The sequence below is a fragment of the Sander vitreus genome, chromosome 2, assembly GCF_031162955.1.
Source record: "Sander vitreus isolate 19-12246 chromosome 2, sanVit1, whole genome shotgun sequence".
NCBI lineage: Eukaryota > Metazoa > Chordata > Actinopteri > Perciformes > Percidae > Sander > Sander vitreus.
The window spans coordinates 26,516,746-26,571,888 of NC_135856.1; the positions used below are offsets into that span (position 1 = coordinate 26,516,746).

Genomic DNA, 55,143 nt, shown 5'->3' on the forward strand with positions numbered 1-55,143 from the left:
GCATAGAGGAAGTCAGCTTCCACAGGGATCTTAATGCCATCTTCTGCACTGTCTGCTTCAATGCCTGGATCCAGATCAGTGCCTCTGCAAGCCTACTCAATGTGCACACAAACAAAACAAAGACTGTTTTAGACATTTTAGCAAAGCCCAATGGTAAGTTAGTGCAGAAGGAAAAAACAAGAAACTCTTATATACCTGAATGAAGAAGAGTTTGGGCTTTCCCACCAGGGATTTGCAGCGATCACCTCGAAAAAGTGATGTCAGACTCTTAAGCTCTACTGATCCATCCGTACCAAAGAACACGCCCTCATCTCCATGACTCAACAGGACACAGATGAATGAGGCGTAGCAGCTGTGATCTTCCTTTGACACTGAATAAAAAGACATGTATAGTATTTTATTTATTTTTGTATGAGATGATATAAAAGACAGAAGGTGAAAAGAGCCTGTGTGTGTGTGTGTGTGTGTGTGTGTGTGTGTGTGTGTGTGTGTGTGCGTGCTTGTGTGTGTACACATTTTGTATGAGTTCTGCCTCAAACTTACCAGAAGTTAAAACCTGATTCATCTGCTCGACTGACTGGTCGTTGTAAACCTTCACTTTATAACCCAACTTCCCAAACACTTTCATCGCGTTGGCTGCATCTACATCTGTACCATTACGTTGATTCATGCCTTTAAAAAACAAAGCAAAGAGTATGTTGTTACTTAAACACAATGAAAACACTATTATAAAAACTAGGGGTGGGGGGGCGGAAAACCCAACCTGCACAAACCCATACTGTGATGGTGGGATTTTAGAGTGCACCTTTTCTTATTAGTACATGACGTCTGGTTAGCTCACATAAGCTCCACATATCTTTAACCTAATCAGCCAAAAGTGAAAACCCCTAGACAGGTGTAAATAATGAAATGATTGATGGCTGAATAGCATTTGCTGTCACATTGTCATGGCTGACTGGGACATTTGAATAAAACAGTTAATGTCATTATTAACACCTGTGCTTTTCCTACTATGACAACTCAAAATGTCTGCTGTGAAAAGGGTAGTTTAATACAAACGATCTCCAAATCTTGATTTTGTATAATTTATTGTAATTAAAATTTAATCTTTAAATTAATTCAATTGCAATTCTCTATTACTTTTTACTTCTCTTAGCATCGTGAACACTATTTTCAACTCAGACCTACTTTACCAAGGTAAGTTTTCTATTTCCTACAGTTTTTAATGCATCTTTAACAGAGTATTAATCTGACTTTTACTTACGGCCTAACATTTCTACATTTTTTACAAAGTTGTGTGGGCACAGCCATGTCAGACTACATAGTCTAGCCACCCGGCCACTGTCTGTCTGTATTAGGTTTAAACACCTCTCTAGTTTGTTAGCTACAGTAACTGGTCACCTGCTCTGTTTGTAAGAGTGAGACAGTGGACCACAACTAGCCTGCCCATAACAGGAATCTTTTCTTGGTTAAAAAGGCTTAACCACTGATGATGTTTACCCAACTCATATGATGTACTGTACTTCTTGTGGAACACTGTTGACCAAGCAGTCATGTGTACTTAGTTTTACCTGCTTGACGGGTTTGTTGAAAACAAGCCTGACAGCAAAATGAGCAACCATTATACAATAACTCTAATGCCGAGCAGACTAAAGCTGTATTCGCGTGCGTTGCTATCCAAGGTCTACTCAGACAGATAATAGAGGCTCTTTCAATGATACCATATACTGCTCTTCAGCTTTTCAACCTAACATTGCACAATGCTACTAAAGAGTGGGCAAGGACTAAGGTCAACTCAAACATGCATACATTATCTCCAACTATTGTAGCCATCAGGCCTTTATATGGTCATGCTTCACAAAATGATTATTAACACCCAAAGGACACATATAATATATATAGCTGTAATGGCTTTCTCACTGTATCCTGCCACGCTAAAGCAAGACTACCACAATATCCAAGTGACTGGGCCATTACATTAATATACAGAGTAACTGTTCCCATATACAGATCACAGTCCACATCAAACTTGGAAGAGGAACTAATCAAACAATGGGATGTGATGCATGACAAATCATACTGCAAGTCATGTGTACCTGAACTTCCTGAGGAGCCACTGACAGTACGCTGCACTAGGAGTTATCAAATTGTCTTATATGCAATGATGCATACACAAGAGGATCAGGACAACTACCTGCTTGTTTTCCCAAGTACTGCCACAAAGCTAACTTGGACATCTAATTAACTGCCATGGGATGCAATTAAATGGGGTCCACATAGCAAGAGTAAATTGTGTCCCTGAGCACATCCGTCATCTCATGAAGGTGGGATTGCGATATGATTTACCTGCGTTGTTGTACACGGAGAACTGTACAACTCCAGGCCACATATCATTAGTCCTGCTGTATACAACATGTTGCACAACAGCTAAGATGCAGAAGGACAGACAAACACGCATATGATGATCCACCACCTTTACAGAAGTGGCTTTACCTCACAATTATAGGCAGTTTCACAAGTAATATCCCAGGTAGGAGTCCCCTTCTGCAGCTATCTGACAGGGATGTCCTCGCAACAAATTAGCCTACCATAAGTGAGGGACCAAGCAGAGAAGCTCGTGTACACCAACTGGGAACTCGACAGGGACACAGGCACCGCTACAGCCAGCTCAGCTCTAACTTCTAATGGAATATTTAACTGCTTACATTTGAGCCAACTCATCCATTAACTTTGGGCTAACCTGTCGGTATAGTCTAGATTAACTAAGCATTTCAAAATGGCATATTATTAAATGCCAGTGTGGCTCTTTGTGGAATTCTGCAAAAATAACCCTGAACTCAACATCAAGAGAGAATCAACATATCAAACAGGAACTACAAGTTATTATTTTTACTACCTCGTAACTATTAAAATCTATTATTTTGATAATAATTTAGAGTATAAAATTTAACAAATGGCAACTTGTCATTTGTTAAATTCTATACTCGTGCCTATGTGAGAAGCTAAGAGTTATTTTGTCAGACTAAAAACCAGAGGGTATTTACTATTTAAATTACAATGCTAAAGAGTAAAGAAAAGCAGGTAAATATGTTTTACTTTACATTATTAACATATATTTCTGTTCAAGTGTTACAGCACTAAGTAAAACACAAGAGATTCATTTTAAACCTGGTTCTGTATCAATTTTTGTTGTTTGCTATACATGTTAATACTGTAAAAAACAGTTTCAATTTAAATACGTGTAATCTGAAAACAAACTGACCCCAGCCCCCCCCCCAAAAAGAACAGAATAAACACCTGTTCTTCTGTCGAAGTTCTTGTTGTTGATGATGATGCACTGGCCGATGCTGGGGAAATTCAGACTGTATCTGAAGCTGTGGCCGCAGGGCTTGGCGTCCACGTCCATTGGGGCAGAAGCGGACAAAGACGACTCTGACCTGAGGGACAACAAAACCATAAGTCTATAATTTAAATGTGAGATAACAACACGGTACAAGTGATGCGCGACAAAGAAAGAGCTAATTAAAGCTGGGGAGAAACCATTTCAAGTGTGAGTTACAGGCCTGCATTAGTGCTAAATATAACATGATTATAACATACTGCTTAAACAGTTTAGACTTAGCTACAAACAGCTAATAATAACTAACCTAGCGGGTGAACTATAATGCTATTATTAACTAGGCAGAAAGTACTTTGGGATATTAATGATTTAAAAAACCGCTTCCTCCATCACTGCCTGCTAACTTGCAGAGGACAACAATGAGCTCCTAACGTTAGATAAAGATCGCTAACTAGCTAACTAACGTTACCGTCAAACAAACCGTGACTCACTGTTGTCCACTGGCACTCTTTGCGTCTGTGGAGTCTTCTCCGGTTGCGTTTAGCGACATATTTCTGATTCAGGAAATTAACCACACAGTGAAATCGCAAATCGCACACCCTGTATGATAAACAGCAAACCCAGCAGGCGTCAAGTGGTAAAGTGTTCAGACAGAGGATATAAGCTTGCTAGCTCTAGCCGCGCCCGCTGGGCTTATACACAAAGATGCTGTGTCACACGAAAAAGCACTCGTTTTATACCCCAACGCCTACCGGCGGGAGAGGCGAGTCCCACAGGCACTTGTCAGACCAATGAATGTAAACACAGGCACAAACTCCCCCTGATGAGGGGCTAGTTTTCTTTTTTTTTTTAGAAATACTGAAGTCATATTTTGACCATGCTCAAAAAAGGAATTTGGATTTTTATATTGTATTTATTTTATTAAAATTGTCTCTAATCAGTTCTTATTTTATTATTATAGTTTTGTTTTCTCATAAGACTAAACCCTGACTAATCTAAAGCCTAAATAGTTAGCCAGGCAATCTCACAAGTAGCCGCCCATAAGTGGAATTTAACTATGTACTTTGCAATGGAACTTGTACTTTACCTTCCATTTTATGCTGTATACTTCTACTTTACAATTCTATATTGTACTTTATATTGTACTCCACCACACATAGTTGTAGTGTATAGTAGTTAGTTACTAGTTACTTTTCAAATTAGGATTTTCGTCTTCAAAATCAGTTTATACATTGGTATATAACAGACTAAACTGTAACTGTAGAATACAAAGTATTCAAAACTAGCTCCATGTCAACCAACTAGAGTACCCCATTAATACAGTATAATACTCGAAAGAGGCCATTTTGCATGAGTCATTTCACTTTTGATACATTAGTACACATTGCTATAGTAATTCTACTTCGGTACAATTTTGGATGCAGGATTTTTACTTGTAATATGCTATTTTTACATGGTGGTATTGCCACTTCTACTTCTATAAAGGATCTGAATACTTCTGATGAATATTAGTTAGCTCATAATTGTGGTTTAACCATAGGCCTTTTTCACAGAAGATATTTTGATATGTCACTATAGGAAAAGCACAGGTGTACTTTAAATAAATAGAATGATGGCTGAATTTCATTTAGCTGCTTTAGTTTAAAGGTCCTGTTGTTAGAGGCCTTAATTAACCCTGCAAACATAGTTTGTTTTCTCCTAGTATAGCCTCACTAGTTCTGTCTTTATAAAATGACATCCACCAGCCACAGGATGTGCCTAAATCTGAGTTGTTTTTTTTCTTTAAAAAAAAAAAATTACAAATATTTTCAAAACACCAAATAAATACACTTCATTACCATTCAGACTTTAATATTGTCAAACTCTAACACAATCCTGCTAATAAAAAAAAGAAAAACTGCATTGAAGGACAGAGAAGATGAGAAGTATGCTCAGAACATTCGGTCAATACATATGTATATTTTAAATAATGTAAATATGTTTGCAATTAGGAAGTTTTCAAAACGTAATGACAAACTCCTCAAGATTATACACTACCAGTCAATAGTTTGGTTTCACTGAGAAATTTTCATTCCACTCCATTCCAGACAGAATACCAACTGAGATCAGTTGCATTTTTTTTTTTGTAATCTGAAAACTGCTGCCCTGGTTAAAAAAAACAATGCAACTGATCTCAGCTGGTATTCTGTCTGGAATGGAGTGGAATGGAAATTTCTAAGTGACCCCAAACTCTTGACCGGTAGTGTATATATGTTGAAAAAGACAGGACAGACATTGACATAAACCTGTCAAATCTGTTATTCAAGAGAAGTAGAGTAGCATCGAGCTGTACATTCCTCACACACACTCTTCATCATGTGTTTAAATGATGCATGAAACAACAGTAAATCCAGAGTGAATCATACTGTGGGATGGTTCACACCAAAACAATTTCATTATTTTAAATGAGGCTATCCCAGCTGGTAGAGGGCGACACATGTTAACAGGATACTTTTAGCTCAGACAAGGAAATACATCCAGTTCTGAACAATGAAAAAGAAGGGAAAAAAGCAAAAAGTGCATCACCGCTATTAGAGTCTCTATTAATATAACCAGTTAATATCACAATTACTAATTAATAAATTTACACAGAAATATTTGCAATGTTTTGTGATCTTCATTTTCAGTGTTCTCCTTTTAAGTACACTTGAATATAAAATGAAATTTGGATTTTTCATCAACCACACAGTCCTTCCACTCATATGACAAACAACCGAGACAAATACAATGACAGTTTTTGCAGTTGAAGCGATCTCGCTTTACCCATTTCATGTTGTGCCGCTTGTTTACGCACTGAGGCACTCTTATTGCTGTCTGTTATAAAACTACACTCGCGACACATGGCGACTAAAATAACCTACATCAAGATTAAAGCTATGATTAATACGTTTTGAAGGAAACCAGGAAGACAAAAACACTTGCATCACATTTCACTTCACTAATCATCAAGCCAGTAGAAATCAGCACACAGCTCTGCTGCTCTTAAAGGAATCTCAACTGTTCAAATGGTGAGCCTCAACATTTACTTGCAGAATTGAAATTGTTGATCCAGGTATTAGTGAGGGCACAGACTTTAGGTAGGAAAATAGGTCTGCAGAATCAAAATAGACTTATCTTAAACAAAAGGATTAGCGTCAATCTCACACACAAAATAACTGAATCTTACGAGGCTCTTACTCTTAATAACCTGGTCAGCAGCTATACGCTTAGGAGCAACATCCTGTTTTAGCTTGAGCACGCCCACTTCACAAAAGAAAAATGCATCTGCTGTCGGGGGGGGACCCATAGAGCTCGGGGTTGTGGTGTCTCACAAAACATAGATTTTTCACAGGCTTTGGGGGTCGACAGGACAGGAAATAACTTCTGTTGTAATGAAAACTATAGAACGGGAACACGATTTAAACTGTACATGTCATTTACTAACTCAAAAGCGGATTTAGTCTCGTTACTCTTTAAAATGAATTGTTAAAAGAAAAAAAAAAATTCCAGGAAAAAGACAAACCAAAAGACAGAATGTTTTACATCCCCATTGTTAACAATAGTGCCGTTGCTATTTTTATACTTCATATTTTCATTGGTACTTATATAAATTTGGTACCACTATTTCAATTCATATAGTATTCAATATCATATTAATTAAATAACAATCTATTAATGCGCTACACATAGAAATGTCATTATTTTCCTCCAATAACAAAATGAATAGAAAAAAAAAAACATTAAATTGTATTATTTTGTAGTGAAAAAATGTTTAAAAAATATGTATAAATATGTAGACCCACAACTGTTGTTATGACCAAACCAGACTTAACCAGGCCAAAATATAAGTGGCGTCTAACTATGAATCGGGGACTCGTATGTGTGTCTTCCAAACGATCCCGCATGCGCAAAAGACGCCACACGCAGCACGCTGTTGTACGAACTTCTGTACAGCAGCAGCGGGGCAGTGTTGCCAACGACAAATCTAGCGACTTCCTGTAGAAAAAAAAGACGCCAGTATTGTCTGACGAGCGTGTTCTCCCCTTGTGTTGTCCTCCCGTCGACTGTGCAACTTTGCTTTGTGTAAAAATGTAAACTTTTTTCAATGTTTTGGTCGTCTTTTTTTGTCCCTTTTCCCCGATGTTTTGGAAATGTTTTGACATTTTAGTCACCTTTTTCCGATGTTTTTGTCGATTTCTTTGGAGCTTTTTCTGACGTTCTTTTATAAATTTTTTCTTCAAATGCTATAAAATTGACTAAAACACCTAAATTCAATGAAAGTAGTGAGCTGATCATTTAATTTACTTGTGAAGAACGTTGGTCAAATTTGACCCGAGGACAACAGGAGGGTTAATACATCCACGGCGTGAGGTCTTTGTCTCTGGCGGCGGCCACAGTCACCTCTTTGTCACTTCTGACTGAGGAGGAGCAGCGAGGCTACAGGGGCGTCACGTAGTGGGCCAGCGCCTTGCATGGCAGCTCCGCCACCATCGGTGTCTGTGAATGGGTGAGAGGCAAATTGTAAAGCGTTTTGCCCGGTAAGGTAGAAAGGCGCTATATAAATGCAGTCCATTTACAATCGGATGAGGGGTTCTCGAGAACGCTTCGAATGGGCATGCCACCCGATACCGCTGAAAGCAGCAATACTGAGAACCAAGTGTTTCCTAACTGAATTTTCTGTCACGTTTCTGAGAATTTACACGATAAAGTCGAGAAAGAAACAACTTGGAACCAAGCAATCGGCCCGTTCCAAACAGGCACACGCTCCAAACGGGCACTGCACTAGTAATTAGAATGAACCACTTACACGTCTGGTCTTGGGAGACTATCAGGAAAAAAAGAAGAAGAAGAAAAAAAAAGAAGATTTTCAAATGTACTAGTTGAGTGCAAAAAAAAAAAAAAAAAAAAAAAAAGTAGGCCAAAAAAGGCTAAGATGTTATTATATACCAGATTTGTTTTACTAAAGTAGCACCGCAAATTACTATGAATTCAAAGGCAAACTGTTTCATGTATTAGTGTTTGTTACATTAGTGTAGTGTTGAAATGCGCCATTAATTACTTTAAGAAACAGCATTTATGTCTTTGTCAGGACCACTGCGCCCATGCATCTATGCATTTGATGTGGTCCGATATTGAATATTTACTGTGTGAACTATTAAAAAACATTGGGGATGATTAAAGTTTGACTCACAGTGGTGCTGTGCTGGGGAAGCTGCAATGAATTCATTGCAAAAGTCATAAGTCATAATTAGGAGTGCACAACAAAAACAAACACATCATTCACATGTTAGGTAGTAGCTCACTCTCCCTAAGCAAACCTTGTATATTGTAAAATGTCATCTCGATGAATTATACCTTTGACAATAGTGCTTTTAAAGAAAATGCATCATGACATTACCAGAATAACCTGCTGCCAAATGCAACTCAAAAAGGCGCTACCAAAGAACCCTGGGCTGAGAACAAGCAGTGGACCAGGATAAACATCAGTGTTTGAGAGGCAGTGAGAGGGAATTCTGAACACTAATCAGCTGCAATGTTACAACAATGCTACAATGTGCATTGTATCTACGTTGAGGTGGAAGTCCAGATGCCCTTAACCCTGAGCAAATCACTGCTGGAAAAGGGGAGCTGAGTGGGGTGGTCAGTTGAAGCTACGGATATTGAAGATGGGTTGATGTCAGGCTTAATTCCTCTCTATAGCTGATGTAAGGTTTGTACACCGCCGAGGAAGACAGGCCGACTCAGCTGGAATCAGAAGATGTCAGGGCACACATCCCAGCTGCCTTGGTCTTTCGCCTCCCAGTAGCCGCCCTTGTAGACATGCAAGGTCTCTCCGGAAACAGGGTCGTCTAACTTCTCGAACCACATTGCTTGGTAGTTGTCTGGATGGGTGCCTAAAGAAAAGAAATCAAATCTTTTATAAGGAAAAAGCTTTAGAGGGATCTGAAGTGAGGGTTAAAGAAGCCACTGAGCCATGACAACACGCCATGCTTAAATTAAGCCGATATGCCCCCAGATGCACCTTCTTCAAACCAAAAACAAATGAGGCAAATAGCAGATAAGTATTAGTATGAAATCACCATTTTGCTCATATGCGGACAGAATCAGGTTCACAACTAATGCCCCGACTGCCCAGGACCACATTATAGTGAGCAATGACAGACAAAATGCTACTCTAAAATATTCAAGGTACTAGGTTTGTGCCAATTCTACAGTGAGCTTTAGTCTTCTATAAGGTCCCCTAAAGACTACCAACACAAATCTAAATAACAAAAAACTAAATAAAACAGGGGGTAATAGAGGGCAGCGCTGATGTTACTTGCTTTTGACTTGAGCTCCATAAGGACCTTCATTGCCTTCCACTAAGAGAGATCAAGTTGCAAAGGATGTAAAAGGGAAATAGTGAACAGAGGAGTTCTTAATCTAGAGTAAATTAAATGACTAGAACATGTGAAATAATTGCACAGTATGTGTTATGTCATGATCAGAATACTTGCTTTGATAAGGGGCGAGTGATAATCCATAAGGGGCTGAAAGTAGAAGAATTAAGGATGAATCCTTGAGAGTTAGGACAAAAACGTTTGGCTATGATCTCTGGATGACTGATACAAAGAAAGACAGACAGCGGATGAAATGTAAGAGGCTACTTGCATGCAACAGGCGTATGAGGGGGAGAGTCCTCTGTGTCAGCTTAACACCAGCAAAAAAAAGAGATGTGAATCCACCACTCAAACAGTATCCCAAATCCAAACAAATGTCTTGTTTATGTCCATTTTAGAAGTGCTGCGTGTAGGATTTTAAGCAAAATACCATGACAGCTAAACATACTAATTGTCTCTATTAAAATGCTACACAAAGCACCTTTAAAAGTACATATTATGGTAAGCTACGAAGTGATACTTGCTTTCATCAGAAACCTCATTTGCTTCTGTGCCAGTCTCCACTGCATCAGCTAAATGGAACAGAAATTGATGAAGGGATGGTAAAGGTGTTTGAAAGATGATGTAGAAGACATTTAGCACCTTCCAGTTACAACATATTGGACATGTGTTTTGTGCATCTAGAGTAAATATATATAGCATATATCAAGGGTGGGAAAAGACTAAGAGAAGAGTACTTGCTTTTTAAAGGTGAATCATTGATTGAATCCTCAGTGACAGCTTAGGGTTGAGACAGAGACAGGCAGACAAGGTATTCAAAGACAGACAAAGTGGACAAAAGATGAATGGACAGAAAAACAAGACAAATAGATAAACTCCAAAACGAAGCTAAACTTTTTTTTTTTTTTTTTTTACCTTCCTCAGGTGAGCTAGCTTTAACAGCCTCCCTCTCCCTTTCTCGGCGAACAGTGCGCTGTTTCTCTTCTAGCCTCTGTTTTTCTGCGTTAGCCTCATCCCAACGGCCATCCTCCATCAACCTCTGGTCAGGGCGTCGGCGGCTGTCTGTCGGCGCCACTCCCTCCTCAGGATCATTGAGCGTCAAGGCCAGTGAGGAGAAGAAGTACATGTTTTCTGCTCCCTCTCTGTAAAGTCATCACCATAAAAGATCAGAGACACAAAGCTACAACACATTACAAGCTCCATTAGTTTACAAGCACAACTTCCACTTTCCCAATACTACCAAAACTCACGGTAAAGGGTTCTTTCTCCAGATTTCTTTGGCTTTGAGGGTCTGATAGACAGTCCTCTGTTTGCCTTCAGTGCCGTTCTCGCCTTTACTGCTCTGCATTACCCTGGAAAACTCCATCTTCTCATCCCAGGTTCCCGATAGCACGTAATGGGCCTTCCCATCCTTATCTGTTACTACTCCTGTTACCTGGGAGACAAACTCAGCTTTCAGTCAAGAGTGTAATCAAAGAGCCAACAGTATAGGCAGTACAGGGATTCACATTCAACTCACACTACACACTTTCATTGCACTACATGCAATTCATTACTATGGCTCTGCCATTAATTCTACTTTTACAAAGTTTAGAATGTTTTTGTTGACCTGAAATGTGTAAATCTAATTATATATTTGACTGAAGTCATAGCTAAAGTTGGTGTACTATGGACTACATTATATTTAGATGGTCATAATAGTTTTTTCCTTCCCATTTTATTTTAATACAGATTCTTAAAGTCATTTTCTTTTTTTTATATAATAATAATAATAATAATAATATTAATGTATACTTTATTAATCCCGCAAGGGGAAATTACAATGTTTTAACTCTGTTGTTATTACACACAGGCCTGAATTACACACACACACACGCGCTCAGTACCTATACATGCACTAATGGAGAGATATCAGAGTGAGGGAGCTCGGTGCCTTGCTCAAGAGCACCATGGCAGTGCCCAGGAGGTGAACTGGCACCTCTCCAGTTACCAGTCCACCACCATACTTTGGTCTGTATGGACTTGAACCAGCAACCCTGACTACTGACTGAGCTACTGACACCTCACAACATATGATCGAAACAACAATATACCGTACAGAAAACTAACCTTTCTTGGTACATCTCTGGAGAAGTAACTGTAGGGAGCAAACTTGAGGTGGCAGCGATCTCCTGTCTTGTGGTTCACCACATCTATCTCCCCTGACTGGAAAGGGGACAAAAGAAAGAGAGACAATATTTTGCTGTTGAAGACTTCAAAAGGATAAACCAAGTGGGATTATAAACAAAACGTTCTATAAAGACATCTATCTCTACTTATCCCCAAATGGTTAGAAGTCCTACTTATTCCTGAATAGTTAAGAGCAGTGTTAAGGTTTTGTCAGCTTTATATTTACCTGGTCAATCCACAGTTTTCCAACAATGATGTTGTGTACTGTTGTAGTCACTTTCTTCCAAGAGTAATGATTGTTGCTCTTGTCAAACAAACACTGGATAGAACCTGGGGATAGAGAGGGAGTAATGTTAGCCTGGCAGTGGTCATTTTTGACCTGCTCACCCAAAATATAAACATCATATATCTGGTCTGCACACACTCACCCAAAGGCATGATAGAGAGATATTTTCCTCTAAACTTGCTGGCCAGGGTTATTTCTTGTCTGAGGGTCCAGCCCTTTTCAGAGACAGCATGGTGAGCTGCAGCAGGTGGGTGATGACTCACCTAAGAAGAGATAGCAAAGTCAAGATTTGACCATCACAATAATGTAATGGCTTAAGACTATTCAAGAAATGAAACATGCTCGCATTAACATCCTTCAAGCATGTTTATTTTCCCAGTGCGTTTTACACATACCTGTTCACAGAGGGAGCGGTAGCCACAATCTCTTAGCCGATCAAGCTCAAAGGTTTCTCCCAGCAGAGGATTGAAGGGTTTTCCTGTGCGGTGGACAGTGGTAGAGTAGGAAGAGACTGTGAAAGCGGCCACATAACACATCTGCTCCAGAGAGCTCTGACATTTAGCAGCCTTATCCAGCAGCTCGTAGTACTCCAGGTCTTCAGATAGACGTTGCAGCATTGAGAGGGGCTCGTTGAAATTTACCTAGTAGGTACAAAATCACAGAGAGAAGTAGTCTGATTACTTCTGATTCCTCTCAGGAAAAGCCACTTGGATACCAACATGAGTAGAGGTTCCTTACTGGCATTGGTATCTTTGAGAGCTCCTTTCCAATGCAGTTCTTCATGATGCTCCACAGATTAAGGTAATAGTTGGGCTTGTCAGGGATACGAGTCCGTCTTTGTCTAACTGGCTCTAGCTCAAGGGGCTGTGGAGACTCAGGGTTGGATGCCAAAGACAGTTCATCAAACTGGAAGAAGAGGAGGAAAACAGCCTCAAGGGGTCAGGTGTCTGTGGCGTGTTGACAAGCAGTGAAAAAAAGTCAATACAAATCACAACTTGCTCGCAAAAAAACAAAGTTAACACACATTTACTGACTGATCGTCCATTCCAATCTCACTGCTGATCCCACTATTGTTGCTGCCAGATCTCCTGGTGGACAGATAAACAAGAAGGCATACAATTAAAAACAAAACAGCACACAAGAAAGAGAAAACAATACCAAAAGGAAGAATAAGAAGAAGAGATTGGGAAATAAAAATCAGTGACGTTTGAAAAAGACAGACAGAAAATAACCTGTGATACTTGGGGTCAGCAGGGACAGTAATAAACTCTGCTGGGTCTTCCATAGCATCAAAGAACTCATTGTCATCATCCTCGTCACTAGCATCACCTTTTCCTGGAACACCACCTAAGGTGAAGAGAGACAGTGATTGGTGCAGGTACATAGCATAGTGGGCATGCAACATGAGTCACATCAAAGGCAGAAGTTCAGTTGGGGATGAGAGCCTTACCTTTGCTACCTAGGGTGGGATTGCTAAATGAAGAGGGGAGAACTGTAGCTCCTCTGAAAGCTCTTTCCAAGTGATTGTGCTGTTTGGCCAGCTGCTCCAGAGTCTCCTCCAGCCGTATCCTCTGGTCTCTTTCAACCTGTAAGGCCTTCTGCCAGCGCTTACCGTGGTTCTGGGCCAGGGAGAGGAAGTCTCTACATGCCTTGCGGAACATGCACAAACAAGAGCAACATTTCAACAAAGGAGTCAACAACAATGTTGTGCGTTTCTCAGCGATTAACACTTGGGTGACTTACATTAATCATGGCATTAGAGGTGATTCTAAACAGTGTGGCTCTCTCTGTAACTTGTCTCATCTTTTCCCCCATGTCCGCTCCAACACGAATTCCCTCCAGTTCTGACAGAGACCTGTGCGTGTGGAATAAAGTAAGGAATGAATGAGGGAACTAAATAAATAGGCAAACAAAATCAAGATGATATTGTTTTTTCTAAAGTAATCAAACTGCCCAGTCTGATAATTGATACCTTTGGAGAGCAGACCCATGCTTGACAATGAGATCATTACAGGTGTTGAGGTCCTCCACCTTGCTGCCCAGTGTGCGTAGTGTGGACTGGATTTCTAAGTTACGGCAGCCTCCACCCTGTCCTGAGGTGGGTGGCACTGCAGGACAATCGTCACCTGAGTCATCTGAGGGAAAGGACGGAGAAGATAACATGACCAAAATCAAAAAATGTAATACGAAAATGCTTTACACAGAGTAATACACACATTTTTGCCTGACAAAGGCGCTGCTGTATAAGCGGTTTAGACTTTTCTATGTTTTTTTGATATTCTGTCTCCTGCATTTTCCAACATATTTGTTTTCCCTCTCACCAGATTCAGCCTGCATTCGGACGGCCTTTGCCTTGGCGAGCTCCAGAGCAGTGATCCATCGCTGGCGCTCTACTTCGGAGCTGGCCTTCAAGTGGTAGGTCTGCGCACCGCCGTTGGAAATGACAAAATTGCATGAGTCCTCCACAGCAATATTGGCTGTGGCCAAGTTGATGGTGCCTCTGCATGTGTGACCCATCTCTGCCTGGGTCCTGGACAAAGAGAATGAAGGGCAGTAAAATGCAGAGTTTCTGAATCCCTGTTTTGTGAAGTAAGAATTTTCGTTTCTCGTAAAGCAACTGTACAGTTTCTAAAACATACATGCAGAGTGCTATATAAGTACTAATTGGGGTGCACTTCTCATGTAAATGGCCTTTAAATGCTTATTAAAAAGACATGGTTTACTGCCTAAGAAAATTGTTATAAATGTATTATATATCACCCACCCCCATGTTAAATTCAAACACACACCCCTTGTGTTTAATGCCTCCTTCCTTAGACCTTGGCTTCCTGTGGAGCCAGAGAACACCCTTTAAATTCATTACTTATAATTACAAATTCAGTCATATACATGCAACTTACCTGTAGTAAGAGAGCAGTCCATTGCTCAGAACAAACCAGCGTCTCTGGTAACCTTTAATGTAGTTAGTCCATTTGAAGAGCCAACCCTTGTACGTGTCTCCAGGGGTTGGAGTAGGTGGTTTAGGCTCTGACATCACAACAGCCTGTTGTTTCACTGGTTAAGGTTATAGCCTGTTGAAGAAGTAGTTTTTCTAAATTGATTTGAAGTGATTGAATTGTTAGATGCTATTGGTTCAGTCACACATGAAACACATGAAATGTAGGTACAAACTGGTCTTCTGGTTGCTACAGACACCATCATCACGGAGCAAATTGGCCTTATGTCAACACCATAGACTGCACTCTACTGTCAACACCTTTAGCACTAGCATTAGCATGTTGCATTAGTTCATTGCGTCATCCTATGATGACATAAATTAACTTATCATGAGCTATATAAGCAATAAGTTTTGTTTTAACTTTCTTGTTAAAAAGCTAAATACGTATCTCTCTACTAAACTATTAGGTAAACGTCAGCCTGCTTTCTGAATATTCAGTGACAAGTGAAAACATGAAATCGACACAACTAAATACTAACCTCCTAATGTTGGCTGCGATTACAAACAAATTGAATTTGTTACAGCGTTAAAATGAATGCTGGCTGGTCCAAATTTGACAGCGTGATTTAACGTGATGTAAATCCATCGAAGCCAAACCAAAATATGACTCGGGGGTTTATACGTACTGAGCTGTTTCTAGAACGTTAATGTTGCTATGATAGTTTGCACCTTGGATTTAACGTCAACGTGGAATCGGCAAATTACAACAAAACAACCGGTTCCGTGCGGACAAAATTCCCAATAATCTGTTTAGCTAACGTGAACGTTTAACGTTACTAGGAAAAAGACAGCTCACTACCGGTCATTTGACAGGATGACGGACAGGGGTCAAGTTAACACAGCCTGTGAGGTACTAAGAGGAACAAGAAGCAAATTCCGAACATCAAAGCTACTTAAAACAGTGTCCGTCACTAAGCTTGCTGCTAGCTAAACAACAGGAAGCTGTCAACATCCTAGGCGACGCTAACGGTCTTGTTTAACTCTTTTGGCATGGCTTTGTCTTTGTGACATTAAGACATGATCATGTATTCGTGAAGTTGACCCTTACCGTGCAAGACTTTAGCTAGTAACGGTGTGCATGTCGTGTTGGGTAAAGCGATGTTAGCTCGCCAGTAGTATAAAACAGGAGAGCAGCTACTTTGCTACAGGTCCTACTTCTTCTTCTTCTTAGAGGCTTTACGACAGTTGGCAGCCGTAACGTTGCTTTACTGCCTCCCTCTGGTTATAACCTCATTATTGTCCTTTTTTAAATGCGTGTAATTAGTCCAGTAATTTTAATAAAACTCTAATAAAGCCCCCACACTACACTCCAATATACTTTATACACTTGCCTCTACTTGCCCTGTTTTCCGTAATTGCGTGATCATCACTCTTGTCTTTCTTCTGTATATGTCCTGCATGTTACTAGAATATGCTCCACTGTCTCTTTGTCATAGTGCTTTCCCATAAATAATATTGTAACTTACTGTTAAGGTTGCTGTATCCAATTCTAAATCTGCTTAATGTCGCTTATTTCCTGTTAGTTCCCCTACCTAGTTTATAAAGCGGATCCAGATGATTACTGGCTTCATGCTTGCGATTGCTGATATACAGTATTACATATGCATAATAGGCCATACCACAGATAAAGAATTTGATACAATTACAAAGGGACACCCTGCCAATCATCATCACCCACCACTGTCATGTGCCTCTTAAACCACAAACCGTTGCAAAGCTGTCATCTATTTAAAGTATAAACATCCACCCTATTTTTGGACAGTGTCTTATGTAAACATTTGTGGAATGCATATTCCTAATGTGGGGTTATATTCTTTCTAATTTGCGGTTAGTGAACCGGATTCAAAGCCCAACAGTTACATTATTGAATGCAATTTGTATAGCATGGCTACCAGCCTACTTCCTGTGAACAATTATCTTACACATTGTGTATTAATGTATAATCTAAACTATTAGGTGAAACCCCTGCAGTGGTAATGTTAATCTTCTGGGTTTAAAAAAACCAATTACATAATGTGCAATTCCACGAACCTTTACAATGTTTTATTATTGCATTATTTTATTTACTCATTTTAATTCTGTTGTAAACCACATTTAACTTAAAAAAAAAAGCTGAATTAAATTGCATCCAGAACCCAAAATGCATTATAAACTTTGACAAATACTTCTTCCCAATGTTCATTACTACTTGACCTGTTCCTAACCTCGTGTGCAAAGAAATTGTGCTGTCATGGTACAAAACAAAGGCATTCAAAATTGCAATAAACATAGGTTCTCATTTAAACAATATTCTTATTGTGACGATAGTTTCCTTCTGAGTTACTCTTCACCTTGTAAATTAGCAAGACAGAAAACATTTGTCATTTGTATTAACTTTATTGGACAATTATTTACTACAACAAAGCTTGTATGAAGTAGGCATCAAATTGGAGCATTTACTTTACTTAAAACATCCTGTGTGTATATGTATGTGTATATCTATGCATGTCAGTGTGTGTGTTTAAGATAATTAACTCTTCCCCTCCCCTGACTTATTTAGTGATGTTGTTTGCATTCATACTTTTTCCACTCCCACTAAGCACAATATATGGTGTTTTCTGAGATTTCTGCTTCTCTTGAAGCAAAGCCACCGTCCCTAGAGGAGTATCACTGCTGCTCATCTTCTTCAGCAGTGCCTCTTCCTCCAGCTTTTTCATCCTCCTCTCTGTCTTCATCTTCCCAGACCCTTTACCATGAAAACGATGTGAAAGCTGCCTGAAAGCCTCTTTTGGAGTGAGTCTCCGCCCAGATTCATCCACATACTCAATCTTGACGTCAGGCTTATAGCCATCCTTATCCTTGAAATCTTGAGTGAAGCCTCTGTATTCTTCTCTGCGACTGTACTTGTCATCAAAGCCCATCTTGTCCTCGATGCAGTAGTTGTCATTGGGCAAGGCACCTTTTGTTGCCCTGACACGGGCTACCTTCTGCATTTCAGTGTCCAGTAGACCTTTGTTTTTGCACAACAGCAAGGCAGCGGCAAGACCGGATTTGACAATGGGCTCTTCATCCAAAATGGTAGCAGAGGCTGTGGAGAAATCTGGCTGTTTCTGCTCTTCATCCAAGTTAACTGTGCTCCATCCAACATTCTCATCCATTTCTGAGTCTGAACCTCCAGCATCATCTTTCTCTTCTTCCTCTTCAAAGTCCATAATGTCTTCTTGGTCCTCTCTGTTGCCTGACAGCCCATACGTTGGAATATCACCCAGAGTTCTGCAAAACTCTGAGGTGGCGTTGAAAACAATGTTGTTCTTCCTCTCAGGATCATTGTCATTGTTGCCTTCAATAAGCTCTTTAATCTGCTCTGCCACCTTCTCCCCAGAGTCTTTGAGAAGCTGCTTTTGCTTTAGCTTCCTCTGCTTCTCCAGTTGTTTCTGTAGCTCCTGCTCTGCCTCATCCTCCTCAATTGCAGCTGGCTCAGGAGGTGTAAAGTCTTCGTCGTCACTTATGTCCATTTCTGCCATCCTAACGTCATCGGACATTTGGGGGATAGCGTGTGGCAATTTGCTCTCCTGCTCCTCCTCCTTTGCTTCCTCAACCTCCTCCTCAACCTGTTTGCGGCCTCGACCGCGTGTTCTGGAGCCAAAATCAGTGCTGCGAGTGTCATCAATGAGCAGCTCATCTACAGCTGGCTGCTTCTCCTTCTTCCTGATCTTCCTCACACGCCGTTTTGTCTTTTTAAAGCCCACCATTTCCTTGAGTGTGTAATACTCTGAGGCGATAGTGAGAGCAGGCATGTCCAACGACTGGGCCTGTTTTCGTAGAGCCTCTCTCATGGCCTGAACCTCCCGCTCTCGCTCCCCATCAGCAAAGCCCCCTGTTTTCAAACGGAAACTCTTTTTCTTTTCACCCTCGATTTCCTCATCATACTTTGACAGTACAGAGTGGGTTTTAAATGTCACCATGTCATCCACACTCTCCTCTTCTTCATAGGGCTTGTAATCTGGCTTTTTCTTTTTTAACTCCACGTTCTTTTCTGCTTTTTCCTTGTCCACCAGTCCCACGTTTACAAGCACATCTTCCTCCTCTTCAAGCACCCCTTTGTCCTGTAGGGTCAGGATGACAGTCTGGCCCTCATTGAAGGAATCCACCTTGTGCTGCACTTTGAGTCCCTTTAGATCTTGAGATGTGTAGGCATCCTTCTTGCTTTGTGCAAACTCCTCCTCTATCAGACTGCTCACACCAAACTCCTCATCCATCTCTTCCAGAAGTTTGGCTCTTTTCTCTGCCATTTCTTTTTCTTTTGCCATCAGTCTGCTTTTCTCAACCCAAGCAGCTGCATCATCCAGCCAGTCCTCCTCTGCTAGGGTCTTGACTTTTCCCAGTTTCTTGTTCTGGATGCGTTTTTCTTTCATAGCTGCAAGCTTTTCTCTCATATCTTTTTGCTTCTTGATGAGAACAGGGTTAATGGTCTCAGCCACCATGGGTTCTTCTTTAGTGCCGAGCTCCTTCTTGTTCTCATTTAATTCCAGAGGCTTCAGACCCAGCTTGGCTCTGAGTTTGTTTGTCTCCTCAATGCTGAGAGATGCGTCTCCGCTTGCAGACTGAGGCTGCAACTCTGTATTGCTTTCTTCATATCCAAGATCAACTTTCTCCTTCTTCACTCGTGGCTCCCCGGTGCTCCTTTCACCTTTGCTTCGGCTCTCCCGTCCGCTTCTCTCCCGAGACCTGGAGCGTTTACGTTTTTCTTTATCCCGAGTCCCATCCCGGTCTGAAGCATCTCTTTCTCGGTCCTTGTGGCGATGTTTCTTGTGTCGGTCCTTCCGCTCTTCTGCGTCCTTGTCGCGGCTTTTTTCCTTACGTTTCTTGGAGGATCCCATTATTTCCTTTGCAGAATACAACAGTTGTAACTAAAAAAAACACTACTGTTGTTAGTATATCCGTTTACAGCCAACCCGTTTTGTTGGCTAACGGAAGGAAAGATGCTGCTAGTTTTCCTTTGCTAACTAGCGTTAGCTCACATTAGCTTAGAATGCTAAGTGGCTAACCAACGACACAACTCACTTAGTGCGTAGGCAAAAATGGAACCTTACATTCAAAATCCGGTATTGGTCGACGGAAAGTGAGGATGTGGAAAAAATACTTAGCTATATGTTTCTTTCACGGCAGTTTAACTTAGCTTCACGCTCAGGCACACAACTTCATAACGTTACGTCGTCGTCAAACACCGAACAAGTTACTGTTTCCGGTAAATACACTTCCTGTGGTCGAAGACGTTAATGTTACGCATACTGCCACCTGCTGTATGGGAGTGTTTATATCAGGTAGGATCACATCAATGAGCTGCTGCTTCGTTTTGGGATCATATTATTTATCAAATGGCTTTTACCAGACTCAAAGAGAATTTGTAAAACCTTTACTGCATTAGCTAGCTAGCTATATAAAGTGCTGATTGGCAACGACATTTCCTTCACCTTCACTCTGAATGGTAATATGTAACGTTAGCTACGTTCCCTATCTCAAATTGTAGCTAAGATAGCTAACTTTACATAACTAAAAAACAGTATTTTAACCTGCTGCTGTTGTCGTTAGCTAATGTTAATATTAGTTAGTCGCGACAGTTTGCAAACCCTAGCTTAGTGCGACAACTAACGTCACTATCAGGTTAAAGTTTATCTTTGCTAACGTTAACGCGAGCAGAGACGCTTGTTTGCTTCAACTTTTATCGAGACATTTAAAGTTAGCTCCATGGTGAGCAGAGCAGACTAGCTTGCGAACAAGCTAGGTAGCACTAGCGAGCTACCTCAGCAAGCTTGGTCACTTTCTTGGTTGGTTAGCATGAGATGATCTTGTTCGATCGACACAAATTACGCTAGCTAGCTAAGTATTGTGGTGTTCGATCATGGATGTATTAAGAGTTCATACGTCAACGTCCACCATAGAATGTACGTACACGTTAACCAGCGGGTTGGCTGGTACAGAACGGGGTTTGCGTGTTGCCATGGCGATTGTGGGACATAACTAGTTAGCGCTAGGTCACAGGTGTTAAGCTGGTAAAGTTAATTCAAGAAACAAGCTACGTACACTTACATGTTTAAGGTTTGTTTCAGCTAACTACAAGTTCCAGACTGGTTACCGCTGCACTTTTTGCCCGTTAAGCTAACGTTAGCTGGTGTCCCTGCGGGGAGTAGTGACCGAGAGCACGCGCGCTGCAAGGTGGAGGGAATGTGTTGTTTTCCCCCGGGAAGAATCCGAGCGGGCCAGTGGGCCACACACAAAACACACCGACTGCAGCTAACGTCAACGGACTGATCACAAAAATAGCCAGTAACGTTAGCTATCAGCATCAGTCAGTTAGTATCAGTCAACCGGCTGATGTTTTCAAGCTGGTCGTGATTGGAGAGTTACCGTTTGCTAAAGTTAACGGCTGCTGTTGGTAAGACGTGACGCATTTGATGCTTTAGCGGTAATGTAACGGTGTAATTCATAAAATCGGTCATATCAAGTTGTAACGTATGGTGACTGGTGAGTAACGTTAATGCGTCGTTAGCTATCTAACGTTACTGTTGGCTAAGGAATCAATGTCATAAGTTTTAATTAACTTACGGTTAAATGTCATTTTAGTGACATTTTTAGGCACTAACGTTAGGCCAACTTACAGTGACCGGTAGCGCTAACGTTATGAACCTTAACTGTTAAATAACATAGCATTAACCTTACTTGATTTTTTTCCCCCCATATTTTTCTAAAATGCTTTTTCTGGTTTGTTCTTGTAATGTTAGGTTAAGCTTGTAATATCATGTGCTTGTTCTGTGTGGTGATCAGTATCTATTTTGTTGTAAATTCAGTTTCTTTGACTGTGAAATGTCCTTTTCCTATAATGTTTTTAATGTAGACTTGTATACCTTGCTTTTTGTTCTGTGTGGTGACCAGTATGCATTTTGTTGTGAATTCCAGCAAGCTGTAAGTGGGTGACATGGCAACCGGAGGCACTCCTTTAGATGACAGTGCAGAAGAGCTGCACAACTGGACGATAACCAATGGCAGTCTGGAAGATAGACTCAACAACCTGGTAAGGGCTTGTCAGAACATTTTATAGAAGGCGACTGGTTGTTTCATGTTATATCGTCGGGGCTCCTTAAGACTTTCTGCTTTTAATTATCCAGCCAATTTCCATCCATGATTTTTTTAATTCAAACTGTTAAATAACTGTTAAACTGTTAAATAACGGGCGCCTGGGTAGCTCACCTGTTGGAGCACGCGCCCATTTACAGAGGCTCAGTCCTAGGCGCAGAGGCTGCAGGTTCAATTCCGACCTGCGGCCCTTTGCTGCATGTCGTTCCCCCTCTCTCTCCCCTTTCATGTCTAAGCTGTCCTGTATCAAATACAGGCCTAAAATGCAAAAATCTTTAGAAACTGTTAAATAACTAACTACACAGTGCTCTGTGTTAGATATATATAAACTGTCTTGTCACTATCATGGCTTATTGATGCTGTCACAGCCCGGTTCTTAGACTGTGACAAGAAAGGGAGACCACGAGATTAGGCTGCCAAAGAAAGCCATTTTTATTTTTAAACAACCAAATAATTATTCAAAACAACATTACACAAATTAACCAATATAACTAAGTAAAGAATACAGAAAGGAAATGTAGCCGCTGTCACACCCTGCCTGCCTGAGAGAGAGAGAGAGCGAACCCCTGAAGGCAGCAGCCAGAAGTAGCAGCACCCCGACCCGGGTGCAGCTCGCCAGCGCAATCAGCAACTGCAACACAGCAGACCAAATACCCCAGCGAACAGGCACAGGGACACCTAGTGGCAGGGAGGCTGGTGTCGTCACAGTGCCATGATATGTCTGATAATGAATGTTATACATGACATGCATCAGACCCTATTAAAGTAAACGTATATTATAATTAATGCAAATGTTTTTGCTGTTGACCAGGACTGGGGTGTTCAGCAGAAGAAAGCCAACCGATCTTCAGAGAAGAACAAGAAGAAGCTGTCAGCTGTTGTGGTGGAGAGCCGTCTGACTAATGATATTTCGCCGGAGTCCACCCCTGGGGCCAGTCGCAGGAGAGCACGCACTCCTCATTCCTTTCCCCACATCAAATACACCACCCAGATGTCTGTCCCAGACCAGGCTGAGCTGGACAAGCTGCGTCAGAGAATCAATTTCACAGACTTGGATGAGGTGAAAAGCTGCTTTACTCCATCAGAAATTGTTTCTGTTCAGTGTGGTCAATATGTTGTTGTTAATTCACATCATAGAAATACAAGGATAGATTTTTTTGACATAAGGTGGCATGAGTGACCGACTGGTAGAAGAATGTATGGTTAGTAGCTCAGTCTGTAGACAGAGATATCACAATGAGCCAATGGTTTGACAAACTAATAACAACAACCGTTTAAAATGGAAGCCAGCGTTGACTATAACGGACTGCAGATGGCTGTACCTGTCAAGTTGCATATGTTGTGGTTTAAACATTTTTGATAACTGGCCCTATTTGCTGCAGTTTATATATCCGTTTGTAAAACTGTTGTAAAATGGGGAGTAACACAATTAAAAATCTTGCATTAAGATGTATGGTAATCTGTAGTACTGAAAGTATGAGATATAGGAGTATTGGACTGTAAAGGTAGCATGCACATTTTTTGACTAAAACTTGTGTTGTAAAGCAAACTCTTCATGAACAGGTCCTTGTACTGATTCTATGTCCTCGACCAACATGAGCTTGAGGACACACATGCATGGCACAAGCACACAAGTGCCTAAATGCTTATTTCTGCTGATTGCAGATAGCTGATAGCTTTGTGTCAAGTCTCACTAGTGCCTTTTGTGGAATCTCAAGGACACAGAATAGAAATCTTAACGATTATCACAACGTCAAACAAAAAGTTGCAGTTCCTGTTCAGTGATGAAATGCCAGTGTGTTGCCGTGATGCATTGGCAGGCAGCAGAGGAAGTGATAGCAGAATATTTTTCATAGTTTGGTATAGGGTTGTTATGGCTGACCTTGTTCTGCTGTGTAGTTGAGTGTGGCAGAATTGCAGAGCAGTGCATAAAAACATGTAAATATTCCTAAGGCTCTTCTGTGGCGGACAAAGCTGAAGTCAAAGAGGATTTTGTATTATTGCAGCAGGGGCACTGTTTCTACTTTTTGACTGAAAAGAATTATATAAAAACTGTTCATTAAAGCAACACTATGTAACTTTTAGCTGCAGTTGTAGTTCCAATGAGACAACCTGTAGGGGGACCAAAGCGGGAAACGTTACATAGTGTTGCTTTAACAATGAAAAAACCTGAACACTTAGAGTTTCTGAGACTTTAAAAGAAAATGGCCAGATGTTTTAAGTGGTGGTTTGTCTGACGTTTATCATCTTTTCTTACTCAGAGGAGCATTGGCAGTGACTGCCAAGGACGTGCCACAGCTGCCAACAACCAGCGGCAGTTCGCTGGAGAGAACAAGAAGGCCTACAACTTCCTACCTCTGCATGTAAACACTAACAAAAGCAAGGAGCAGCTCCATCCCTCCTCCTCTGCCCCAGCCACACCAGCTATCACCAAGGAAACTAAGAAGCAGAGCCCAGGTCTCAGGGATACGTTAACCCCTTTGGTTCCTACCAAGGAAACTCCAAGGATCAGCCGTGGTGGCACTGAGAGAGGGCCCTTAGCGCACAGAGAATATGGGAGAGAAGAGCTGAGAATAGACAGCAGCCAGGTAACCTTTTGTTTTGTTGTTGCCAAGGTTTTAGTCAGCTCTTTTGTTGCCACTTTATGCCTTGTTGTCTTGTAGCCTTGCTGGTGGTGCTAGAGGAAAAGTCAGGGGGTCACTAAAGTTATGATGATTTATCCTCTGGGTAACATGAATGTCAGTACAAAATGTCAGGTAAGGCAATCCATCCAATTTTTGTGATGGACTAACAGACCAACAGACAGAACAACATTGCCGTCCCTTAAACCCCTAGCATGGTCAAAAAAAAGAAGATAGAAAATAATTGCATTAACTTTTAAGAAATTTGGTCTATGAATAAAGGCAGAAAACTGGAACATGTTTTGATATAAAACCAGTGTAACACACCTAAATTACAGAGATGGTAGACTCTGAAAGATATGTCATATTGATTTGATAAACTTTGTTTTTGAGAAAGATGATTTTTTTTTTTTTTTTTCTTAACAAATTTAAAGGTGCAATCTCACCGCTATCATAGTGTCGTTTTGGGCCGCAGCAGGCAGCTGTTCTCAGTGAAAAAGCTCTAAAACCCACTATCTGCTCAGCACCTAATGGCAGACACAGCTACTGGCTAGCTGGTGAACATAGTGAAGCATTTATCAGCTAAAGAGCCAGATATTTCCCTCAGGAGTTGGTAGAGACCAAAAACAGAGCTATAAGAGTGGGATTATTGGATTTACATTCACCAGGTGGTCAAAACGCTACTCCAGATGAATGATAATGGTGCTCCGTAACCGTGTTGGTTGCGTGAATAAGCAACTGTTTGCTAACACGTTCGTCATATCAACTTGATAGGTGATGACATTGATGATGTGATGTCAGTGTTATCTGGACAACGTCCACTGCCTCCAGGTGGCCAGAACAATATGGTATTGCAGGTTTAAGTGTACTAATCCTGCTTAGAAAGACATTAATTTCACATTTAATTACAATGAGTCCCTCTTCAAATGTGCACATGGCAGTCTTCATCACTGCACTCCAGCTACTCTGTAAAACCAGAACTAGGATGAAAGTGAGGGAGAGCTAGTGCAGCTGAAACTAGGCTGTATTTAGGGCAATTTATAAATATGCCATCCCTGGTTCCTAGTGAGTTTGTGCCCAACCCCTTTCTGCCCTTATTTAGCCTAGTCTGAGCCGTCGCTACAGAGGCTCGCTCACCTTACTTTACGTCTTTCTCTGTCTTTTCATTTACTCTTCTGAAACTCACACCCATACACCACCCTCCTCTCTGCACGGTCTCAGGTGGTGAGCAAACTGGTACAGATCCGGGAGTACATCAGTAAGGCCAGCTCCATGCGGGATGACCTGGTGGAGAAGAATGATGTGCCGGCCAACGTGGAGCGTCTCTCCCATCTCATCGACCACCTCAAGGAGCAGGAGAAGTCCTATTTACGGTTCCTGCAGAAAATGCTGGTTAGTCTGTCATTTGTCCTTATTTATCTTTTCAAGAATGACTATTTCTTTGCTTTTCTCATGCTGTCAGACAAAGGATAAAATGGAACCTGTTGGTGTTGTTATCTAGGCAGCTTGCCACACATATATTTTTAATTGCAGTCTTTCTATGTGGCCTGACGCACTTCCAACAGTCAACTCATGTTTCATGTGATGATAAAATTAGGACATTCAGTAGCATGCTATCTTCCATTGCTGCAGGAGGGCTGTGTTTTGTATTTGGTATCACACTGCCTTGACTGGAGCATTTCTGTGAAATATATAGTAGTATTTACCAGAAAATGTTTCTATTATGCAGATAGTTCAATTCACTGCACGTTCTGCATGCTCCCCATATTCCCACAAATTTCAACAACGTGGACATGCTGGCATTCTTATATATGGAGCATTTGAGGGGAGCATATTGCGTTTTGAATAATTTTCGGTTACTAATTTGTTACTTCAACAATGCCAAACAATTGCTGGACAAAGTCTCTGTACTGCATAATTTCCTTTTCAATTATCTTTGAGTCTCATGCTGTTCTTTCTACCATCTCTAGACACGGGAGAATGATGAGGATGATGTGGGGACCCTGGACTCTGCAGTGGGCTCAGGTTCACTGGCAGAGAGCACTTCTCTAAACGTTGAGGTCCGCTCTTCAGATGCCTCAAATGCAACGGTGTGTATATTTGTGGACTGTTTCCCAAAAATCTGCTGCCTTCTACCCTGTCAATGGTCTCTGTTGCATTACAATACAAGTCATTATAATTAGTATTAGGTAATTGTATTTTGTCCTTAAATTAAGGAAACATGAGGAAATGTAAACATTGCAAATTGGATCCTTTTGCTTTTCAAACACTGTAGGTTAATTTTATTTGCTGTGTCAGTACCTGACAAGCCTCTTTTACCTTTTCTGCTGAGTAGCACCGCAGCACTGTTGTTGTGTTTTGGTAGAGTCAGTGTTTGTAATGCGATGTGGATGTGAATTTTGTAGGGCGGAAGGCCAGAAACAGTGAGAGCTGACCAAAAGGAAGAGTTGGAGAATCTGCGTAAGCAGCATGAGCTGCTGAAGAAGATGCTGGAGCAGCAGGAGCAGCTCAGGGCCCTGCAGGGCAGACAGGAAGCACTAATGGCCATGCAGAACAGTGCAGAGCAGGCACTTGCTGTGATTGAAGACACTGGTGAGATACACACCTACATTATTACAGGCCCATTAACATTTACTGTAAGTCCAGACCAGGAGAAAAAGTAGCATACTTTACTTTTCTTCCATCAATGAGAACTCAGTTGGAATCGTTTTTTTTATTTTATTTTTTTATAAAATTGTAATTGCAAGAACAGATTTTTGTTATGGAAAGCATATTTGTGCATCAATATTTCCTGGTAAATATGTTTCTACCACTTGAAGTCATATTTGTTGATTTACATAAATATAATTTCATATGTTTAATTCATTTGACATTTGTTGTTGTCATTAGTTGTCACGGAAACCACAGGCAGTGTTTCAGGCCTGAGCATCACGTCTGAACTGAACGATGAGTTGAACGATTTGATCCAGAGGTTCCACAACCAGCTACACGATTCTCAGGTACAGTAGACTATGCATTTGGTCTGCCATAGCCTCCCTAAATAATATCATTATGTCATCTAGAAATAATTCCGAACGTTGAACTGTCTTCTGACTCATGCACTGAAGGGTTTTCAGTACAAATAATAATTATTACAGCATGATGTCAATGTCAGTATGTCAAGATATTTATTTTGTAAAAGTTGTTATGAAAATACATAATCTGTAATGTTGGAATGTCCACCTCTAGTCTATCTCTCACTAGCCACATGACAAGCCATGTCAACTTAACAAAACAAAAAAAAAAAACATCAACAAGCAATGTGTCTAAACTCTTTAATAACAAATGTATAGTTGAAGTTTCCCATTATTTATGCCTTTTAGACTAAAGCAGTGCCAGACAACCGTCGCCAGGCAGAGAGCCTTTCCCTCTCTAGAGAGGTGTGCTGGTCTAGGGCTCCCCAGGCTGTTGGTCCACCTCAACACAGGCCTCTCCTCCACTCTGCCTCTGGTCCCCACACTGGCCTAGACACAGGGGCAACAGCTGCCAGTGCCAAACTCACTAAGCTCCAAGAACTCCAAGACAAAAAGCAAACCATGGACAAGATCCTGCAGGAGCTGCATTCACTCAGAGACCAGACTCTCAACAACAACAACTCATGTAAGAGTATTTCAGAAGCCTTTTTTTGTGTGTTTTTAGGGTTTTTCCACTATAAAGTGTGGATGAACTGTATGTGGTTATCTTCAGGTCGTGGCTTGTCAACACAGTGCAGTCTGAGTATGGGAGGATCTTCAGATTGTCCATCTGCGCTCTGCTCTAATGGGGCCTCAGCTTCTACTCCCTTTCATCCTTCACTCTCGCAGCGCCAGGACAGCTCCAATTCCACAGACAAGCTCAGGTACACACACGCTAACACAAGCTGCTGAATAGGCAGGTCAGATATCAGCACCAGGGTGTTGTATAGCGAGGGGTTGGTGTAACATATGGTGGTGTAGTGAAACCTTGCAGCCACATAACCTGCTACATTTGCAAAAGTGTTCTTGAACAAGACGCCCACACTTTTTAGGGGTGCTTTTCTGTAAGGGACTCTTTAGCAGCGGGGGGGATTTTGTCTTGGCATCACATAACCTTTTAATTATTTAGCCTAGTATACGTTTGCATTTTATCCACACATTTGTTTTCTTTTCTACTTCCTGCAGGAAGCTAAAGGAGGTTCACAAGCGTTTAAATGAGCTGCGGGAATTGGTTCAGTACTATGAACAGACCTCTGATATGATGGTGGATGCCGTCAATGAAAATGTGAAAGAGGATGATGATGAGGAGGAGGAGGATGAGGAAGATGAGACAGAGGACGGTTCTATGTTTGAGGCCATGTTTGACTCTGAGCAGGAGAACCGCCAGCCTGTAACTAACATCAGGTGTGTTTGGTTAAATAGTTATATAAATGAAATGTATTTTCAAAATGTATTATCATTTCATTTTTCTGAATAAATAAATGACTGATTGGACTTATATTGAAAGCTTAAACGTATACTAGAGCTCCAACAATTAGTCAATTTATCAATTAGTCGATCAAGAGAGAATTAATCGGCAACTATTTTAAATTTTTGAAAATGTGTTTTCAAGAAAAATATGCCAAACATTTGATGTTTTTAGCTTCTCTAATATGAAAATTAACTAATTTTCCTTGTCTTACATTATAATAAATTGAGTAATTTTGGGTTTTAGATCTTCGGTTAGACAAAACAAGCTAGAATTTGGCTAGCTCTTTAGTTATTTTACATATTTTATTTTAAGAAAAATAAGAGATTTTTGCAGGTGAACTGCAGAACCCACACAGGAGCCACATTGTAGCTCTTATGCTTGGCTTAAACATTTGTCAGAGCTGTTGTGATTGGATGGCAGAGCACCTCCTACTTGGTGTTATTTACTCTTTATGCCTCCGTGCCGACGACAGCCGTGGCCAGAGGCATTCATTTGGGATTTTAGACCTTCAGTTAGACAAAACAAGACATTTGATATGACCCTGGCCCCTAGGAGTTATTGTTTGGCATTTTTCTGCTGTTTTTATAGACCAAATGATTAATTCATAAGTCAGTAATAGTCAGATTTCTTGATAATGAAAATAATTCTTAGTTGCAGCCCTACATTATTTACAGATTAAGTTGATCAATTATACTTAAACACTGCAAATGGGAAGTGAAGGTTTGTTGTTATTGTGCTCATGTTACAGTATGATCGCGTTTAGCAGTAGGTCACAGTGTGTGTAATTCTACTCCTGGCATTGTAATGTATCCATAACGATCACTGCACCTGATCTTTAGAAACCCACAGCGGAGTGGGAACTGGACAGACTTGAACAGCCTGACCAACAGGCGCAGTGTCAGGAGCAGTGGCACTAACAACCGAGATGGCAGACTCAACACGGAGTGTGAGATCAACAACCGTTCAGCAGCCAACCTGCGCAGCCTCAACATCCCCTCAGCCATAGGTACACTCATGCACACACGTACACAGATCCATGTTACAGCTGATGGTAATCTTCCTGAAAAGCAAATGGGTGGCATAAATATTTGAAAGTATAAACATAACTGAATATAACTGCATTTTATTTGCCTGCAGCTTGTTATCCTTCCATTTCATTCACGCTTGTGTTGACAGAGGCACAATAGTGCAGAGATATGCTGTATCATACTATAGAATGGTAAATTGTATTAGCACCATTATAAACATGCTTTTCAAACTTGGCAACATTACATCTCAATAGATACAAATTTGTTTCAACAAATTCCCATACATTAGTTTGGTAATGTGGCTTTTATAAAAGAGTGCTGTGGTTTCAGGAGCTCGTTATTGAAGGTCTTTGTTAATGCAAAGTTTAGATGGATCTTTTAAAGATGGAAAGAGACCCATTTTTAAAAGATATATAATATTACAAACTAACTGTTTAATTGAGTCTTTGCTCTCATTTAGAGTGCCAGTACAATAGGGACACCCCCTATAATCAGGTGAAGGATGACGATGACGATGAAGACTGTCTTGATAATGATGAAGGGGCACAGGCTGTGGCTCCAGACAGTGAGGCATCAGGGTCCAGTCGAAGAAGCAGTCTGGGGAACAATGGCGGTTTTGCCCAGAAGGTTCATCGGCACACAGCGAAGCAGAAACTCCGGCAGCTTCAGGAGCTGGTGGCCATGGTTCAGGTGAGGCAGATGACAGAATAATATTAAAGATTCTGCAGTGGGGATGTAGGTGTTACTTCTTTATTGGGAAAATGAAAGGAAAAGATGTTTAATATGTAGGATTTGAAAATGTCTGACTTTGTCAACTCCTATTTATAGTATTAAAACAGATGCTGGGTTAAATGTTTTTCATTAAACCTGAAGTAAAGGTTTTTTTAAGTTGGATTTTCTTTAACAGCTTAAGTGGTGTCTATCTCGTTGTTTCTGTACTAGAAAACGTGTTGTCTCACCCATTATCGTAGGCTGAACACTGTGTAAGTTCTGTGTTTCTGTCTGTCTCCAGAGTGACGACACTGATGGCACAACAGCTAATGAGGACGAAGCTTTACACCAACAGCCAAATAATACCAGAGCTACTATGACTGGGTCGCTGGCAGCCGGGTCTAAACAGAATCCCAGAGAACTCACTCTCTCCAGCAAGGCCAGGTACAGTACAAGGTTGGAAAAGACTGTCTGTCTGTCTCTAAAGTGTTTCCAAAATATATTTTTTTTATATATTTTTATTTCATGTCGGTGTGTTTTTGGCTTGGATTCATTTGCAATGCATCAAAACTATTATGGACACAGGGAGAAGCTGTATGAGGAGAAACTCCGTCAGCAAAAGCAGGAGCTAAAGCAGCTCCATGAAGAGCGCCAGAGGCTTATTGAAATCCAAGGCAAGATCCAGGACCTGCAGTGGGCTTGCCCTGACCTCCAGGTATTTTACACACATACACGACTTCCTGGTTAAATGAGGGTTACATTTAAACACACACACACACACACACACACACACACACACACACACACACACACACACACACACACACACACACACACATATACACACACACACACAGGTTTCCTGTCTTACTCACATAATATGCCAAGAATCTAAAGTATGATTTGAAAAACATGTTTTAAAAAAAAAAAAAAATGTTTTTAATAATATGTCCAACCTATTTAGATTATATTAGGAGTGGACTAAAAAATAGTAACACTTCTCAGTAAAGAACAACATAAACTACAGCCTCCCAAATGTTGGACTTGATTAAATAAACACTTATAAAACAGTTTAAAAAAAAAAAAAAAAACTAGAACCTTCCTGAAGGTAAGATTTATTACATGGCTGTTGTATGAGACTGCATTAGTTTTAGCGAGGTATACCTAATAAACTGGCACCTGAGAGTTAAAGAAACGGCAGATTTACAAACTAACATTTTTACTTTTTGTTGTTTGTTCTAGTCATCTGTGTCCAGCACAGTGAGTCAGCAGGGCTTGCTGAGGAAGGTTCCAGTTGCAGTTTCCACTCCGGCCACTGTCCTGGCTTCCTCCTCCTCTGGACCCAAAACCAACTCTGCTGCGCTCAAACCCACTGCTCCTGAAGCGGCTACTTCTTCAGTCACTGACAATGAGGTAACAGACTCCACCTTGCACACAATAAGACCCCTGGCTACCACTAGCCAAATGTCCCAATGAGATCTGTGCTTTCAGAACAGTACAAATTATAGTTAACTGTTCCCCTCTGTTCTTGCGTTGTCAGCAGCTGTGGTCTGAGATGCGTCGCCACCAGATCTTGCGAGAAGAACTGCGACAGCGCAGAAAGCACCTAGAGTCCTTGATGGCTGAACACCAGAGGCGTAATGGTCTCAGTGACTCTTCAAGGCGGATTGATGACTCAGAAGGCCCTGCTACACCCTCACAGCCTGTTAGTAGGGATGAAAGGTAGGAGACATACTATTCTAGGGGCCTGTCACACCAAGTTTAAGATATAATTCGGCTAGCTCTTTAGTTATTTTACATATTTTATTTTAAGAAAATTGGGAGATTTTTGCAGGTGAACTGCCAAACACACACAGGAGCCACATTGTAGCTCTTATGCTTGGCTTCAACATTTGTCAGAGCTGTTGCGATTGGATGGCAGAGCACCTCCTACTTGGTGTTATTTACTTTTTATACCTCCGTGCCGACGATGGCTGTGGCCAGAGGCATTATGTTTTCAGGTTGTCTGTCCGCCTGTCCCTGATATTACAGGAACCCCTGGAGGAAATTTCTTTAACTTTGGCACAAGCGTCTACTGGGACTGAAGGATGAACTGATTAGATTTTAGAAATCAAAGCTCACTTTGACCTCAAGTCCGTCCCATTCTCTCGAATGCTATATCTCAGGAATGCTTTGAGGGAATGTCTTCAAATTTGGTGACACTAATCTTGAAACTGGTGATTGTATATATAGCTTCTGTGCTGCCGGGTTGAAGATGTGTGTGTGAAGCATCAACGTTTCGGCAAAAAATACACTTACACTATACAATACCATTTATTAAATTGCTTTAAAATCTTCACTGGACAGACATCTTCTGTGGACAGACATGGATGTGAACTGCAACTTGCCTAAGGCATACAACCTCAAGGCGGTAATTCTAGTTTTTAGCTGGAGTAGGAATATAACTGATGGTTATTCCATAGACGACACATTTGTACCATTTGTTGATGTGTCATCAGGACAATGGCTACCTGGGGTTCCACTCCCTGTCACCTTGAAGAGGATGATGAAGACGAGGATGAATATCACTCAGAGATGGGTGCCGAAGAGGAGCAAGAAGAATGTTCAGAGAGCAGCTCTGATGACGACATCCACATCTACTCATCCAGTAGGAACCAGTGCTCCTACAGCAACAGGAAGAATCAAGAAAGGTTGGACAAAGTGGAGGCAGAACGAATTCCATTGCACTAATATCTATAAGCTGTCTTTTAAAAATGATGTGCTCACTCTTTTGTGTGTGTGTGTGTGTGTTTTCATTTTTTTTAATTTTTTTTAGCAACCTAAAGCCTCCACCAGCCTTCTCAGGTGAAGGTAGTGTGAATCCATCTCTTCCTAACAAGACTAAGGCCAAGCAGCAACAGCAGCAGCAGTCCAGAAGTTTAAACCAGTCTGTGACGAGCGAGCATGGTGGTACACGACGACAAGAGAACCTGCGCTGGGCCTCTGAGCTGTCTTTCACCGAGGGCTCATGTCAGTGGCAGGAACAGGTCAGCCAGCTGCAGAGACAGCTGGACTTCAGCACCAGCATGTGCCATTCACTCCTGCAGGACCAGCAGGTTGGTGCACTGAACAACCACACACACGGACACTGAGATTGATGGTTGACACAAGCTTGCACTGCATTTGTTGACTTAATTTGAAGTTATAGTAGAGTTGTCAATGCAGTCACTGTTCTTCACTCATAGCTTTCTATTTTGTTTGTTTAGGTGCCTTTTTACTTTGTCTTTTTATACATAATGAAACAGTTGTTTCAAACTAAAACATTCTTTCACCTTCTTCCACAGACACTCTCTTACATGTTGCAAACCCTGCTGACGGGTCAGTACAGTGTGTTACCCAACAACCTGTCATCACCACAGGTCCACCTGGTCATGCACCAGCTCAACCAGTGTTACACCCAGCTGGCTTGGCAGCAAAACAACATACAAAGGTGAAAATAATGGTACATTATAGTGCACCTCTGTATTTCCATTAAGTAGTTCATCTTTTTCTTATTTTTTACATTTTCTATATTCTGTCATACTTTTCCTGCAGACTAAAGCAGGTCCTTAATGACCTCCTTCGCCAGCAGCAGCAACAGCATCAGCAGGCTTCCTCTTCAACAGCAGGTTGGCAGACACAGAAGCATGGCTCGTCCCAGGAATCCAGCTCCGCTCCCTCAGCCTCCCCTGGTGTCTTCCTCCCCTTCTCCACTACCCTGCATCCTTCAACCAACAACATGTCAACTTCTGCCTTATCCCCATTCCCTCCTGGTATGACAACCATATTTTATTAGCTCTTGAAATGAATTCTCACACAAAACATGTCTAGAATGGTATGCATTAGAAGTAACAGAAAGCTAAAATGTCTAAATAAAGCTCAGAAGACAGGGTTTGCAATGAATCCTTTAAAGACAACTAAGGATGGTTTTTGGGTATGATGTGATACAGAGTGCCAAAAACCCTCTAATCTATTCTAAAATCAATAAAAGTATGACATTCAATAGGTGATTGCATTTGTGAGAATCTTGACAAACGCTTCTTTGCAATAATAGAAAATGTAGAATGTTCAAGAAATTAAATATAGAAAACTTAAAAAAAGGTTTTTTCTTCATGTAGTTGTTGTACAATGACTAAACAATGTTGTTACTAGTATGAGTAATCTTTTTCATTGGTGAATTTGAAGTGATATATTTTAAAGAGATTCAGTCGTACAGAAATAAAAGGCTAAAAGTCCTACTGTCATGATCTAATTGATTCTGACCATTTGCACAAAAATTAAGCATTTTTTCTTTCTTTGACTTTGCAGGCTTTAACTTATATCCACTCTTCCCTGCTCCCATGGGGGAGTTCCCTCAGGGTGCTGCAAGTCAGGCAAACCCTGACCAACGGAAGCAGCAATTAGACCCCAACACCTCAATCAGAACAGAGTACATGAGTTTCCCCCCTCCACTGCAGCGCTCTCCTCTTAACACCTCTACAGAGAGAGGGTAAGTCCATCATTTTTGCCTAAAAAGACATTTATTTTTTATTTGTGTAAGCATTATTGTTCATAGGTTTATTTTCCATGTGACCCCTTTAGACCGGCTGGCTGGCTTAAAACCTCCTACGCAAACAACTCTGTCCAGTATCAGCAATCTAAAACGGAGCCCCAAGAGTCCCCCCCCCCTCCCCCCCCACTTTTGCCAGCCGCCACCCCCGGCCTCAAGAATTTGACAGGGCATCACAGGAAAGCTTCAGCAGCATGCCTGATCCTGTTGATCCCACCACCATCACAAAGACTTTTAAGGCCGGGCGCAAGGCTTCTGCACAAGCCAACCTGGCCTCCCGAAGCAAGACACCCAATTCTAAAAGTCGTCGCAGGAGGAGCAAAGGGCACAACAAGAACAGTGAAGGTATCAAAATGGAGTTGAATCTCCTGTATTATTTGCTGCAACCAAATTAGCAAAGTTGTTTTTCTAAATTTCTTTTTTGTATTTTCCTCAGGCTGTGAGAGTGACAGTGTTAGCAGCACTGCAGACTTTGTCCAGGAGAGGGCAGCCCTGTCTCGTCAGAGGGATCAGAATAAGAGTCTGTTGGACAAGCTGACTCAAGAGAAACTTGACAGCAAAACTAAGCTTGGGAACAAACGAAACGACCTTTCCTCTGGTGCGGGTCAAGCTACTTATAGTGAAAGTTATGCACCCACTTCACCCCTGTTGTGTCTGTTTTTTGTTTTTCTTTGTATACATTTAGTATCTTTCTTAGTATTCGTTTCCCCCCGTAATTATAACCTCTTGTCCTTTACATTTTTTTATGCACATTTGTCATGACTGTTTCATTTTAATTTTGTTAAATTTTGTTTGTTGGGTTAATTTACTTTGTTTAATTTATCTTACTCACAGCCTATGCTTGGAGAACACCCTTCCTCTCTAATAGAATTGCATGCACAGAAGCACCAGGTAAACTCACAATGCAAACCCAAGCATCATGTGGTTATTATGTCACCTAAACATCCCATGCATGTTCTATTTTTGGCTTAACCTAAACCAAAAGCTTTTAAGTTTGAGGGCAGACTATTGTTTTTTTTTTTTTTTCTACTCATGCATGAGGTTATGCAAGTATCCACCCAAATCTCATTCTGTCAAATCTTGAACCTGCAGATGCAAGCAGCGACTTCTCACTGTTCGAGGCTCTGAGGGAGACCATCTACTCTGAGGTCGCTACTTTGATATCCCAGAATGAGTCCCGTCCCCACTTTCTTATCGAGCTCTTCCATGAGCTTCAGCTGCTCAACACAGACTACTTACGGCAGAGGGCGCTGTATTCCCTACAGGTACGTATAGACACATGTATCTGCTGTATGTAGTATGTATGGATTTATCCTCTATGCTGGCCTCAGAGTACAAGGTATTCAGGCTGATTGACCGGGGGCAGAATATCTGGTCATGTGACTGGTTACAGATAACATTCTTTTTGATACTTTTATTTCAACTCATTCACTTAGTTCTCAGTACATTCTCATATTGCAATTTTTAGATCTATATATGCAATCCACCCAGTGATAACAATAACAATCATAATAAAAATAATGGAAAAAACATTGAGAATCAAAGAGAAGAAAAAAAAGAAGTAATAATAATAAAACAGAAATATATACGCACACATAAATACATGTGCCACGTCTGCACACACACACCTACATACGTACCCTTACCACATAAAAACACACCAGTTACATGAAGTGAAAGTAGAGAAACATAAATAAATTAATAGATGCATACATACATACAAATTTTACCTGAAAACAATCCTCTCTTGCTTTGTTTCTGCCAGGATATAGTGACCAGGCACCTGTCAGAGAAGAGTGCAGCTGAGGATCAGTTGCTCCCTCTTGGCCCTGTGACGTGGGCTGCAGGCTCTCAGTCTGAGCTCACACCCAGTGAGAGTCTGGCAACCAGTGATGCAGTAAGAGATAAATTATTGCTTCCCAGTGTAGCATTCTCACACATTTCTAATCTTGTCTGTTCTCTTTTCTCTTATTTTGTGTTTCACTCCATATTGAGGCCTCGACCAGTCCTGAAGTATTTCTCTCAATCCTTATAGTCATCCTTCCTCTTACTCCCTTTTACTTGCTTCCTCCTCTACTTTTCAATACATATTTCATTAGTTTCTCTCTCAGCCTTGTCTCCTTTTATCCTTCCCTGCCTTGTCTATTTTCATTCCTCCATGTCTCTCTTTATTCTGTGATTTTAATTTGCCCTCCCACCATCTTCATTGTCTTTGAATGTAACTTGACAGCAAGACTTCAGAAACCTGTCTGTAAAAAAAAAAAAAATGGCCCTCACCTCTCCACATCTATTTTGCCAGATCAGACGTTTTCTTTGTTCTGGGCCCAGGGTCCCTGGAGTTTTACTAATTGTGTGCCAGGCCTTTTTTTATGCCTAAATAATGCCTTTGTTAAAGAGTGATGGATGAAATGTCTAATTTTTCATGTTAGGAGAACAGCAAGAGAAGCCACCATTGCTGTTTTATAGTATATGGTAGAAATGTATCTTGCCTCCTATGAAAAAAAAAAAAAAAAAACTTTTAAAAGTAGATCTGTGATGAATGATTCATTCTTCTTTAATCTAAACAGTTGGGGGTAAAACCTTTCTTAGTAAAGAAAATGTCAGATATTATACTGTGGGTGCCTAATAACAGAATCTTCACCTTTTTCAGGAGATGGTGGAGAAAAACTTGAGGGTCACACAGGACAAAATAAAGAAGAGGGATGATGCAGAATCTGTGGACAATGACAGCACCATGTCAACGTCCTCCAACCTGGAACCATTTGCTAACGATGACCTGGGTATAGTCACTCACGCATGTAAAAACTATTTGGGGCTGAAGCTTTTAAAACTGTATACCTATCTGAAACCTTTTTTTCACATCCTGGTGTTCAGCTGAACTGCTTTGCTTATTGCCTTTGACTAAATCAAATTTAGGTACCCCTTCCCACGTTTTCCAGCAGGACTACTCAGGCCTTGTCTTGGTAAACCAACCAGTTCACACCTCAGGATCAACACTACAAGGCCAAACTAAAGAATAGAACCTTTCAGAAGGAGACTGTTTGGCAATGAAAAAATGACTCAGATTTTGAGAGCTTCAGTGACATTGATTAGGAGTGACCGTGAGGAGCTGGCATACTTTTTTTGATTCTGTAGTGTAATCTGGTTACAGATGCATTGATAGTCATTAGTCTTCTCTCTCTTGCTTCGTTAATTTTGAACTGTTTGTATTCCTTTTCTGTCTCTTTTTCGCTCTCCTTTCTTTGCTGCTCTGATAGGCAACACGGTGATTCATTTAGACAAAGCTCTGGCCAGGATTAGGGAGTATGAGCGCATGAAGCTTAAAGCTGAGTTTAACCCCTGCAACACCAGCTCTGCAGGTGCAAGTGGCTCTGAAGCCTCAATTGCTGTACATCCTTCTTCTAACTCTGCTGACCCACTGGAAGGTATCCAATCATATGAGCCTGCCTGAGTACACCACGTGCAAAGACCTGTAGCAGCACAACCATTGCCTTTCACTCTGCTGTTTAATTTTGCTGAATTTTTTGAATAAAAATGATTTGTGTGTGTCTGTGAACAGGAGGTGCAGCCGGTGATATGCGCTGCCCTCAGATTGATACCCAGCAGTTGGATCGTCAGATCAAAGCCATCATGACTGAAGTCATTCCTTTCCTTAAGGTAGGATAACCAACACAGGAAGCTACAGATAATGTACTGGAATTTCCTATACTCAAACTGAACTATTACATTAAAAAAAAAAGTTCTTTTAAGTAATTAATAGCTGAAAGGTTTTAAAGCTCAAATTGAATGGCATCCGTTCTGGTTGCACCACCGTAAATATAAATAGTTATTGAAGGGTTAAATCATTATATTGTATTTTCTTTTATTAGGAGAACATGGATGAGGTGTGCTCCCTCCAGCTGTTGACATCTGTGCGGCGCATGGTCCTTACTCTCACCCAACAGAATGATGAAAGCAAGGAGTTTGTCCGCTTTTTCCACAGACAGCTGGGAGGCATACTGCAGGTATGACCAGTGACAATACCAGGTTCTTCATGTGCAGGTGACACAAGTCTAAGCAGATGGAATGAAGAATAGCCTTTCTGACATTTTTCACTCTCTCCTCTTGCTCCAGGACTCTCTTAGCAAATTTGTGGGCCGTACTCTAAAGGACTGTGGGGAGGACCTCCTGGTGGAGATCTCCGAGATCCTCTTCAATGAACTCGCCTTCTTTAGGCTCATGCAGGATTTGGACAACAGCAGCAGCATTGCCTTGGCAGCCAAACACAGAAATAAGAAGAGGTCTGATCATCCCAGTAGAGCAAGGCACGAGGGTCTCAAGGTTAGTTTTTTTTTTTTTTTGGTAATATAATGAAAGTATGTATGACAAAGGCATTAACACTGTAACACAGAAACGTGTTTGATTGAGACCAAATTTGACTCTTTGTGTTAATGTATTCCTCCAATTAGGAAAATACAGTAGCTGGTGGTGATAAATCAAAGTCTTCAGCCTACACAGATGAAGACAAGGTCAGTCATTTTAGTACTGATAATGAAATCGTGGCTACCACTTAGATCCCCAGTAAGTGTTACAATAATGTCTCTCTTGTTCTTCCAGGACCAAGATGAGGCTGAGCAGGAAGGCAATTCTACCCTCCAGGACCTTTACCTGCAGACGGAGACAAAGAACTGTAGGAGCAGTGAAGCTTCAGAGGTGGAAGAAGAAGATGAGGATGAAGGGGATGGGCAGGGAATCCCCCTGTCAATCAGTAAGTAAAAAATATTCCAAAGGTCCCCTTAGTTTTATTTAGTTTAGAAACAACCACCCAAAAAGCCAAAGTCCAATACATTCTGAGACTTTATATGCCAAGATAACATAGGCTACGTTCAGACTGCAGGCAAAAGTGGCCCAAATCTGATTCTTTTGGGATCAAGTGACCAGGTCAGACTTCTTCAGAAGTAGTGTGAACACTCAAATCTTGCCCAGATCAGATTTTTTCAAATCGGATTTAGACCACTTCCATATGTGGTCCTGAATCAGGTCTGATTTTTATTTATTTTTTTCTTCAATGCGGCCGCAGTGTGAACAACCAAGGTGGATTTGATGCGACTTTTACGTCAATCTACGTCGACATTTGTCACAATTATGTGACAGCGGGAGTTTAACTGCGTCTCTGTGACGCTATTCACAACGCAGTCCCACCACTCCTGGCTTCGTCTCTGCATCCACACAGACATCTGTAGTGAATTTGCAGCCATAACCCCGCAAAAGGCCAAAATAGCCAATTTGGCTCTCTTTCTCTTGTTGTTGAAAATTTCTTTATTAGGAGTAACCCCATGAGATGCACCATCTCGTTTTCGAGGGGGTCCTTAACAATAATTGAATCTACAGTACAATCATAAATGGACACAACAGTTAACAAAACAAACAGACAAGCAAAAAAAAAAAAAAACATAATCAGTCAGTCATAATCAAGTTTGTGACCAAGCAAGAATGAAACTGGATACTACTCATAATATTAGAAGAGGTGTTATGGTGTTGTAGTGGATTAAGGACAGGTACAGTTGGTACTGTAATAGGAAAACAGGGCATTTTTAAAGGATGGTAGAGATAGAATGGACCGAATATTTACAGGTAGATTATTCCAATCTGAGGGGGCTTTAAACCTAAAGGCTTTCTTAACTGTTGAGAAACGTACAGCAGGAACAGAAAAAAAAGTTGTGTAGAGTGTCTCAAGTGGTAGGTACCATAAGCTGTTTAAGATAGCTAGGGTAATTGCAATGTATACATTTGTAAATTAACAGCAACCAATGCTGATGTCTTCTTATTGAGGGTGATGGAAGAGCAAGTTTTTCATACATAATACAATGATGAGTAGTAAAAGGACATCCAAGAACAAATCTACAGATTCTATTGTAAGCAACATTGAGAGGGAGCAGATTAGTGCTGGGTGCAACCTGATATGCAACATCAGCATAGTCCATAATTGGTAAGATAAGTTGTTGCACAAGTTTCTAACAGTAAGAGAAAAACATTTTCTGGATCGGTAGAGAACACCAATACCAAAATTGATTCTTTTTAAAATATAATCAATATGATACTTAAATGAGAGCTCAGAGTCTAGCCAAAGTCCGAGGTATTTGGTGTGTTCAGCTTTTTGCAGTGAACTACCATCAGAACATGTAATTACACATGTGACCTTTTAATTTGGATTTGATGGTCTGTGGAGTTCCAAAAATCATAATGTGAGATTTGGTTTTGTTAAGTAATAATTTATTTCTTATGAGCCAATGTTGTAGGCTATCAAAGTCAGACTGCAGAGCTGATTCGATTTGTAATAAATTAGTTTTGGAAGTGTATAATACTGTATCATCCGCATAAAGCTGAACACAACATTCAGAGCAGATTGATGGAAGGTCATTAACAAAAATAGAAAAGAGAAGTGGATCAAGAGTTGAACCTTGAGGGACACCTCGTTGCTGAATTAATATATCGGATTTGCATCCTTGTATCATTACACATTGTTTTCTGTTATGGAGATAAGAATTGAACCAGAGTAGTGCGTTGCGTGACCAGCAGAGAACAATTTATCCAAGAGCAAGTAATGATCAACTAAGTCGAATACTTTTGTTAAATCAATAAAAATTGCACCAGTTAGTTGACTGCTATTAGATGTAGAGAAAATATCATTTATAAGCTTTAATAGTGCAGTGGTTGTGGAATGATTTGATCGAAAGCCAGATTGAAACAGCGATAAGATATTGCACTTATCTAGATAATGGAACAGTTGATCATAAATAATTTTTTCGAAAACTTTTGCAATAGAACAGATGATTGAAATTGGTCGATAATTATTGGGATCAAGAACATCCTTTATGAAGTGGAGTGATACGGGAACATTTCCACATGGCAGGTATTTCACATGTGGATAAAGACATATTAAAGAGATCACATAGCGGATACATAATGATATGAGCTGATAATTTGAGACATCTGGTTTCAATGCCATCCAACCCAGGACCACTGCTCATTTTTAGAGCATTGATTGCATTTTGTACCTCCACAGGTGTTATATGCTTGAAAGAGAAACTATGACTGGGCGGGGTATTGTTTAAATGGCAATCAATAAAGAGATTGGGAGCTGTAGCTGAAGATACCTGAGCGAAATGTTGATGGAACGCTTGTGCAATTAGTAGTGGGTCTTGTAAAATGATTTTATTGACTGTGAGTTTAGTAGGTAAGGATTGCTTGGATGTATTAGTTATATCTTTAATTGTATTCCAGAACTGTTTAGGATTTTTAAAGTCATGTACAAGGGATTCCTTATAATAGTTAGATTTAGTTAGATTAGATAGAGTTAGACATAGTTTTACTATGATTTCACAATTGCCTATACCTTTCCCAGTCAGTCGGATCTTTGGTTTTATGAAAGTTAGCCCAGGCATTATCTCTCTGTCTAAATATACTTATAAGGTCAGATGTTATCCATGGAACATGCCCACCCTTAACTTTAGTGGTTTTCATGGGAGCGTGTTTATCTACAACGTTAATAAATTCAGAATATAGAAAGTCCCATGCATTATTTACATCTGGAATAAGATGAAACCTATCCCAATTAATTGAAATCAGGTCATTTATAAAATGGTTTATATTTAATGTCTTGTATTGCTAATTCTAATTAATCTGGGTGGTAATTTTGGCAATTTAATTTTCCAGATGCAATATACAATGGCATGGTCACTGAAACAGTCGGACATGATCCCTGGTGTAATGAATCTGTTTGGATGAGAAACCAATATCCAGTCAAGAAAGGGTCGTCTCCGGGGGGTAACACGGGTGGGTTCTCTGATGAGCTGGGTTAGGTTTAAGTTTCCAAAAAGGTTTCTTTCTTTTGAGGATTTATCAGTCCAGTTCTTGTTAAAGTCTCCCAGTAAGATAATTTCATTTCTGCACTTAATTGAATTAATAGTAGATATGATACAATCAAATGATTCCGCTGGTGCAGAGGGAGGTCTATATATATGTTACCAATAGTTATGTATTTATTATCATGCAGGGTTATCTTTACAAAAATACACTCAACGTGAGATGGATCAACATTAGGGACAATTAACTCAGAGACCAAGTGAGAGGACACATATGTGGCTACACCACCACCCCTGGAAGCTCTATCAGCTCTGTAAATGACGTAGTCTTTGAGATCTATTTCATTACTACCTATTTTATCAGTGAGCCAGGTTTCAGATAATGTAATAACATTTGGTTTGTACTGTTCAACCCATGCTTGAAGTAGGTTGATCTTTGGTAGGAGGCTTCTTATATTGAGATGAATTATTTTTAATCCTTTAACACTATCCAGTTTGAAGTATAAAATGTAGAGACTGACCAATGACAAGATATGTCAGAGCTAGGAAAAGCCAAATAATCAGATTGGAGATTATGAGATAATAATCAGTAACATTTATACACATGGATAGAACACACAAACAAATCATAAAAGACAGACAGACATAAAAACACACAAAGAAGAGAAAAAAAAACAAACAAGGACCAAGCCATGGCCACCTGAGCAAAACACTCAGAGAGCGGAATCACAATTTGCGATGTGAGCACAGATTATAATGGAAGGATAAACTAAATATGCAGCAAGTGAAACAGAAAGAGAGAGTGACCATATCACTAAGGTGCCTGATAGACATAAATTAAAACAGCTGCTACATAAGGCTTCATTAGCAGAGAAAAAAAAAAAAAGACTCCATTGACAAGTCTCTGCATTAATATATAGTTTTAATAAAGAAAAAAAAAAGTAATTTACCACCAGCCAAAAGTAGTCAAAAGGGTGCCAATTTTCATTTATATTTTCATTCCTTCTTTTTTACGACATTAGGGCTCTTTACGGCAGCAAAACAAAACACGGCTCAGTGGCGATGCATGACCTGTTGAGTGTAAACAATACTCAAAAATATCGGCATAGTAGCAAATTATAAGATAAAACAAGAGCATGAACACATATATTAATTCCAAGAGTCAGGTCATACATTGACATGGCTCTTTTTGCGAATTCTTACCAGTTTGTCTTCATTCTCCTCCTCAGCACCTGCTCATTAATGTTACGGCTGCCATGTAATGATTACACAAACATTTTGAAATGAAAGCGAAAATGCTTACTTCTTCCATAACCTCCACCAGCATGCTGCGTCTGATGTCATTGTTATTGTTCTTTTGCGCATGCGGGTCAGTTCGAAACCGCAAACAGTTCTCACTGGAATCTGATATGGGCCACATTTTAAAAGATCATGTCAACAGCCAAACAAAAAATTTGATCTGAGCAAAAAAAAAAAATCAGAATTAAGCATTAAGACTTGCTTAAAATGTAGCCATATTCTTCAATTAGTTGTGCCAAAACTCCCAGGCTAATTTATTCCTACTGAATTCTAAATGCCATAAAAAAATCAACTCAAGACTTTGAATTTAATCATTAGCAGTAATCCATCACTGTCGATGAGAAGTTGCCAATAATGTTACATCAGGATGTAATATCAGTAGTGTAGTAAAACAGTTTTGCAGGAAATAAGTCAAAATTCCAATCATGCTTAAAGTGAACTTAAATGTGTACCAATTCCTATACATTTAATGTTTTTCTGCCTAAATGCAATTTTATGTAAACGCATACAGTACATGCATGCATGCATTAATGCAACACACATGTGCCTCTTATTCTTATGTACTGTCTTTGTTTCAGGTCTTTCCAAAGCAGAGACTCAGGCCCTGACGAACTACGGCAGTGGAGAGGATGAGAATGAGGAGGAGGAAATGGAGGAGTTTGAAGCTGGACCTGTTGATGTCCAAACATCCTTGCAGGCTTCTGCTGATGGACAGGTGGAGCAGGAGGTCAGTGTTGAACATTGGTCACAGAGAGATGTTTTCATACACAACCATGACTTTAACACACTTGTCTTGGTCCTGTATAAACATGTGTAACTGTGTTGTGGTTCAGGGGACGACATCCAGCGAAACCCAGGAGACTAAAGCTCAACAGAGGAGTCTAGAGAATGATGATGGTGAGAGGCCGCCTTGATATTTTCAGTGGAAAGCAACAAAATGTCAGGCTGGCTTGTGTCTGAGAGAGATCTTGTAGTTTTAGACCCTTTTTGTTAGGCCATTATTTTTGTATCACATTTTCTTTGTTTTGCAGAAATCAACAAGTCAGTTGGGAGCGTGGATTCCACAGTGGAGGACCGTGACATGGCGGAGTGCCAGAGACCTGAGGAGGAGAGTAAAGTTGGGGCAGCTGCTGCCTCAGAAGAAAGCTGTCATGAAGTCTCCCATGATCAGGATGTCCCCAAGGAGTCAATCCTAACGAGCAGCCCTGACACAGACTCCCCCGTCATGATCAATGTCGACGTAAGTCCAAGGCTGAAGATGCTTTTTTATATTCACCCAATTATCAGATTTGACCAAAACAGCGTGTTACTTGCTGTAATGACAGCACCATTACTCACCAGTAACACACTGAATACTTTGCCATTTATTGTTGCTGTTGTGTATTGATTTTACCAATATTATTCATGCAGGAGATGGGCTCAGGTAACACCAGTCAGAAATCTGATGAGGAAGACTTTGTGAAGGTGGATGACTTACCATTGCAGCTTGCAGTCATGTGTGAGGTGTGTACCAGCTAAGAAATTAAACACTCATAATATGTTTATATTAGGGCTGTCAAACGATTAAATTTTTTTAATCGCTGAAGTTCTATAGTTAATCGCGATTAATCGCATATTTTATCACATGATTAAAATTCTATTATTTTGCATTTCAGAACAGTTTTTAAGTACATATTAACAATCAAAAGCAATTCTTACCAGTGTATCTTGATTGGGAATCAAATGAAAGCAAAGGAAGTTACTTTATGAACTTGATTTTAAGATTTGTAATTATTTATTTACTGTAAACAAAAGAAAAATGTGTGAATCTGTCATTATTGCACAATTCCTCCAAGTACCTAACTAAAAAACTAAAAATCCCTATCCTTACCAGAGTCAATATAGTGTTTAACTCCTAAATAATGTTGATTACTCACTGACGTCCAGTGATCACCGGTTAATGAGACAGCGTTTGCAGCAGTTCCAGTGTGGCTGCTTTCTCCGTGTGGTATGTGTATGATGAAACTACTGTCTCCCTCGACGGCAACGAGACAGGTCAACCGTAGTACGTCGTTAAGACCCGAGTCCTCTACGATGCTGACAGGTCTGCAGTTAGTTGCCACCCTTTAGCCCGCTAGCGGGTAGCATCACGTTAACTGAACTATATGCTTAGCTCCGTAGGTGGTAGCTCAAGCTTGACGTGCTTCGGTGATATTTTAATTCGGCTTTACACAACGTGCATATGGCTTTTCGACTTGTCGACTTGCCGTCCGGGAGTTTTGGAAAATAAAAAGCTCCATTCAGAGTTATTGCTGCTGTCTTTCTCCATCATGCCTGCAGCATGCAGCAGCAGGAAGGTGTTAGGAGGAAGTGGCAGCTTGATGATAAGTAACGGTGCTGCAAAGGGTCAAAATAGTAGCCTGTTGAAGTGTAAAATAGATTAATAAATGCCGGCATGCGATTTAAAAAAAAATGTATTGCGTCACTGACAGCCCTAGTTTATATTAAGTATTAATTAAAAAAAGGCAAGGTGTAAAAGCCCCTGTGAAAGCATTTTCATCTAATTATATACTGTGTGCTGTAACATTAGGAGGAACTACAGAAGAGAATAGTGGAGGAGCAGCAGAATAACAACCTGTCTGTAGAGATCCTCAATGGGAACACTGAATCGCTGACTGGGCTGGTGGGAAATGCACAGGCACTGAAGGAACCAGGTATGGATTACAGTTTTGTTTGTGTAGTTGCCAAATACACTACAAAAGCAGTCTATTGTTACCATGTGAATATCTATGCAGAAATTGGCCACTATTTGTGCCTGTGCATAAACTAATATTCCAACCCTTTTAGAATAAATAATGTGTTTTCTTTTGTTGTTATTTCTTTTCAGACACGGTCGGCACCCAGAACGTGTAAAGATTTATACCGATGTCTCAAAATGTATGGTTTTTAGCAACACTATGCTTACACCCTCAATCTGCTCTGGATGCATGATTGTTGATTCTTTATCTGCTAGTTTAAAGGAGCAAAGGCTCATAATATTGGTCACAAGGTTAGCTGTGATTCTTGACACACAACAGATACAAGTTAACATCTACACATAATCAACACTTAGTTTGTTTTATTGCTGAATGTTTAATGTGATTTATGGGTAATCTGGGGAGGGGTTGTCTTTATGCTGCTGATTACTGACAGTTAAGCCTGAATCTTTATACTGTAGTCCTGAAACTCCTGTTCAGATCCGCCTTAGTCTCCTTGGTTCTGGGATCAGTCTAACATTGTTGTGATTTTTTTAAAATGTTTTATTTGTCTTGGCCTGGCCTTATTGTTACACACCTGTTCTTTCCTGCACTTAATTCCTAATTCTAAGGAGCTTACAGTAGCATGGAATTTTAGCTGTAGCCTGGCTGACTTCAGCTAATAGTTTTTTCCAGCTTGAACACTTTTTCCTTTTATATCAGAGCTCAAAGCTCAGATTGAACTTTTATCCCTTCAGATACATCTTTATATATTGTTCTGTTAATGGCAAGTCTCCATTATTAATTTTCATGTAATTAAAATGTTGACTACAGTAATACGATTTCAATAATAAAATGCTGGAACTTTCAAAAATGGTGTGTGTGTTGAATGTTTTGTACATCAGTGTTTTCATGTAGCTAACCTTGTGGCCGTGCTAAGCTAAGCTTTTCAAACATCTTAAAATATAAAAATCTACAGTAAATGTATGCAGGGGGCAGGGTCTCTACAGATATATATATCTAGGTCCTAGGTTTCTCATCACGTCTGGCCATCCTAGGTTTGTGATCGGGTCTGGCCATCCTAGGGTTCTCATCGCGTCTGGCTATCCTAGGTTTCTCATCGCGTCTGGCAATCCTAGCTTTCTCATTGCTTCTGGCTATCCTAGGTTTTTCATTGCGTCTGGCCATCCTACGTTTCTCATCACATCTGGCCATTCTAGGGTTCTCATCGCGTCTGGCTATCCTAGGTTTCTCATCGCGTCTGGCTATCCTAGGTTTGTGATCATGTCTGTCTATTCTACGTTTCTCATCGCGTCTCTCCATCCTAGGTTTCTCATCGCGTCTGGCCATCCTAGGTTTCTCATCGCGTCCGGCCATCCTAGGTTTCTCATCGCGTCTGGCTATCCTAGGTTTCACATCCCGTCTGGCCATCCTAGGTTTCTCATTGTGTCTGGCCATCCTAGGTTTCTCATCGGGCCTGGCGATGCTAGGTTTCTCATCGCATCTGGCCATCCTAGGTTTCTCATCGCGTCTGGCTATCCTAGGTGTCTCATCGCGTCTGGCTATCCTAGGTTTGTGATCACGTCTGGCCATCCTAGGTTTGTGATCGGGTCTGGCCATTCTAGGGTTCTCATCGCGTCTGGCTATCCTAGGTTTCTCATCGCGTCTGGCAATCCTAGCTTTCTCATCGCATCTGGTTATCCTAGGTTTTTCATTGCGTCCAGCCATCCTAGGTTTCTCATCGCGTCTGGCCATCCTAGGTTTCTCATCGCGTCTGGCTATCCTAGGTTTCTCATCGCGTCTGGCTATCCTAGGTTTGTGATCATGTCTGTCTATTCTACGTTTCTCATCGCGTCTCTCCATCCTAGGTTTCTCATCGCGTCTGGCCATCCTAGGTTTCTCATCGCATCCAGCCATCCTAGGTTTCTCATCGCGTCCGGCCATCCTAGGTTTCACATCCCGTCTGGCCATCCTAGGTTTCTCATTGTGTCTGGCCATCCTAGGTTTCTCATCGGGCCTGGCGATGCTAGGGTTTCTCATCGCATCTGGCCATCCTAGGTTTCTCATCGCGTCTGGCTATCCTAGGTTTCTCATCGCGTCTGGCCATCCTAGGTTTCTCGATCGCGTCTGGCCATCCTAGTTTGCGATCGTGTCTGGCATCCTAGGTGATCATGTCTGGCCATCCTAGGTCTCTCATCGCGTCTGGCTATCCTAGGTTTCTCATCTGCATCTGGCCCTCCTAGGTTTCTCATCGCGTCTGGCCATCCTAGGTTTGTGATCGGGTCTGGCCAGCCTAGGTTTCTCATTGTGTCTGGCCTTCCTAGGTTTATCATCGCGTCTGGCCAGCCTAGGTTTATCATTGTGTCTGGCCTTCCTTGGTTTCTCATCGCGTCCGGCCATCCTAGGTTTCTCATCGCGTCTGGCCATCCTAGGTTTATGATCGGGTCTGGCCAGCCTAGGTTTCTCATTATGTCTGGCCTTCCTAGGTTTATCATCGCGTCTGGCCATCCTATGTTTCTCATCGCGTCTGGCTATCCTAGGTTTCTCATCGCGTCTGGCTATCCTAGGTTTGTGATCATGTCTGTCTATTCTACGTTTCTCATCGCGTCTCTCCATCCTAGGTTTCTCATCGCGTCTGGCCATCCTAGGTTTCTCATCGCATCCAGCCATCCTAGGTTTCTCATCGCGTCCGGCCATCCTAGGTTTCTCATCGCGTCTGGCCATCCTAGGTTTGTGATCGGGTCTGGCCAGCCTAGGTTTCTCATTGTGTCTGGCCTTCCTAGGTTTATCATCGCGTCTGGCCAGCCTAGGTTTCTCATTGCGTCTGGACATCCTAGGTTTCTCATCGCGTCTGGCCATCCTAGGTTTGTGATCGTATCTGGCCATCCTAGGTTTGTGATCATGTATGGCTATCCTAGGTTTCTCATCGCGTCTGGCTATCCTAGGTTTCTCATCGCATCTGGCCATCCTAGGTTTCTCATCGCGTCTGGCCATCCTAGGTTTGTGATCGTATCTGGCCATCCTAGGTTTGTGATCATGTATGGCTATCCTAGGTCTCTCATCGCGTCTGGCTATCCTAGGTTTCTCATCGCGTCCGGCCATCCTAGGTTTCTCATCGCGTCTGGCCATCCTAGTTTTATGATCGGGTCTGGCCAGCCTATGTTTCTCATCGCGTCTGGCTATCCTAGGTTTCTCATCGCGTCTGGCTATCCTAGGTTTGTGATCATGTCTGTCTATTCTACGTTTCTCATCGCGTCTCTCCATCCTAGGTTTCTCATCGCGTCTGGCCATCCTAGGTTTCTCATCGCATCCAGCCATCCTAGGTTTCTCATCGCGTCCGGCCATCCTAGGTTTCTCATCGCGTCTGGCCATCCTAGGTTTGTGATCGGGTCTGGCCAGCCTAGGTTTCTCATTGTGTCTGGCCTTCCTAGGTTTATCATCGTGTCTGGCCAGCCTAGGTTCATCATCGCGTCTGGCCATCCTAGGTTTCTCATCGCGTCTGGCCATCCTAGGTTTGTGATCGTATCTGGCCATCCTAGGTTTGTGATCATGTATGGCTATCCTAGGTCTCTCATCGCGTCTGGCTATCCTAGGTTTCTCATCGCGTCTGGCCATCCTAGGTTTCTCATCGCATCTGGCCATCCTAGGTTTGTGATCATGTAGCTATCTGGGTCTCTCACGCTGGCATCCTAGGTTTCTCATCGCGTCTGGCCATCCTAGGTTTCTCATCGGGCGATCCTGGGTTTTCTGATCCTGGGCAGCCTATGTTTCTCATCGCGTCTGGCTATCCTAGGTTTGTGATCATGTCTGTCTATTCTACGTTTCTCATCGCGTCTCTCCATCCTAGGTTTCTCATCGCGTCTGGCCATCCTAGGTTTCTCATCGCATCCAGCCATCCTAGGTTTCTCATCGCGTCCGGCCATCCTAGGTTTCTCATCGCGTCTGGCCATCCTAGGTTTGTGATCGGGTCTGGCCAGCCTAGGTTTCTCATTGTGTCTGGCCTTCCTAGGTTTATCATCGTGTCTGGCCAGCCTAGGTTCATCATCGCGTCTGGCCATCCTAGGTTTCTCATCGCGTCTGGCTATCCTAGGTTTCTCATCGCGTCTGGCTATCCTAGGTTTCTCATCGCGTCTGGCTATCCTAGGTTTGTGATCACGTCTGTCTATTCTACGTTTCTCATCACGTCTCTCCATCCTAAGTTTCTCATCGCGTCTGGCCATCCTAGGTTTCTCATCGCGTCCGGCCATCCTAGGTTTCTCATCGTGTCCGGCCATCCTAGGTTTCTCATCGCGTCTGGCCATCCTAGGTTTGTGATCGGGTCTGGCCAGCCTAGGTTTCTCATTATGTCTGGCCTTCCTAGGTTTATCATCGCGTCTGGCCATCCTATGTTTCTCATTGCTTCTGGCTATCCTAGGTTTTTCATTGCGTCTGGCCATCCTACGTTTCTCATCACATCTGGCCATTCTAGGGTTCTCATTGCTTCTGGCTATCCTAGGTTTGTCATCGCATCTGGCCATCCTAGGTTTCTCATCGCGTCTGGCCATCCTAGGTGTCTCATTGCATCTGGCCAGCCTAGATTTCTCATCGCGTCTGGCCATCCTAGGTTTCTCATCGCGTCTGGTCATCCTCCATCGCAATTAAGGCCTTAATAGTCTTGAATTTGGTATACAAAGTCTTGGATTTCGTTACAAAGGGCTCATATTTTTTTGCCTTTCCTAGGATAAAGTTCATACCGTAACAAAATTAACTGTTACTAATGTAGGCTAATTAAAAACTGACCGTGCATGACTGTTGTTGGTGGAAGACTTACTCAGATCATGTATTGCATCCTAGGTTTCTCATCGCGTCTGGCCATCATAGGTTTCTCATTGCGTCTGGACATCCTAGGTTTCTCATCGCGTCTGGCTATCCTAGGTTTGTGATCGTATCTGGCCATCCTAGGTTTGTGATCATGTATGGCTATCCTAGGTCTCTCATCGCGTCTGGCTATCCTAGGTTTCTCATCGCATCTGGCCATCCTAGGTTTCTCATCGCATCTGGCCATCATAGGTTTGGGATTGTGTCCGACCATCCTAGGTGTCTGGCCATCTCATCGTTTCTCATGACCGTGCATGACCGTTGTTGGTGGAAGACTTACTCAGATCATGTATTGCAGAAAAAGTAGAAAAAACAGTGTTGTAGAGTGTTGTCAGTTACAAGTCCTGCATTCAACATCTTCCTTAAGTAATAGTTCAAATTATAGATTAATTATTATGCAGTGTAATATATCTTATTTTATTTTATACTTCTGTCGGAATGGGTACGAAGTTGGCATTGAATTATATTTGAAATGGTATTAAAAAGGTCTTAAAAAGCCTTAAATTTAAGTTGGAGGATCCTGGGGGTACCCTGCATACAATACTATGACTTTTTTGACATACTATACTATTACTTTTTATTACTTTTTCGTGACATACTATACTACGACTTATTCATGACATACTATAACTTTTTATTACATTTTTTTACATACCATACTATGACTTTTTTATGACATGCAATACTATTACTTTTTTAACATACTATACTATGACTTTTTTCACGTACTATACTATGACATTTTGACATACTATACTATGATTATTTTGATATACTATACTATGACTTTTCATGAAATACAATACTATGACTTTTTATTAAATTTCTTGACATACTATATTATGACTTTATTTTTACAAACAATACTATGACTTTTTATTACATTTTTTGACATACAGTATACTATGACTTTTTTATGACATACAATACTATGACTTTTTATTACATTTTTGGACATACTATACTATGACTTTTTTATGACATACAATACTATGACTTTTTATTACATTTTTGGACATACTATACTATGACGATTCTTGACTTACTATACTATGACTTTTTATGACATAATATACTATTACTTTTTAATGAAAATTGTTGACATACTATGACTTTTTTTGTTACATTCTTTTTTTAACATACAAGGAAATGACTTTTTATGACATACAATACTATGACTTTTTTGACATACTATACTATGACTTTTTTATGACACTATACTATGACTTCTTTGACATACTATACAATGACTTTTCTTGAAATACAATACTATGACTTTTTATTACATTTCTTGACTTTTTGACATACTATACTAGGACGTTTTCTATGACACTATACTATGACTTTTTAGTAAATTTTATGTCACACAACACTGCCTTTTTATGACACTACACTATGACTTTTTTGACAAACTATACTATGACCTTTTATGAAATACAATACTAGAACTTTTTATTACATTTTTTGACATAGTATACTATGACTTTTATACATTTTTGACATACTATACTATGACTTTTTTATGATGAAATACTATTAATTTTGTATATACAATACTATGACTTTTTATAAAAATATGTTGAGTGATGAGTACTATGACATTTTATCACTTTTTTCGCCATGTTATACTGTGACTTTTTCGGACATACTATACTATTACTTTTTTTTCGACAAACTATACTATGACTTTTTAATCCGTTTTTATCGACATGCTATACTAAGACTTTTTTCAACATACTATACTATGACTTTTTTATCCGTTTTTTTTCGACATGCTATACTGTGACTTTTCTATCACTTTTTTCGACTATACTATGGCATTTTTCAACAGACTATACTCTGACTTTTTCCGACATACCATACCATGACTTTTATTTAGACAAACTATACTATGAGAATAGAATGATTGGAAGACAGGTTGAGTGTTTAAATCCTGTAGGGTGCAATTAGTTTCAAAACCTACTTTACAGGGCTGAAGACACATTTTTTCCAACATACTATACTTTGACTTTTTTTCGACATACAATACTATGACTTTTTTTAAATGTTTTTATCGACATGCTATACAATGACTTTTTTATCGGTTTTCATTGACATACTATAACTATGACTTTTTTATCACTTTATTTGAGATTCTATACCATGACTTTTTTTTGACAAACTATACTATGAGAATAGAATGATTGGAAGACAGAAGGTTGAGCGTTTGAATCTTTGTTTTGAGGTCCAATATACTATACTATAATGTCACTGCTTTGAGGATAGCTCAGTCAGTAGGGTCTTTCCTTGGGAACTGGATGGTAACCGTTTCAAGTCCCTGAAGGACAAAGTGCAAACTGTTGATTAGTAGCTGGAGACAATTCAAAATCACTTTTTTTGGACATACTATGACTTTTTTTATGACTTTTTTGGACATACTATGACTTTTTTTTATCACTTTATTCAACATACTATACCATGACTTTTTATCACTTTTTTTTAACATACTATGCTATGACTATTTTTGACATAAGTTTTTTTGAAATACTATATAATGACTTTTTATGACATTATTCAACATATAGTATGGCATTTGTATCACTTTTCCTGACATTCTATACTATGACTTTTTATTAAATTGTTTGACATACTATACTATGACTTTTTTTGACATGCTATACTATGACTTTTTCATAACATACTATATTATGACTTTTTTGACACACTATACTATGACTTTTTGATATACAATATT

At 40.6% G+C, this 55,143-nt stretch overlaps 4 protein-coding genes across 12 annotated transcripts in view; 1 reads left to right on the forward strand and 3 right to left on the reverse strand.

Moving 5' to 3' along the window:
* casp3a (caspase 3, apoptosis-related cysteine peptidase a) overlaps positions 1–4,050 on the reverse strand; it is a 5,006-nt gene extending 956 nt beyond the window's left edge. Inside the window, exons 1-5 of the mRNA XM_078263207.1 lie at positions 3,832–4,050; positions 3,298–3,437; positions 544–672; positions 196–371; positions 1–92 (exon numbers count right to left, since the gene is read on the reverse strand). The exon at positions 1–92 is cut by the window's left edge and continues 17 nt beyond it. Of these exons, the coding sequence (XP_078119333.1) occupies positions 1–92; positions 196–371; positions 544–672; positions 3,298–3,437; positions 3,832–3,890 (596 nt within the window). The 5' untranslated portion in view covers positions 3,891–4,050. The remainder of the gene's footprint in view (positions 93–195; positions 372–543; positions 673–3,297; positions 3,438–3,831) is intronic.
* A 1,124-nt stretch (positions 4,051–5,174) lies between these two features.
* LOC144526046 (oxysterol-binding protein 1-like) lies at positions 5,175–16,677 on the reverse strand. Of its 9 annotated transcripts, none has more exons than XM_078263247.1 (20): positions 16,658–16,677; positions 15,094–15,264; positions 14,515–14,723; positions 14,166–14,328; positions 13,937–14,048; positions 13,644–13,842; positions 13,426–13,540; positions 13,218–13,281; positions 12,932–13,099; positions 12,589–12,834; positions 12,336–12,456; positions 12,134–12,237; positions 11,848–11,943; positions 10,989–11,173; positions 10,654–10,880; positions 10,480–10,518; positions 10,263–10,310; positions 10,010–10,048; positions 9,856–9,888; positions 5,175–9,252 (listed from the first exon to the last, which is right to left on the reverse strand). In XM_078263247.1, the coding sequence occupies exons 2-20, from the start codon at positions 15,225–15,227 to the stop codon at positions 9,110–9,112; spliced, it is 2,445 nt and encodes an 814-aa protein (XP_078119373.1). In that variant the 5' UTR covers positions 15,228–15,264; positions 16,658–16,677; the 3' UTR covers positions 5,175–9,109. The 9 variants fall into 9 exon arrangements, with proteins under 9 accessions (XP_078119373.1, XP_078119347.1, XP_078119363.1 ...); XM_078263221.1 differs by lacking the exon at positions 16,658–16,677 and adding an exon at positions 16,240–16,373; XM_078263237.1 differs by lacking the exon at positions 16,658–16,677 and adding an exon at positions 16,240–16,373 and having other exon boundaries at positions 15,094–15,284.
* An 870-nt stretch (positions 16,678–17,547) lies between these two features.
* On the reverse strand, positions 17,548–20,421 carry sart1 (spliceosome associated factor 1, recruiter of U4/U6.U5 tri-snRNP). Its single transcript, XM_078263308.1, has one exon. The coding sequence runs from the start codon at positions 20,048–20,050 to the stop codon at positions 17,723–17,725; it is 2,328 nt and encodes a 775-aa protein (XP_078119434.1). The 5' UTR covers positions 20,051–20,421; the 3' UTR covers positions 17,548–17,722.
* Positions 20,422–21,216: 795 nt separating this feature from the next.
* pcm1 (pericentriolar material 1) lies at positions 21,217–48,426 on the forward strand. Its single transcript, XM_078263292.1, is given in 41 exon segments — positions 21,217–21,606; positions 22,128–22,242; positions 23,116–23,364; positions 24,566–24,892; positions 26,147–26,317; positions 26,896–27,015; positions 27,331–27,517; positions 27,815–27,924; positions 28,288–28,564; positions 28,652–28,802; positions 29,104–29,322; positions 30,229–30,395; positions 30,878–31,107; positions 31,430–31,572; positions 31,714–31,843; positions 32,371–32,541; positions 32,669–32,850; positions 33,627–33,818; positions 33,944–34,223; positions 34,452–34,597; positions 34,702–34,919; positions 35,455–35,635; positions 35,728–35,806; positions 35,809–36,040; positions 36,132–36,293; positions 36,530–36,586; positions 36,788–36,960; positions 37,461–37,592; positions 38,346–38,475; positions 38,953–39,120; positions 39,255–39,352; positions 39,565–39,699; positions 39,809–40,015; positions 40,144–40,203; positions 40,292–40,442; positions 45,417–45,565; positions 45,672–45,735; positions 45,870–46,078; positions 46,249–46,341; positions 47,408–47,531; positions 47,705–48,426. Coding segments are annotated over 40 exon segments (6,396 nt in total). The 5' UTR covers positions 21,217–21,606; positions 22,128–22,146; the 3' UTR covers positions 47,731–48,426.
* Positions 48,427–55,143: the final 6,717 nt, after the last annotated feature.

What these genes read in the sequence shown, in the direction of transcription:
- LOC144526046 (XM_078263247.1), bottom strand. Translation starts at nt 15,227, where the DNA reads ATGTCAGAGCCTAAACCACCTACTCCAACCCCTGGAGACACGTACAAG. An exon ending in CATGGGTCTGCTCTCCAAAG is followed by an intron (nt 14,049 to 14,165) that starts GTATCAATTATC and finishes CCACACGCACAG; the next exon opens with GTCTCTGTCAGAACTGGAGG. An exon ending in AGCTAGCTCACCTGAGGAAG is followed by an intron (nt 10,519 to 10,653) that starts GTAAAAAAAAAA and finishes CTCAACCCTAAG; the next exon opens with CTGTCACTGAGGATTCAATC.
- sart1 (XM_078263308.1), bottom strand. Translation starts at nt 20,050, where the DNA reads ATGGGATCCTCCAAGAAACGTAAGGAAAAAAGCCGCGACAAGGACGCA.